The 70,336-nt window shown below is 38.9% G+C and overlaps 2 long non-coding RNA genes across 3 annotated transcripts; one reads left to right on the top strand and one right to left on the bottom strand.

Moving 5' to 3' along the window:
• Positions 1–20,506: 20,506 nt before the first annotated feature.
• On the bottom strand, positions 20,507–37,603 carry LOC126695157 (uncharacterized). Its single transcript, XR_007645981.1, has 3 exons — positions 37,242–37,603; positions 35,686–35,968; positions 20,507–20,568 (listed from the first exon to the last, which is right to left on the bottom strand). It is a non-coding gene; the product is annotated as an uncharacterized LOC126695157 (long non-coding RNA).
• On the top strand, positions 20,536–36,327 carry LOC126695156 (uncharacterized). Of its 2 annotated transcripts, none has more exons than XR_007645980.1 (2): positions 20,536–20,675; positions 35,793–36,327. It is a non-coding gene; the product is annotated as an uncharacterized LOC126695156 (long non-coding RNA). The 2 variants fall into 2 exon arrangements; XR_007645979.1 differs by lacking the exon at positions 35,793–36,327 and adding an exon at positions 27,616–28,150.
• Positions 37,604–70,336: the final 32,733 nt, after the last annotated feature.

Below are 70,336 nucleotides of genomic sequence, written 5' to 3'. Positions count from 1 at the left end.
AGATGGAATAATGTGCCCCCTTGGTGTCCCATTAATTTTAATTGAATAAGTTACCGTAGAAACATATCTCATGATCAAATCCCTTATCTGGTTAGCAAAGACCAATTTCTTCATAACTTTTTCTAGCCAAACCCACTCTACCCTATCATAAGCTTTACTCATATCTAATTTAAGAGCCATCTCCCCAACCTTACCCCCCTTTTTCTGGCTAATATGGTGCATGGTTTCAAATGCCACCAACACATTATCAGTAATCAACTTTCCATGGACAAAAGCACTTTGTGTATCACTAATAATCGAGGGTGAAATCCGTTTCAACCTATTTGCAATACCTTTTAAGGCAATCTTGTACACAACATTGCATAAACTAATAGGCCTATAATAAGTTATCTTCTTAGGCTCTTTAATTTTTGGGACAAGTGTTATGTGGGTCTCATTAAAATTTGGTGGAGAAATACCAAAGTTTAGAAAGTCAAATACCGTTTTGGTGACCACCACGCTACTAGTGCTCCAAAAATGTTGAAAGAAAAGAGGAGGCATCCCATCAGGCCCCGATGCCTTAAGTGGGTATATTTGTTTCAAAGCTCCTTTCACTTCACTCTCCACAAAAGGCTGAACCAGCTAGTCATTCATTGCTTGAGTCACCTTAGGTTGAACGGCCAAAAGCAAATCAGAAAATTCCACCGGATTACTAGTAGAGAAAATATCCCCATAGTACCCAATTGCTATCTCCTCCATTTTATCCTTTTCAACTTGCCATACCCCATCTCCATCTAATAAACCATCCATAAAATTCTTCCGATGTCTTGCCAAGGCCTTGGCATGAAAGAAACTTGTATTCCTATCACCATTTTGGAACCAATTAATCCTTGATCGTTGTCTCCACATGTCATCCTCTCTATCCAACCAAGAATTCAATTCAATTCGAGTATGTCTCGATGCTTCCACTACTTCCTTGGATACGAGCTGCAATTTTAACCATTCTAATTTTGTTTGAAGCTCCACTATATTCCTTCCCACATGACTAAATTCAGTAGCATTCCAAGTAGTCAAGTTAGCCTTACACCGATCCAAATAGTCTTGAAGAACCCAATCCGACCCTACCATTTGACCACTCTCCCATGCATCCTTGACAACTTGTTCACACCTCAAATCCTTCAACTACATTGATTCAAACTGAAAATTTTTTCTGTCTCCTTTTCTTCCATTGTTAAACCAAATAAAGGGATAATGGAGAATGATCCGAAAAGGAAGAAGACAAATGGTGAAGCTTGGCTGTAGGATAAAGAGACATCCATTCCAAAGTCGCCAAAGCTCTATCCAATCTTTCTCTTATTTGACCCCACTAGATGTTTGATAGAGCCAAGTGAACTTAGATCCAATGAAACCCAAATCACACAATCCACAATAATCAATAGTATACACAAAATCCTCCATCTGCTTTCTAGGACGAATACTTCCACCTTCCTTCTCCAAGAGACCTGTAATCTCATTAAAATCACCAATAACCAGCCATGGTAAAGAAGACATACATTTCAAATGCTTCAATTTAGCCCAAGATTCATGCCTCTTAGCTGTATCTGGATGACCATAGAAACCCATAAAATGCCACCAACTAATTACCCCACTATCCACCCATGCATCAATTTGATTTTGAGAAAAAGTTTTAACATCTACCCTTAACTCCTCTTTCCACAACAAAACAAGACCACCACGATTCCTAATACTAGGAACTACAAAATGGTTTTTCATTTTGCATTTTTCCTTAATCGAATCCAGCTAATCTTTTTTCAACTTTGTCTCCATAAGGAAGACAATAATGGACTCTTCTTTATTAACCACCTTTGCCAAGGCATTAACTGTTCAGAGATTCCCAAGCCCCCGACAGTTTCAACTTAAAAGACTCATTGTGCTCGACAAGGTTGCTGAGCAACCTCCACCATTAGAGTAGTTGAACATACCTCAATTTTCTTCTTCTTCTTCTCCACTTCAATAGAATGATCTTCCTTACTTTCTGTTTCAGCAACTTTTCGCTTCTCACCAAGGTCAGGGCACGCTGCTTTCTTCTCTGTACAATTAAATTTTTCGTCACCAATTCGTTTCCAGGTTCTTTTTGGAAAACGGGTTGCTAGAGAAGAGCTATTAGGAGATAAAGGACTTGTATTTTCAGCGTAAAACAAGTCTCCTTTTGAAGATTTTCTAGGCCTCCCACGTGCTCCTTTCTTTTCTTTAGGAATAGAAGTCTAGCCCATTTTAAATTCTTCAACCCGGATAGCCTCCAAAGCGTCCACATCATATCTGACTTCATTCCCAATTAAATCCAGATTTTGGCATGAGAAAAATTAGGAGCAGCGACTAAAGCAACACCAGGTTTATCGGGATTCAAATTTAAAAACACTGGAGAGGAGTTAATCGACAGATCTAATATGTGTAATTGCTCCTTAAAATTCGGATCCTCCCTTACAGCGTCCTTCCCAGCTTGCAACATCACCGTTGAGAGCTTCACCGAGGAAGAAACATACTCCTTAGCCTCCATTTTCCTATCCACCCTCCGAGTCACCATGTCATTCTCATTAGTAGCACGAGAGTCAGATGGAGTGTTTGTGTTATCAAGCCCTGGTGAAGTCCTGATAAACCATGAGGAACTCGAGTATCTGTAAGTACCATCACACCATCAACACCACGATTCAAAGCCTCGTATCCTTTAACTTCAACAAAAGACTTCTTTGCCGGATTAAAGAGAGGAGCCCTAATCCACGGACCAAATTGCTGGTCGTCTAATTTCAGAGTACCCTTACTTCGCAACCAAAGTGAACAATCTTTATCGTCGTGCGAGACAGACCCACACCAATAACAAATATTAGGCAACCTTTCATACATAAAAGCAGCCCAACCTTCATTCTCCTTATCCCAAGAAATCTTTCTTCCCCTACACCCTAGAGACATCTACAATCACCCTCACCCTCATGAAATTGGCTCCCAAAATTTCTCTTAAATCTTTTGGTTTAATAACAGGTCCAATAGTTTTGCCAATACCGAAAGCCATTTCAACAGTTTGGAGAGGAAAACGTAAATTACGAATTTGCACCTAGAAAGCAGTTGTTTTGAAACCTAGCGTGTGAATCGAAGCATAACCATCAAATCTTTCAAAGACAACAAGATGTCTGTCAAAAGCCCAAGGTTCACCTTGAAAAACTCTTTCAGCATCAACTTCCAATTCAAAAGCAAACAACAGAATATTTTTGCCACCAATAGTGACATTGAAACCACCTTTTGTGCGCCATAAAGGCCTAAAAGTTTTTGCAACAGCCTCAACATTTAGAGTTCTACGTGTAAAGAATTTCCCTGCAAGTACAAACTCCCTCTTCTTTCTATCAAGTCTCAAGGCAACCTTATTTTCCTCAGACTCCGACTGTGTTAATTTCTTCCATCGAGTTGATAACTCCTCCATTGAACGGTTTAAATGAAAAGTAGGCAATGAGCAAAGTGCTACTAAACACAATCCGAAACACACCAATTCTCCAATTAAACGAATATACTAGAGAACCCACCTTCCTTCTTAAAGAGAAGGGAAACCATATACTACAAGGAAGAGAAGTACTTACCACTACAGAGAAGCCAAACTGCTCTTACTTGAGAACCTTAATAACTTTATAATCTATATATATATATAAAACCGAAGCCTTTGCTGGCACCACAATTTTCCACGTCAGCACAATATTTAAAAAATAAAAAATAAATAAAAATTATAACTCCTCAAAACCCTAGCAACCTTACCTCTCTCTCAAGTTAAGAAATATAAAGTCACGGTTTTTGCAAACTCTCTCTTTCTTCAAACGTAGGAAGCCCTAAAGCATTCAAGATCTACAAAACCCTAGCAACCTTACCCCTCTCTCAAGTTAAGAAATATAAAGTCACGGTTTCTGCAAACTCTCTTTCTCCAGACGTAGGAAGCCCTAAAGCATTCAAGATCTACAATGCACGGTATAGATTTTAGCCTATAAAGTTCAATTTTTGTAAGGTTAGTTTTGTTTATATATTAATTAATACATAGTACTTTGTTCACCATTGAATAGTTATATAATCAATTTCCAATTCAGTGTTCAAGAATTAAACCAAAATTCTAACTGCGCTATCATAAAATATTATTATTAGTATGAATTTTATGGAGTTGCGGTGTTCAAGAATTAAACCAAAATTCTTTTAAATTATCTATAATATTTTGTCCTCTGAAAATTTTATCTCTTTGATTTTAGTATATTGTGTTTCTTAAGCTATAGAGAGATTTCTTTGATTTCTGCAAACTCTCTCTCTCTCCAGATGTAGGAAGCCCTAAACGCACGGTATAGCATTCAAGATCTACAACTCACAGTATAGATTTTAGCTTATAAAGTTCAGCTTTTGTAAGGTTAGTTTGTTTATATATTTAGTCCTTATGTTTAGGTTTAGATTTTAAGAGATTTATATATTACTACAATGAGGCTGAATTTCCCGTGACATCAGTTTTATGTTTTTTTTTTTTTTTTTTTTAATTTGTTTTATGTAAGGTTAGTTTGTTTACATCAGTTCTTTATCTCAAAGATAAGACTTTTATTTCTACCGCAAGAACTATTTAGGTATGTATCTCTTGCAAGCACACATGAACTTAAATTGTCTTTTAATATATGCATGCTTTATTATTTTCTAATAGTTTTCCCGTGCATCGCACGGGTTAGCGACTAGTTTAGTAAATTTCACTTCTCGTTAATAACCAAATTGTAATGTGGCGTTATCACATCTATTTTGTGTTTATTCCCATACATACACAAATATGAGAGTTTGCAAGTTTTCTCTAAAATATACTCATTGGGTGTATTTTTCTCTTGTAGGAGATTTAAACTAATGATCTAAGCATGTAGACATGAATCCAAGAGAATCCAAAGGTGAAGATCAATTGAGAATTGGCTTTTAAAGAATTTAATGAGTCAAAGATGTGTGGAAACATAAAAAGAAAGAGAGAAATTTGTTTGAGACAAAGATGGAAAAAATCCTGGCATGGAAATATTCTAACCAGTTTTGATATTTTGGCCATATCTTTTTACTCCAATATTGGATTGATGTGATTCTTACTACCATGGAAAGAAGACTTAAAGATGTAGAACTTTGCAGTTTACCAAAACTTCAGAATCCATCGTATTCAAGGCCAAAACTGACCTGGAAGTTGACCCACTGTTGAAAAATGGGAATTAACATTTTATATTTTCCTTTTTGGGAAGCATGTGTTTTAGGGTTTTGAATTTTATAAATACTAGCTTGTAACCCATGCAAATGCACGGGATTTTTATTTATAATTTATTTATAATTTTGTTGTAGTATTTTTATAGCATCTCAAAATTATTTTTATATATATAACATCATCAAAAGTAAATCAAATCACACTTCATCATAGTAACATATATTAACACACTTTGAATAAGGGGGAAAAAATTAAACTTACAATAGTGGAAAAACAAATAGTTTTCTTCATAACATCATAAAAATTTAGATTCATAGCTCAAAATAACATTTATAATCTTAAAATAAACCAAAAGTCAAATAGTTTAACCCCTTAAAAGTTTATGGGTCTAATGTTGTGAGCAACCCAACCATTGATGATCTTTTTGCATACCTGGACATATCAGAACTTGAAAAAAAAATACGTTAAATTGATTCCAAATGAAGAACACGTACAAATGCGAAATTAGTTCTACCATCTCAATTTTTAATATCATGAATCACTGTTAGATAGCTTATCATTTCTTTTTCCTTTAAAAATGTCTAATAAAAATCTCTAAATCGGGAAAAAAAAACAATTATTTTTATGGTAAGCATTAAATGTAGCTTGTACTCATTTTCTTGCCCACTTATCCAATCTGACAATAGGTAAATTATCACGGTTTATATTTCCTAAATTTCATCATGATTTTAATTGCCTCATTTGCAACAAACAAATGTCCTAACACCCAAACACAAATCCACAACTACCCAAAGTATACCAACCACAAATTAACATAAATTCATTGGAAAGATGTTTAAAATAATAATAACATTAAGTAACACCATTTTCCCAATTCAAAAAAATGAATTCATTTAAATTTTCAATTAGAATTACTTAATATATTAGTCGCATTCGCTAGTAAATTACATTATCAATACAATTTTCCATTAACGTAATATTTAACTTCAGCTTTACAAATTGCAAATGGCTTCAATAAAATAAAAAGGAAGCACTAACTCATTAAAGTTAAATAGGGGAAGCACTATTTGTCATTGAGCAAGAACAAAAGAAAGAATGTGTAGGACTTTAGAAGCACTAATTGCATATGTTGTTTGCGATTCTCTTTCAATGTTTTAGGGCATTATGCTCCACCATTGGCTATTTATTTGTACAAAAACAAAAGATCTAAACCCTAGACATTAATTTGCAAATTTTAGCAAGTAACAAATATTGATTTCAGAATTTAATCAAACAAATTGGAATCAAAGAGAGACTATATACCAATTAGGAATAGCTACCACACATTGAATTCAAACCCACAATCTCATTGATTAAATGGTACAAAAAAATCAATACTTTTTGGTCAAAGTAATTTCTCTTTCATGAATAGCTTTTGTTATATTTTTTTGGAACATAGTTTTTATTTATAATGAAAACGTATAAACATTGTAAATACCAAGACAAAGAAGAATGTACAATAGAGGGAAAATGTGAAGTTATAGGCTATAGATTAAATCAGACAGATATTACAATTTTACTGGTCAATTCAATCCAAATACTTGAGGAAAAAAAAAAAAAAACTAAAATATGGAAAATAATTATACAACAAAAAAGGGCATGAGTAACAATAAAGAAAACCCAATTGGATAGCAAAGCAAAAAACCAATCCCTGATAAGCAAACAACATTGGTTACAAAACATATAACATGGGAAAATAAATAAATAAATGCAACTTATGCATAGGTTAGTGCTTTTTAATTAACTTTTGTATTTATTTGTTTCTAATTTCAGTACAAATGAAAGTCAATTATAAAGTCATCAAAAGGATAAATATAATTAACAAATTAGTAAACAACAAGGTACTGGAATTGTTCTTCCATGAAATCTAAAGACCAAAACCCACAAACACCAAAAAAGAATAAATGCTATAGAGACCACAAACCAAATATAAAATCTGATTTGAAACTGAAATTAATGATTACATAATCATCACTAATAGAAACTCAAATCCTTCAAAACCAACACAATGTAATCATTGAGCTACACTGAATAGTAAAATTGCACAAAAACAAATAAGCCAAATTGATTGCAAAGTAGAGCAAGCATAAAAATAAAGATCCATGGACTAATCAAAAACATTATGTGTTCATAAGATTTTAGTTTCAAGTTTAACACTTTTACTACTGCTTTGGTATCAGTTTAGTAAAACTGCCATTATTTTTTATTGCTTAAAAAATAAATCATAGCAGTTTTAAATTGTAGCAGAGAAAAATGAAAGAAATATTGCAAAAGAAGCCTAAGAAAACGTTGAACATATGGGTTGAATTGTCAACAACACAACATTTAATCAAATCTATGTCATTTATTTCTATGTTTCCATTTCAAAGAAGGCAGTAAATAATCGAAGAAAACAATGATTTCAATTTGGAGAAGATTATAATGTTACTAAAACAGAAAAAATAAAGATTATAATTTGAGACTAAATCATTCAAAGAGAGAGAATAAACAGTCGGATTTTAATTCAAATTCGAATAAGAAGTACCGTTAAGTAGTTCCAGAGAAATTAGTGCATACCTTTTGCATACACTGGGTTTTAATATGCAATAACACCAATCAAGTAGTGACAACCAAGAAAAAGAAAACACAGACACACACTCTTGTTTAGAGAATGACCAACCTGGCATCAACACATGATCTAGAAAAAAAATGATAATTGAAATCTCATAAGCTATAACTAATGCAGATTTGAAATAAGTAGAAGGGAAAATTGGCTAAAAAAATCAATTTGTAAAGAAAAAAGCTGGCTAAAACATGAAAATTAGAGCCAATTGAAACACATAGGACAAAATCTAATACGAAGTATGAGATAAGTAGAAGGGAAATTAGACTATCCTAACCTATGAGTTTGTTCCAACAACGTTTCTTACAAAAATACCTGGTGAACATTATAAATCTATCTAAACAGGACATTCATCATGTCACTTTTGACATATAACTTAAGTATTAACGATATGTCAAAGCATAAAAAGGAATCTTCCACAACAAAGGAAAAAAATAATCCAATCTCTCTCTATTAGTTAATGAACCACCAACCTCTCCTTCAATTTCACATACACTGTTTGTGGAAGACACTAACAAAAACTTTGTAGACACAAAGGAACTGTAAGAAAAAAAAGTAAAAGAGAGACCAGAAAAAAGAGTTGAAGTAATTGTTGTAAAAAAGAGCTTCTAAAAATCTGTTGCAAAGTGTATAACATACATTAGTTATCAATCTTTTTGTTTGTTATTTTAAAATGCAATAATTAGCACAAAGAATCCCATAATCCCACTTACAAAAAAATTATAATTACTATACACTCTGAAGCATCCATGTTGAAATCTGTTTATAATCCCTAATGTACATCCACATGCTTTCTTCCACAAGATCCACATCAACCTGAAGTAACTCTACCAGATTAAGAGCCATTCATCCAGTTAAAAAGAAAATAGGGATAGAGAACTGTAACGACCCAAGGAAAAGCGCTAGCCACATCTGTGCTATACCTCAAAAGGACTAGTCACAATTGAGACTCCTTGTAGTTGTTAATAAAGCCCAGTTCACCCCAGTAAAGACCCGATGTGGGACTCATCACACACCCACACACATCACACAATCAATCAAATTGGGGCATCACAATCTCTCCCACTTAAATCCCTAACGTCCTCGTTAGGGCCCACTTTATGGGGTAGTGTCTTTGAGCCCACACAGGATTACCGGGCCGGCTCTGATATCATATGTAACGATCCAAGGAAAAGCGCTAGCCACATCTGCGCTATACCTCAAAAGGACTAGTTACAATTGAGGTTCCTTATAGTTGTTAATAAAGCCCAGTTCAACCCAGTAAATACCCGATGTGGGACTCATCACACACCCACACACATCACACAATCAATCAAATTGGGGCATCACAAGAACTAAACATTCAAGAACATACTAGATCGGGCCAAGGAACATTTGGTACGTGCTTGGGCCTAGTCAAAGGCATGGAACTATACATTCCATCAAGATTCATCACATCATACTGCCATGTCGAAAAACGAGGATAAGTCTCTGCGAAAGAACTAGAAGAGCTACTAGTATAGTGAGGAGAGGGAATCTCTTCCTCTTCCTCTTCCTCTCCTTCAGAAGATGGAGGCTGAAAGTCCAACATGCAAATATTGTTACCAAGCAGAAATATGGAAAAGGAAATTACAGAACAAAAATTTGATCTTAAAAGGGAAGAGAAATACCATTTTGCCAACCAAGCAACCTTGCAGATGATCCCGGACAAAGTTAGAATAATTTCCTTCTACTTTTGCAACAATATAGTCATCATGGGCCCGAGCAATCTCTTCATCAGCTAGAAAGTCAGCCAATCGAACAGTGCGACAAGGAGGAGTTGGAATTGTGGTAGGAGGATACACATGTTCAACTTGGGGCAACACCTAATCAGTAAAATACCAGTACTTGCCATGCCCACATTCGAACAATACTTGGCGGCCATTCAATTCTAGAGCCCGCTCACACTCAGCATATTCCTCACATCCAGCCTAAGGATTTAAGTTCATCTGAAAAATCATAAAAAGTAACTCAGAAAGAGAAGAGATTGAATCATAATCAAGTGCCAAAGATTTGAAAAGGAAAAAGAAGAAAGAACTCACATCATCAATTGTCAGGTTGTCAATCACCAAGCACCAAATCTCCAAAGAATGCCTGGAGGATAAAGCTCCATCGGAAAGAACACCCTTCTTTGACTAGAACCTCTCTATTTTTTAGTGTATAAGAATGCTTGTATTTGCTGGATTTTTTGGTGTGATAATGTTGTAACTTGTATTGGTTCTGAAGGAGTCTATTTATATGCTCGATGGGTCTCACGAAATTATTAACCAAATTAATCTGATTAATTATGTCCATTATTTTGATGTAGTAGGTGTTATAAGATTAATTGCTGGATATTAATCTGATGAGTTAGAGTTACACAATTAATGGATGAGATAAGGAGTTTCTGAAGAACAAAAAGGCTCAAATGGATAGTCCATTAAGTGGGTTAATGGCTCTTCATTTTCCATAATAAAAATGGAGTATAAATTCGACCATTTACTCACCAACAATATGGTAATTATTTTGAACGGGCTGTCAAGTAAGAGGATCCAACAGACTGATTCATTTCCATTTTTGACACCTCTTTCCTTTACCTCCCCCTTGTGCACGTATCTAGCCCAATATCTGAGTCAATTCATATTAGCCCATTAATCATCACAATTAAAAAGAATAAAATAGTCTCTCTTCTTTTCAATGTGGGATTAAACATTTTCACTAACTCCTCATCTTCCATATTCACTCCTACACCTTTACATTTATGTTGTAATATTTATTCATTTTAATTAATTTATATAGAAATGCTCCAACAATCCCCCATTCATTTTAAAATTAAATTTTTTAGTTAAAAAGAGATTACCAGGAAAAAATGAGTCACTATGGATCATGAAGGTATGCTCTGCATTGAACCTTCACTTAGTAAAATAGCGATCTCAACTCTTAGTCATAGTGGTATCCCAATCAGCATCATTAAAAGCTTCAATCACAGCATGATATTTTTTACAAAATAAGCCATAACTTTTGGCACCAACTAAATATCTCATGACTTGCTTAATAGCTAGCCAATGATCTTTACTAGGCTTGCTAGTAAATCTGCTAAACACTCCTACTGCATATGCAATGTTAGGTCTGGTACAATCAGTAGCATAGTGCAAACTATTAATGATGCTAGCATAATCCTTTTGATTAAAAATCTCATCATCATTATTCACAGGAAATAAATGAACACTAGAATCAAAAGGAGTAGCTACATTTTTGGGACCATGAAAATTATATTTTCTCAATATTTTCTCAACATAATGTGATTGATCAAGAAATATTCCATCACATGTTTTTGTAATTTTCATGCCGAAAATAAAATGTTAGGAAATTTAGACCTCGGTTGAAAAAATTAACAAGTTTTAAACCCAAGTTGTTAATTAGATTTAATATATATAAATCTTGTTAAAACAAATAAACATTCAATATCATGTCAATATCACGCACAGCGGAAAAATAAATAAAACAAGATATGATGACTTAGGAAAACCAATGAAACAAACTAGTTTCACAATAAAAAACCTAGGGGGAAACTTTTCCGAAAAGCGATCCACTATAATAAAGAGAAGTTTCATATCTAGTATAAAACCTTTGTCCTTAGACTCTACAATCCTCGTAGATGAACTTACAGTAGAAACCTTCTATCGTTTCGGAACCTCTGAACTTTTCAATATATGAACACCACCCTTTTGCACGATTCCAGTACATGACTAACCAATGATGCACGACTCCTAGTACATGACTAACTCACCAACTTGAAAAAGGATGTTGGCTACAAAGTTCATCATTTCATCAACAACGAAGATCAAGAAGTACTTGGTTACAAAACCCTAAGGCGCAAAGATGCAGTAGCTTCTTCTAGAGAGAATAAGACACTTAGTCACCTTTTGCATGTATTCTCCTTGTGTTCTCTTATGTGACGTCCTTAAAAATAAGCCTTATATATGTCTAGGGTTGTGAGAAAAGAAACCCTACACATTCATGTCAGCATGGGCCGAAAATCAAATCTGAAAATTCTAATTTCGTAATTCTCGATAGATATATTTGTACACAATTTTCGTAAAAGAAGAATCATATGATCACGAAATAGTGTAACAAATAATCAATTTGTATTTGATTTGTATATATGTGAGTACAATCCTTTGTATGAATGCTTTACAATGAAAGAGTACAATAAATTCCTCTAATTTGATCTCCAAGAAACGTTACAATCCGAAGGGGCTATGAAGCTTAATCTTGAATCGTGCTTTGATGTCTCCAAGTTGAATGAATAGTTGACCATGCTTGATTTGATGCGAGGGCCGTTAGCTTGATCTCAAACTAGATTAAAGACCAATCTCCACTTTGATTTGAAGAAGTAGGAATAGGCCTTGATGAACAATGGAACTCCTGTGAACTTTAGAGATGACTCTCTATTTTGGCAGTGTCAATAGTGTTTTCTCTCTGAGTGTTCCCCTTTTTTTCATATGAGAAGCCTCTATTTATAGGCAACTCAATCATATTTAATTTGAAATTTTCTCTCAGCATTTATTGAGAGTTAATTATGGGTTTAATTTGGTCTTCCATTTAATAAGAACTTTCCATATAAGTTTTTTTCTTCTGATGTTGCCATATTGTTTTCTTATTTGATGTTGCCACATGGCTTGATTTCATTTGCCAATCTTCCACCTCATCAATTGGAGATTAATTTGATCACAAATATTTTTATTTTGAACAATCGAATGGTTGTAAGTACATCATAAAATTTTGATGTCTACAAATGCCCCCACTTCAAGATTCGGCTTTGCGTCTTTCTGATGCTGTATATTACAACTTTGCCATCCAAGGCAGGGACGGACCCAGGATTTCAAGCTGGGGGGGGGGGGGGGGCGGAGATAAGTGAAAAAAAAAAAAAAAATCAAATACACATCCATATAGTCACTAGTGGAGCCAAGAAATTTTCTTAGGAGGAGCAAGTTAGTTATGCCTATATTATGTTAATAGGTTAAGCCTATGTTGGCTCAAAATGCAAAAAAACTCAAGTTAATTTGGCCCAAATTGTGGCCAAAATTAAATTACTTTATTTCATAAACTAACTTTAAGTAAACTTGTGCCTACATTTTTTTCACTGTACTAAATTATTTGTACTTAGGTTAATAGGTTTGAACTTACCTTTTTAAATTTTAGAGCTTTTCTAAGGAGTTACATCTAATGTTTCAGCATTTAGGATAAAAAATTGATTAATAGGTATGAAATTTTGAAAATTTATACAATAATTTTTGTTAAGAAAAGTGTGAACAATGAAGTGCAAATTACTATTTAAGTGCAATTAAATCAAATCAAACAATTAAACAATTATTTGTCCTCCTACTATTATCAGATATAAACAGATAATCTAATATTCTAATATAAACCACATTATTATATATTATATTATTATTATTAATTGTAGTGTACTGTGTAAAGAACATTAAATCACCGAAACAAAACTAATATATCTTATTATAAATAAAAAAATAAAGAAAGACAAAAGTATTATATGTGAAATGCTGTACAGCTGTACAGCACTTCATTACTCAATCTAGAAGCTTTCTAGTCGGTCAAAGTGAACTACTTCAAAGCAGTGTTGAGCAGTTATTAACAAATATAACATCAGTGTTGAGCAAACAAACAACAGAGCAGCAAGCGAGATTCACAAACATTATATTAGGTTTTGAAGGAAAGGATAGATTAAATTCCTGTGAACTGTGAAGGCTGGAGCAGTGGAGTAATGAAACTGGGCTGGGCAGTGCAGATTGAGCAACTGGCGGCTGCGGCAAGATGGGTCTCCGGTTTGGGTATGCGATAGCTGCTGGTGGTGTGGGTACTGGGTAGCAAGATGGGTCTCTCTCACGTGGGCATGGGCAGCGGCGTCATGCGTAGGCGGCGGCGTCACAGCGTGGGTAGCACCGTAGCAAGATGGGTCTCTCACTTTCTCTGTCTCGCCTCTCCCTTTCTTTTCTTTTCTTTTTTCTTTTTTTCTTTCGTGATTGGCTTTTCCGTTTGGTCTTGGAGTCTTATTGTGCTGGGTTTTCTTTTCTTTTCTTTTCTTCTTTTTTACATTTTGTTTTTTTAAGGTTTTCATGGGCTTTTGAAAACTCCTGGGCTGACCGATTGGGAGGCCTCAGCTAAAAAGGAAGGGGGTCCAAGCCTTTTTTTTGAAAATTTTACATACTAAAATTTTTTTTTTTTGGGGCCAGGGGGGCCCGGGCCCCCTTCGGCCCCTTCCTGGGTCCGTCCTTGCTTGCGGCCCTCAACGCACTTTGGGTACTCCAACTCCATCCTTAGCGGTTGCTTATGGCCATGACGCTTGTATTTTCTAGGCTTAAACAATTGGCGCGATGTCTTTCACACTCCCAAAAGCGACGAATATATATTAGTTCTATTTGTCGCACTTGGTCACTACGAAATATTGGCTTGTCCATTGATCCCGCTTCCACAAGGGAGAACGCCCCACTTTCACACTTTCTATTGTTTTGCATGTACAATTTATGCCATATTATTGACACGTCCCAAGCCTTAAATTCACTAGAAGCATGGTGGCATCTTTGTACACACATAATCTTTGCACTTAATGGGCAACATGCAGGCTTCCACTTGTCTTTGTCTTTACATGCATATATAGTTATTGCAACACGTACCTAAGATGTTTAAGCACTTGAATGTTGATGTTGAATGAATAGCTTGCTTGTGGTTTTGAATCTCAATGTCACGTGCCTAGATTTTATTTATTTATTTTTATTATTATTATTTTTATATCAATTTATTAGTAACGAGCATTTGAACGAATAAGTTATTCATCCTCTTCTTCGGTTTGCTGTCAGGTGTGTTAGCTGACTTAAGCCTGTCAACCCTTCGCTCGACTTGTGACTCTCCTATATTTGCTTAAGTCGTGACCTCTACAAGCTTTGTCTCCTCCAAGTGGTTGCAATCAAGTGTGCTCCATCATGGTCATCTTTCATGACTCATCAAGGACTCTCAATGATCAATCCATCACTCTTTTGTGCTCTACGAATGAACCCGTGGAGGAAGGCATCGTCTTGAAAGTCCATCCACCTGGTAGCAGTGTCCCTTCATCCTCGTCTACTACCATTCCTCGTCCTCCGAGCCTATCTCGATGGTGGGTTGAATCATCTCATGAACTACACAACCCGACTAGAGAGGATTCGCATGTCGTTTAGAGGACGTTTATTTTGGCCTCCAACCTTCACTCAACCGCGGACCACACCAATCCTTTTCCTCTCCTTGGTCGTCGAATAAGTGTGGGAGAAGTGCAATGAGCCCTACCTTCTTCCAAGACTCCTCCATTCCAATATAAGGGTGAGTTTTCCTACCTCCCTAAATATTGGGAGTGGCTAGAAGACATATTGAGCCGCAATACTAGCCGCTACTTGCATTGTTATTCACATATGATCAGAACACCCATGTCTTGCAAGCCTTCCTAGAGTGTTGGTGTGCGGCTACAAACACATTGCACATGTCTGTAGGAAAGGTCTCCATTAGCTTATGGGACTTACATTCGATCGGTGGGCTTCCCGTGTACGGCTCATTTTATGAAGAGGTCGTTCCAAACTTGAAAGACATATCATCTCTCCCCTCATATTGTCGTCCTGTATTTGTTGCCTTCCTTCACCTAAGTCTTGAGCTTGGTGGTTCGCACTTGGTCACTACGGCCGCATGGGTGAAGTTTTGGTTCCATGCGAGTCTAAATATCAGAAACCGTCGACTAGAAGGTCAATAAAGAGGAATGCAAGAGGCAAGCAATCTCATAACCCCTCTGGTAAAATCGATGCCCCTAGAATTCTGACTAAAGAAGACGAGGCTCCCTTCAATGTGTTCAAAGTGGAGAGAAGGCTTACAGAAGAAACTTGGTTAGCTGCTTTGATCTTGTGTTGGCTGTGTGAGTCTCTTCCTGACGGGGGACCAAACTTAATCAGGCCTAGTGTTTTCAAGAACACAAGTGTGATGGCTCGTGGTAAGAGATATTGCCTTGCAGTCCCAGTCCTGGCCAACATTTATAGGGGCTTGAATGAAATTGTGTCTTCTAAGACTCCTAGTAAATGTGATGCCACTTTTCCTACACACTACTTGAATGCTTGGTTGGCCAAATACTTCGACACTCACTTTGAACTTGAAGGGTCTCACTCCAAGGCTGTTCCGCGCATGTTTAGATACTTCGGAGAAGGTGCAGCCAAGCATTACGATGAGGTTATAGCCCGTAAGCTATTTCGTGCCGTTAGTAGCTTCAAGTTTCATCGTTTGGGCCTTTTTAAAGGCCATCAAGAGATTCTAATGGATGATGACAAGCTACCTAGCTCTTATGTAGATTACTTCATCAGCCAATGCTCCAACTACTTGGCCTCTTGTCGCGGAAGTATATGTATAGTTTAACCATATAGCCCTCACTACTTTGGTCGACAGTTCGGTTTCAATCAACACATCCCTGGGAAGCTTAATGAGGACTTTCACACTGTCACCTTAGAGCAAGTGGTATGCTTCTAGCTCCAATGTCTTCGTCTTGTTACCAATTCAAAGTTCTTGATCCTTGCCTGCCCATCTGAGCACAGGGCTCCGTGCATAAAGGACTATATGAATTGGTGGGTTAGAAGATCTGATGGTTTCTTTTCAAGTAGGGCTGAGAAACCGATTGGGAATGTTAACCCAAGCAAGATAAGACTCAAAATAAAACAACCCAATGAAGTAGTTGAGCTCGTGAAGCACCGAAGCGATGGGAAGTCCTCTTTTGGGATTTCGGAGGCTATCGATGAGTCTTTAGGAGGAGTGTGCATGGACAAGGCACATTCTCCTATGCGTGGGAATTCTTGCATAGTCTCAATGCCTCAAGACGTGGAGGTGACCAAGGGTAGGGACGCGTCAGATTCTGAGCGGAACAGTGGCAACTCACATTCTCATTGGAGATGCAAAAGCGAATCCATATCGACACCACGGTCACCCAAGCGACTGACCGTGGTGTCGATATGGATTCGCTTCCCAACCCTTTAGGTGGCAGTGCACAAGTAAGTCTTAATTCTCTTTTTGATGATTTTGATCTTGAACCCATTAAAGACCTTTGTTTCCTTCACGATGACCTTAAAGCTATTTCTAGTATCCAAGAACTTTTTAAGAATGACAATCTTGGTATTCTTCCAATGCAGGATAACAATTATCCTTTGAAAAGAACAGGAGAGAAGTGTACACCAGTTGCCACTAGCCCTTCTATGAGTGAGTTTTCCATTCAAGGTTTGATAGCCTTTGATTTGGCTACTAAGGAGATTGATCCATCACGCTCGGGGAAGACTAACGCCACTCTTTCTTCCGACCCTATTCACAAGCCTTCAAGTGACATGACTCGAAATAAATCCATTATGTGTAGTTCGAGCATCCCGGCCACTTCAACTGTCACAAAGTTTGAACCCAATGATTTGATTTTGAAGGCCGATCGATAGCGTGCAAAAATGTTAGGAGGGGACTTAATTTAGAAGGTCGTTAGAACCCCTTTTACTTTTGTGACTTCACTTAGGTATGGAGTTGAGAAGATCCTTCAAGTTATCGCATAAATAAAAGTTGTGGATGCAACGCCTTTAAGAGATCGTATTTCGAAATATATGGATGATGCAGACCGATATTCTATCCTCCATCATGCTTTTTCACAAGGCATCGCACTTGAAGACAAGGAATGAAAGCTTACCGATGTTTGGCGTCGTCTCACTCTTGCCCTCGACTCGGAAGCCATTAAGATCAGTCAGAAAGTTGCAATCAAGGCAAACTTAGACAAGGCCTTAGCTAAAAAGATTGAATTGAAGAAGGAACTTGAGTTGCTTTAAATGCAAAAGGCAGAGTTTACAGCGTCGAGCACCCTCTGTGATGTAGAGCTAGCCCAACAACAATTGATCATTTCTCAAATCAAGGAGGAGGTTTCCAAGATTGAGGCTACTCCAACCTTAGAAGCTTCTAATGATGCAAAACTTAAAGAGCTACAAGGGTTACTAGAGACTAGCAAAGAGGAGTTGAGGCATTTAGATTAGATGGGTTAGTCTCTTTTATTTATTTATTGATGTAGTCATTACAATGTAACGACACCAATCTCATTATTAATAAAGAAATTCGTTTATTTCCAGATCAATGTTTGCTCCCTATTTTTTTTTTTTTACGTGATTTAATATGATCAATTTTTGAGAACATCCATTTTTTTTTTGGCATCTGTGCTTAGCAAAGGATGCTAGGCTGCCTACGTACCCAAAAGGGATCAAGTCATAACGTAGTTCAAAGGACTTATTATTATTAAATTAATTTTTTTTAAGTACATATACGACTGAACTTAGTAACGAATACCAAGCTGCCTACGTACCCAAAATGGATCAAGTCATAATGTAGTTCAAGAGAGTGGGTATTTTTTTTTTTAGTCCCTAACTTTTTCCTAGGTTGCCTCTTTCAAGGTTTTCAACCTAGTGGGATTTTTTTTTTTTGGTCCCTAACTTTTGCCTAGGTCACCTCTTTCAAGGTTTTCAACCTAGCGGAATTTTTTTTTTTTTTTTTGGTGGGCAGTTTAAGCTCTTACCAAGGAGCAACTTCAATACTTCATGCATAGTATCGCTTTAGGAACTTTGCATTTATGGGACCTACCCTCAGGCCATCTCCGTTGACTATCTTGTAAGCACCATTAGTGTAGACCTCCTGCACGACATAGGGCCCATCCCATTTTGATGTGAACTTGTTCCTAGTCTTGTGAGAGTGCATTGCAAGTGCTAGGTCCCCTACTTGGAAAGATCGAGGTCGAACTCTCTTGTTGAACGCTCGCGAAAGCCATGCTTGGTAGCATTCAAGACATTGTTGAGCTTCCAATCTCTTTTCATCAAGTGCTTCCAACTCTTCGAGTCTTAAACACACATTTTCTTCATTTGTGAGCCCTTCTTGGATAGCAAATCAAAGTGATGGAATTTGTCGCTCTAAAGACAAGATTGCTTCGACACTATATACTAATGAATATGGAGTGGCTTGTGTGGGTGTCCTGTATGTTGTTCGGTATGCCCATAAAGCTTCTCCAATCTTTTCATGCCAATCCCTCTTTGAGCGCTCTACTACCTTTTTCAACAAATTGCAAAGCGTCTTGTTGAAAGCCTCAGCAAGACCATTGGCTGGCGCGTTATACATGGATGACTTGTATTGCTTGAGCTCGAACTTCTCGCATAGTTAGGTCACCAAACTATTGTAGAATGGCTTACCGTTATCCGTGATGATATAGCGAGGGACACCATACCAATAGATAAAGTGAGTCCGGATGAAGTTCACCACATTTTCCTTTTTTTTACTTCCCTGAGAGGTATGGCTTCCGCCCATTTAGAAAAATAGTCAGTCGTAGCTAATATGTTCAGGTGACCCCCTGACGACTTAGGCAATGGCCCTACAACATTGAATCCCCATGCATCAAATGGCAAGGATGCGACCGTAGGGTGTAGGGGCTCCGGCGGCTGATGTATGTAGTTCGCATGAAGCTGGCATGCTTCATTTGTCTTTGCATAGTCCATACAATCCTTGACCATGGTGGGCCAATAATAACCCATTCGTTTTATCCAGTGATACAATTTGGGGCCAATATGATGGGCACCACACACTCCCGAATGAGCTTATTCCAGGGCTTGGTCACCTTCTTCCTTGCCAAGACATCGTAAGAATAGATCGTCAAAAGATCTCCTATATAATGTGCCCTTGTAGTGTATAAAATAAGGCGCCCTTTGCCGTACCTCAGTCTTGTGGTAGGGATCTTCGGGTAGCTTACCATGTTCCAAGTAATCAATCAGGGGTTGGCGCCAATCCTCATCCTCCACTATAGATATTGATATGGCATTCGTCTTACTCTCATATTCCTCCGTGCAAGAGAGCACCCAACGGTTTTAGATAGGGACATTTGCCTTTTCACCCTCCGACAGAGCCAACGTGGTGGCTAGGTTGGCTAGAGAATTTACCATCCTATTCTCATTTCTGGGGATATGCTTCAAGGAAACTCCGTCGAACTTCTCAATTAGTTGCGTAGCCATCTAAAAGTAAGGAATCAAACCCTCATGTTTAACTTCATAGTGTGTCAAAAGTTGATTGATTACCAACTTGGAATCGCTGTAGACTTCCAAGTATGAGATCTTCATATCAAGGGCCATTTACAGGTTAGAAATAAGGGCTTGGTACTCAGCAACGTTGTTTGAACATTGTTCACTAAGCACAAAGGCGAATGGTAACACTTGTTTTTATGGCGACACTGTAGAAAGGGAAAATTCCCGACCTATCACAAGCTGACACGTCACATTATCAAGTCCACAAAATACAGCCAATTACAGAGCACCATGTATTGCTGCTAGGTTTTGCTATCACTATTCAGAAGCCAATAGAAATTTGCCAAGTGTCATGCAAAAACCAATCACGCAACCTCGCACGTGTAAGCGATGACTCAAGCAGCCTCGCACGTGTAAGCAATGACTCAAGCAACCTTGCACGTGTAAGCGATGACTTAAGCAGACCAATCAAGCTGTGACATGTGTCACCAATCAAGCTCCGCCACGTATCGCTCACCCACCCCAAAACTCCTATAAATAGAAGCCTTCCTGAGACATTTAGGGGGACCAGAATCCAGAAGTGAAAAAGCTCTGTGAAGATCAAGCCTCAAAGCCTTCAAGAACTTCAAGAACTTCAACCCCAAAATCGGAGAACATTCGAAGCAGAATCATCCAGATCATCTGCCTAGATCCTAAAGTTCACGGGAATCAAGCCAAAAGTGTCTGAAAACATCAACAAATCAGAAATCATTGAAGCTCAACGGATTCAAGCCTCTAAAGCTCGGAAGAACTTCCACCACAAACCTTCGAAGACGAAGAACGCACGAAGAACATGAAGAACGCCTTGAATGCTCGAGGCATTTGATGAAAAAAGGCTCGAGGCCCAACAACGCCTGAATGCTATCAAGCTCGTCTTTCAAGCGCATTCAATAAAAGAGTCAAACCACGATCATTCCAAGTTGGTGACTTAGTCCTCGCCGTTCGAAGACCTATCATCACAACTCATCGTACAGGCAATAAGTTCACTTCAAAATGGGATGGACCTTATGTTGTGCAAGAAGTCTAAACCAATGGAGTTTATAAGTTGATTGACAATGATGGTGTAAGGATCGGCCCCATCAATGGGAAGTTCCTCAAACGCTTCTATGCTTGAAAATCGAGGATTGCTCCTCGGTAAGAGCTTAAACTACCCACCATAACGCTGCAAGGGTACATGATGTCTTCCCATTACCTTTGAAAGCGTACAAATAAAGAAAAATTAATCTCCCTTTATGGCACCATTTGCGAGTGTGGCGTAGTGGTGGGATGCCTATGTTGCCCTTGAGGCCAAGGTCTCGGGTTCGATTAGTGGTGATACCCACTATGCGCAATTGGTACCCATGAAATACCGTGGGGCGTAGGGCGAGGATTACACACGTGAGCCCTCCTTTTTTTTGCCAAAGAAAACAAGATTGATCTAGACTTCAATGAAGTTGTCGGGTCAAACCATGTGACCGTTGCTTATGATGTACTTCCAACTCTCAAGCAGAGGGCAAACACTAACCAAGCTCACAAGTTGATCAACAATGACGATGCAAGGATCGGCCCCATCAATGGGAAGTTCCTCAAATGCTTCTATGCTTGAAAGTGTACCAATAAGGAGAAATTAATCTCACTCCATGTCAACAATTGCGAGTGTGGCGTAGCAGTTAGACACCCATTTCTCCCTTGAGGCCGAGGTTTCGAGTTCGATTAGTGGTGATACCCACTATTACACACTGCGCCCCCTTTTTGCAAAAACACATAAGGAAAAAAAAAAAAAAACAGAAATCTTTTGAACTACGTGATGACTTGATCCCTCTCCGGGGTACCTAGGCAACTTAGTATCTTTTGTTGAGTTCAGTCACGCACTAAAAAAAATTATTAAAAAAAAAAAAACAAAAAAAAAAAGATCATAAAAAAAAAGGATCATCAAAAAAAAAAAAAAAGGAAATCATAAAAAAAAAATTCTATTGAACTACGTGATGACTTGATCCCTCTCCGGGGTACGTAGGCAGCTTAGTACTTGTCACTAAGTTCAGTCACATGAAAAGAAGAAGGATGGCCAGTCTGATTTGAGGAGTTTTCCAACAGTCATCAATGCGCTTTTAAGGTCCCTTCGGTTGGCAAGACATTGCTCAATAGGATGATCAAAGATCGACGTAGTAGAAAATGAAGACTGTAAGGAGTTGATGTTGTTTAACCTTCTTTGAAATGATGATAAACATAGGTTGATGCTTGGTTGTGGAGTAAAATAAAATCTCCAACCTCTTTTGCAAGAAATGAAGTCTTCATAGCATTACTCATTTTCTGTGGCCATCCTCCCACATCTCTGAGGTATATTTTGCATCATTTATCTCCTGGGGGCATCTCCTTGTACCTTCCAAGTCTAGGCTACATAGTCTCTCTTCTAGGTTGTGCCACTTCATAGCTCCGAAATTAGAACCACATCATCTCCCTTCTGAGTGGTGTCACTTCACATCATGTGTCTGAAATCTGGATAACGTCAACTTCCTCCGGAATGATGATAAATTATATATCTGAAGTCGGTGTGGCATCATCTCTCCTCTACGAGCATGTTCGTGCAATATCAAAATTCTTGGTAGCATGCTCTGGCGTCTTCAAATGTTATGCACCCTTGATGTCTGAGCTATGTTGCCTCTAAAAAATTTGGTGCGACGTCAATGCGAGTGCAAGTGCTAATGTGAAGTGTTGTCGTGGCTTCATGGCAAAAATGAACGTTGGCATGGCTTCGGCGAAAATGGAGTGTTGACGTGGCTTCATGGCTTTGGCACAAATGAAGTGTTGTCGTTGCTTCATGGCAAAAATGAACATTGGCACGGCTTCGGCGAAAATGGAGTGTTGACGTGGCTTCATAGCCTCGGCATAAATGAAGTGTTGATGTAGCTTCATGGCAAAAATGAAGTGTTGACGTAGCTTCATGGCAAAAATGAAGTGTTGACGTAGCTTCATGGCATGGATGAATGTTATCACGACTTCAGTGCAAATGATAGTATGACTTCAATACAAGTGCAGGTGCGAATGGAGTGTTGTGATGGCTTCATGGCAAAGATAAACGTTAGCATGGCTTCATGGTAAAGATTCTTGATGTCTGGCTACAGTGCTATACACCCTTGATGCCTGGCTACAGTGCTATACGCCCTGATGTTTGAGTGATGTTGCCTCTGAAAAATTGCTTTATGACAAAGATAAACGTTGGCATAGTTTCGGTGCGAATAAAGTGTTGACATAGCTTCAATGGCAATGTGGAGTGTTGACATGGGTTCATGAATGTTGACATGACTTCTATGCAAATGAAATTTCGACGTGGCTTCATGAATGTTGTCACGGCTTCGGTGAATGAAGTGTTGATGTAGCTTCAATGGCAAAGATGCAATGTTGGCATGATTTCTGTGCAAATGAAGTTTCGATGTGGCTTCATGAATGTTATCATGGCCTCGGTATAAATAAAGTGTTGACGTGGTTTCATGGCAAAGATGAATGTTGTCACAATTTCGACATGTTTGAAGTGTAGATGTGGCCTCAATGCAAATAAAATGTCGAGGCAGCTTTATGACAAATATGAATGTTGGCACGATTGAAGTGTTGACGTTGCTTCATGACAAAGTTGAATGTGGGCACGGCTTCAATACAAGGACAGATGCTGGCACGGTTTCGTGGTAAAAAAACTCTTGATACGGCTACGTTACAAAGACTCTTGAAATGACTGCGTTGAAAAGACAAGTGTTGGTGCAGCTTAATTGCCAAGGAAAGCATGCTACATAACAAAAACAAGCAACAACAAAGAGCTTATCAGAAGAAAATCTCATGGTACGTCTAAAAAAAAAAAAAATCAGTACGAATAAAGCAAGTCATAAAAAAAAAAAAAATATATATATATATATATATATATAAATATAAATAATAAAAAAGGAGAAGAAGAGAAAGGCATAATTTCTCTAAGCTTAGAGAATTATGCTACTCATCAGAGATGCTGCTTGTACAAGTTAGTGCATGTCTTGAATGGCCTTATATAGAGATTTGTGGAGCTCAAAGTCAGATTTTACAAACACTAAAGGTCAAAGAAGTCTGCGCCAGACCTTGAAAAGAAAATGGTGCTCATAAATGTATCATACTGTCAGGAAGAAAATATTACGCTAGACCTCAGAAAAGATGGCTTATAGGCCTGCAAAAGTACACATGTCATCTAAAAAACTACACAACTAGACCTGGGGTGAAAATCTAGCCCACATATTTTTCAAAGCTGCCGACCTTGAAAGCAGAAACACATGCTGGACACTGTCAGAGCCGCCGAAGACTATAGATCCAAGAAACCGACATCACAGAAGTCTTCTATAGCCTTCGATCCACCAAACCTGAAAATTCCAGGCCCAGATGCGCCGCCACGAGCGGCCACAAACTGCTAAACGTCCCGCGGCTTTCTCATTCAAATCTGACAAATCTGAGAAAATTTTCACAAAACTGATGCCACCACTAGATTCATCGACCCACGATCTACAAAACCCAAAAATTTCAAGCCCAGAAATAGCCGCATCCGCCTCCATGCGCCGCCCCGGATTCGCAAAGACCCACGGCCTAGTCTTTCAAATCTGTTAAAATCTGCCGGTGATTTTAGAAAACTAATTACACCACTAGATTCTACGGCCTTCGAAGTACAAACCCCAAAAATTTTGGGATCAAAAGTGCTGCGACGCGCCTACACGCACCGCCGAAATGTTCGCCTCAACGAACACGCGCCTCCATCAGATCCCACGCACCGGTTCCCTCAAGCGTGCCACACGTGTCACACGTGTCGCACGTGCATGTGCCACACGCGTCCAAGATAAGTGACGTCATCCATGACGTCATCACCAACACGGTCTGACCCGGACCGACCCGGTTTGACCTGGATCCGAACCCCCTGAAAAAAAAAAAAAAAAAAAAAAATGCTTGGACCAAGCGGACCTTTGACCATAACCAAAAAGTCAAAAATTTCAAAGTGGACTTGTCCCACTCAATTTTTCGAGTACATTCCGATTTTGGGACCCATTCCTTCATTCGAGGCTCGAAAATTGTGCAAACGTCCAATTTCCAAAAAAGTTGACTTTTGTGCAAATGTTGACCAAACGTCAAATTTTTAAGATGGACCTGTCTTGCATAATTTTTCGTGTACATTCTGATTTTGGAGTTCGTTTCATCATTTGAGACGCGAAAATTGCACAAATGGCTCAAATTCCAAGACAGTTGACTTTGATGTTGAAATCAACCTAAAGTCAAAATTTTCAAGTCACACTTGCCTTTCTCAATTTTTCATGTACATTCCAAATTTGGGGTCTATTTCTTCATTTGAGAATCCAAAAATTTCTCAAATAATGTGATTCTACAACTGTTGGCTTTGAAGTGAACTTTGACCAAGAATCAAGACATTTGAGCAAAGTTTGTTCTATTCGTACTTTCACGAAGATTCTGATTTTGAAATCCACTTATTGGTTTTGGGACTTGGTGATCACCAATCAAACCCACATCTTTGAAGTACTGAAGATGTCCAAAACTTAAACTCCTGAGATCAAAATTTGAGATTCATCCACTTAATTGGGATCTCCTCAGGGTTATTCTCCAGACTTCATCAAGACTTCTCTCTCCAAGTACAAATGAACTCTCACAAGTGTGTCGGAACTTGAAGTTACACTGGGTCATTAATTCAACCTACCGTTCTCATTCGGTGCCTACCATTCCCACCTACCATTTCCACCTACCGTTCCCATCTACCATTCTCACTAAAAATTCTCAACTACCATTCTTAACTACCTACCTACCATTCTTCATCTCTCTACTATAAATAGGAGGGCCGGGTTCATCAAAAACTCATCCGAAAAAAAAAAAAAAAAAAAAAAAAAAAAAAAAAAAAAAAAAAAAGTACACTGAATCATGAAATGAAGAGTTGCTTCTTTCAGATTTTCAAGTCCTCCTTTTGACAGCCATTTCTCACTATGACCTCATCATTCTCAACACGTAGCAACCGATTTTGCTTCATAATCGGTTTGAGATCAACCTTCACATGGGTCGGTCGAAACCCTATTTACAACATCATTGCAGTTTTGAGATCCAAACAAACTTTGTTTCTCCACTTAACAACCACCTTTTTCCATAAAATTACTCGTAACAAGGCCTGCATCGCCCTCCCATGCTTCCGTGGACTTGGTTGGCCAGGAAATCCAAGTCCAGCGGACACACCTGTTCCTAACCTCAGGGCTCCTGTAGTCTCTTTCCAATTGCTTGGTCTTCCAGCAGAAGCAGTGGTTCGGAACAAACAGCAACTTGTCTAGTTTCCAAACCAGGTTCACAAGTTAGCTCCATCTTTCATTTGTTCTGTGCTTTTCCAACAAGTGGCAGTAGATGAAGATGGTAAAAAAGTGTTGGGGTATCCTACAAATTGTTTTCCATCCAACACTTAAAACAACCTCCAAGGCGCCAGCTCATCAGAATTCAACCTTTGGTGCCGGTAAATGGTCTTCAAAGCTTTATTCCATGTCCCCACTACTATGGGACCCAAAGGCCATCGTTGCTGGTACCTCAAAACTCATTTTTTGAAATTACTCCAACTTAAAATCAGCTTGAAGAATTTCAGAAAGTACTCTTCTGAAATTACTTCAACTTAACGTCCGTCAGCATGGTCCCATTACACAGGCACATTCAATTACTTGCTGCCGGACCTCATTCAGCATACAGTCAGTCCCATATCCAAAGTTGTACTTCCCATAAACATCTACACCAGAACGGTCCCAACATACAGGGCCAGCACCATGGTGGTGTATGCTTTGCTCATTTGCTTTGCTCCATCTCCATCTTCTTCGTTGCCACTACCAGCATACCCAGAATACATAAGCTTCTGAAATTACTTCAACTTAACTTGAGTGATACAATTACGCAGGCGCATTCAACCACTTTCCCACCTGTCCTCATTGTAATCCAAAGCGTGATCTTCTGAAATAACTTCACCAGAAGTTCTTAAGAGCACGAGGCTAGCTCTATGACCCTGCATGCTGTATCCAGCTGTAGAGAGGGAAAATTCCCGACCTATCACAAGCTGACACATCACATTACCAAATCCACAAAATACAGCCAATTACAGAACACCATGTACTGTTGCTAGGTTTTGCTATCACTATTCAGAAGCCAACAGAAATTTGCCAAGTGTCATGCAAGAGCCAATCACGCAGCAGCGCACGTGTAAGCGATGACTCAAGCAGCCTCGCACGTGTAAGCGATGACTCAAGCAGCCTCGCACGTGTAAGCGATGACTCAGGCAGCCTCGCACGTGTAAGCGATGACTCAGGCAGCCTCGCACGTGTAAGCGATGACTCAAGCGGACCAATCAAGCTGTGACATGTGTCACCAATCAAGCTCCGCCACGTGTCGCTCACCCACCCCAAAACTCCTATAAATAGAAGCCTTCCTAAGACATTTAGGAGGACCAGGATTCAGAAGGACAGAATTCAGAAGGGAAAAAGCTCTGCGAAGATCAAGCCTCAAAACCTTCAAGAACTTCAAGAACTTCAACCCCAAAATCGAAGAACATTCGAAGCAGAATCATCCAGATCATCTGCCTAGATCCTAAAGTTTGCGGGAATCAAGCTCAAAAGTCCGAAAACATCAACAAATCATAAATCAGTGAAGCTCTTCGGATTCAAGCCTCCAAAGCCCCGAAGAACTTCCACCACAAATCTTCAAATACAAAGAACATTCGAAGCATAATCATCCAAACTATCTGCCTAGATCTCAAAGTTCACTGGAATCAAGCTCAAAAGCCTCCAGAAACCTTAAACAACCACAAATCAGTGAAGCTCAACGGATTCAAGCCTCTAAAAGCCCCGAAGAACTTCCACCACAAACCTTCGAAGACGACGAACGCACGAAGAACACGAAGAACACAAAGAACACGAAGAACAAAGAATTTCTAACAAGCTCATAGCCAGAGATTCATTGTAATTCTGTTCCAAAGATCTTCGATCCATTCTTCAGCCAAATTGAAGTACATTGGGTGTTCGAATCAAAACCACATTACCACAAATCCAATCAACAAATCTTTTAAGGAGATCGAATCAGAGGATAACTCTTTTGTAATTACAGAGAATTGTACCACACAATCATCAATACAAATTCGCATTTGTGAAACTATTTTCACTTGTTTGATTTATTTCGAACCGAGAAATTTAGTCGCTTACAAATTCTGGCACGCCCGGTGGGACATCTCTGCCTCTCATCTCATTCTCTTTCAAAGAAAGAAATCAACATCACCTTGCTACCAACTTCAATGGCCTCTAGCAAGAACATTCAAGCTTCAACAATAGCTACTTCAACTAAACTTGGTATGGCTACCACCAACAACTGCATTGGTGCAATCAATTGTAGCCAACCTAAAACAAACAATCAACTTCAATCAACCAAGGAAGCCAAGGTCCGGACAATCATCTCCTTAGACCCTCTTACAAGAAATAAGGTCATCAACAAGGACATCTCCACCTTGGAACACCTCAAGTATGGGGGCAAATCCCCTTCTTCCTTCACAAGAAGTTGGTCGCACGATTTCTCTCCCATCAAAGGGAACCCAAAAGATGAGATTCCACGTGCTCACATCAAATCACTTCCTTCTCCATCATCTTGGGAAGTTGCGTCAGTCATGATGACTAACACCTCTACCATGGAAGAAAAGATGGCTGAAATGGAACAAAAAGTTGTCCTTCTCACAAAAGCACTTGAAGATAAGGACCTCCAAATTGCAACTTTGATGAACAAGCTCGAAGTGCAAGATCTTGGTGAATCAAGCCATGGTTATAAATTCACATCTACGAAAGATGACGAAGGGAGAGAAATTAAAAACACTCCCCGACGAGAACAATCTACTTCGGTTGCTTCGTTGTCAGTCCAACAATTACAAGACATGATAACAAATACCATCCGAGCACAATATGGAGGTTTTTCTACAAGTTCTCTCACATATTCAAAACCTTACACAAAGCGCATCGACAACATGAGAATGCCAAATGGGTATCAGCCTCCCAAGTTCTTGCAGTTCGATGGCAAAGGAAATCCTAAGCAACACATTGCTCACTTTGTAGAAACTTGCGAGAACGCAGGGACTCAAGGAGGCCTCTTTGTAAAGCAGTTTGTCCGTTCACTAAAGGGGAATGCCTTTGATTGGTATACAGACATAGAGCCCGAGTCAATCGATAGCTGGGAACAACTTGAAAGGGAGTTTCTTAATCGATTCTACAGCACACGACGCACGGTAAGCATGATGGAGCTTACCAATACTAAACAGTGGAAGGATGAGCCCGTCGTTGATTATATCAATCGGTGGCGTTCTTTGAGTCTAGATTGCAAAGATAGACTTACTGAAATATCTGCTATAGAGATGTGCATCCAAGGCATGCATTGGGGACTTCTTTACATCCTTCAAGGGATAAAGCCCCGAACATTTGAAGAGTTAGCAACTCGTGCCCATGACATGGAGTTGAGCATTGCTAGCCGCGGAAGTACAAACCCTCCCATACCTGAGGAAAACAGAAGGGAAGTAAGGAGGAATGATAGAAATGCAAAAGTCAGCCTCAAAGACCCAATGGTTGTTAGCACTGCCGAAATCAAGGTTCCAAGAAGAGGAGCAAAGGCAAATGAAGAACAGCTTGAAGGGTGGCAAAAGAATGAAGTGCGTCGCCTGACCTTTAAAGAACGTGAGCAAAAAGTATATCCGTTCCCCGATGAAGATGTGTCAAACATCTTAGAACAACTATTGCAATTGAAGCTAATTGAATTGCCAGAATGCAGGCGACCAGAAGACATGGGGAAAGTTGATGACCCTAACTACTGCAAATATCATCGCATCATTGGCCACCCAATACAAAAATGCTTCGTCTTCAAAGAACAAATCATGAAGCTTGCCAAAGAAAACAAGATTGATCTAAATTTCAATGAAGTTGTTGGGTCAAACCATGTGACCGTTGCTTGTGATGTACTTCCAACTCTCAAGCAGGGGGCAAACACCATTGAAGCTCATAAGTTGATCGACAATGATGATGGCATAAGGATCGGCCCCATCAATGGGAAGTTCCTTAAACACTTCTACACTTGAAAATCAAGAATTACTCCTCGGTAAGAGCTTAAACTACCCACTGTAGCGCTGCAAGAGTACATGATGTCTTCCCATTACCCTTCAAAGCGTACCAATAAGGAGAAATTAATCTCACTCCATGTCAACAATTGCGAGTGTGGCGTAGCGGTTGGACGCCCGTGTCACCCTTGAGGCCATCTCGGGTTCGATCAGTGGTGATACCCACTATTACACACTGCGCTCCCTTTTTTTGCAAAAACACATAAAAAAAATTATTAAAAAAAAAAAAAACAACAAAAACAAAACAAAAATCTTTTGAACTACGTGATGACTTGATCCCTCTCAAGGGTACGTAGGCAACTTAGTATCTTTTGCTGAGTTCAGACACACACTAGAAAAAAAAAATCTTTTTGAACTACGTGATGACTTGATCCCTTAAACAAGGTACGTAGGCAGCTTAGTACTTGTCACTAAGTTCAGTCACATGAAAAGAAGAAGAATTGTTTGTCTAGCTTGAAGAGTTTCTCCACAGGCCATCAACGTGCTTTCAAAAACCCTTTGATTGGCAAGACGTCACTTAAGATCAGTCAATTGCTCACTACATGATGCTCAAAGATCATTATGGTAGAAAATGACAGCTGCAAAGAATTGGTGTTACTCAGCTTTCCTTGAACTAATGATAAACATAAGTTGGTTCTTGGTTGTGGAGTAAAATAAAATTTTCAACTTCTTTTTGCAAGGAATGAAGTCTACATGGCATTGCTCATCTTCTATCGACATCCTCCCACATCTTTGAAGTATGCTTTGCATCACTTATCTTCTGGGAGCATCTTCTTGTACCTTACAAGTCTAAACTACATCGTCTTTCTTCTAGGTTGTGCCACTTCACAACTCTGAAATTTGAACCACATCATCTCCCTTATGAGTAGTGCAGTTTCACATCATGTCTCCAAAAGTTGGACAATGTCACCTTCCTCCAACATCTGAAGTTGATGTTGCATCATCTCTCTTCCAAGGACATGTCCATGCAATGTCAAAGTCTTGGCGGCATTCTTCTTGCCTCTTCAAGATTTTGTTGGCAACTCCTTGCATCTTCAACATCTTGTTGGTATTTCCTTACATCTTCAAGATTTTGTTGGCAACTCTTTGCATCTTTAAGATTTTGTTGGCAACTCCTTGCATCTTCAACGTCTTGTTGGCATCACCAAAATCTTGATGTCTGGCCACAGTGCTATGCATCCTCGATGTTTGAGCTATGTTGCCTCTGAATATTGGTGCAATACCAATGTAGGTGCAAGTGCTAATGGGGAGTGTTGTTGTGGTTTCATGAAAAAGATGAACGTTGGCACAGCTTCGGTGCAAATGAAGTGTTGACATGGCTTCATGACAAGGATGAAGTATTGACGTGGCTTCATGGCAAAGATGAATGATGACACGGCTTCAGTGCAAATGAAGTGTTGACGTGGCTTCATGGCAAAGATGAATGATGACACGGCTTCGGTGAGAATGAAGTGTTGACATAGTTTCAATGTCAAAGATGCAATGTTGGCATGGCCTCGGTATGAATGAAGTGTTGACATAGTTTCATGGCAAAGATGAACATTGTCACGGTTTCGACATGGATGAAGTGTAGATGTGGCCTCCATGCAAATAAAATGTCGAGGCAGCTTTATGACAAAGATCAATGTTGGCACGAATGAAGTGTTGACGTTGCTTCATGACAATGTTGAATGTTGGTACGGCTTCAATACAAGGACAAATGCTGGCAAAGCTTCGTGGTAAAAAAACTCTTGATGCGGCTACGTTGCAAAGACTCTTGAAATGACTACGTTGAAAAGACAAGTGTTGGTGCAGCTTAATTGCCAAGGAAATATTGCTGCAAAACAAAAACAAGCAATAAAAAAAAACTTGTCAGGGAAAAGATCCCATAGCACGTTAAAAAAAAAAAAAAAAAAAAAAAAAAAAAGAAAAAAATCTTGAAAGCATGAGGAGAAAGCTGAAGGTTGAGCATGTATCTCAGTAATTAAGGAAGGCAATAGCATGCCTTTATATAGAAAATTTCTGAGACAACAAACAAGAAAAATGAAGAAAGTCAGCAAAATGGTTCCACCAACCGGCCAGTGGAAAAATGTTGCCACCAAAATGTTCAAAGTCAGACATTGCAGCTCTAATTCACTCAAAATCAAAGAAGGCTGCACCTAATTTTGAAATGAACGAGGATATTCATCCATGAAGATAGAAGCTGATGGCTCATCACCCACCTCATGACCTGTAAGTCCAAGCTCAGCTGCTGCCCTGTCAGAACGGCCACCGCCAAAGCAGACCAAATGGCAACAAGTCCAACAATGACCCGCGGCCTTCTCTGCCAAATCTGCACAAATCTGAGAAAATTTTCACAAAACTGGTGCCACCACTAGATCCATCGGCCCACGATTTACAAAGCCCAGAAATTTCAAGCCCAAAAACGGCCGCACGCGCCTCCACTCGCCGCCACAATCTCTCAATGACCCGCGGCCTTCTCTGCTAAATCTGTGCAAATCAGTACAGGATTTCACAAAACTCAACCCACAGAAGTCTTTTACGGCCCAAGATCTACCAAACCTGAAAATTTCAGGTCCAGATGAGCCTCCACGCGCCGCCACGCGCCTCCAGAAGGTCCGGCAAACGATGCCTCAACAAACACGCGCCTCCAGATATCTCACGCTCTTACACGCGCCGGCACCTCTTTCGCGCGTGCCACGCGCGGCCACGCGCCAATGACGTCACCACCCACTACGGTCTGACCCGGTTTGACCCAGACCGACCCGGTTTGACCCGGATCCGAACCGCCTGAAAAAAAAAAAAAAAAAAAAAAAAAAAAAAAAAAAAAAAAAAAAGGGGAAAGAGAAAAGGGGAAAGAGAAAATGCTTTGACCAAGCAGACTTTTGACCTTGACCAAAAAATCAAAATTTTCAAAACGGACTTGTCCCACTCGATTTTTCAAGTACATTCCGATTTTGGGACCCGTTTCTTCATTCAAAGTTCAGAAATTGTGCAAACGTCCAATTTCCAAAAAAAGTTGACTTTTGTGCAAATGTTGACCAGAAGTCAAGATTTTCAAAACGGACTTGTCCCACTCAATTTTTCGAGTACATTCCGATTTTGGGACCCGTTTCTTCATTCGAAGCTCAGAAATTGTGCAAACGTCCAATTTCCAAAAAAATAGTTGACTTTTGTGCAAATGTTGACCAAATGTCAAAATCTTTGAGATGGACCTATCTTGCTCAATTTTTCGAGTACATTCCGATTTTGGAGTCCATTCCGTCATTTGAGACTTGAAAATTGCAAAAATGACTCAATTCCAAGTGATCAAAACTTAGGTCCTCAAGAACAAAATTTGAGATTCACCCATTTAATTGGGATCCCCGCAAGGTTATTCTCCAGATTTCATCAAGACTTGCCTTTCAAAGTACAAATGAACTCTCACAAATGTGTCTTAAAATTACACTAGGTCATTAGTTCAATCTGCTATTCCCGTTCGGTGCCTACCAATCTCTAACTTACCATTCCCGTTCGGTGCCTACCATTCCCACCTACCGTTCCCACCTACCATTTTCACCTACCGTTCCCATCTACCAGTCTCACCAAAAATTCTCAACTACCATTCTTAACTACCTACCTACCATTCTTCATCTCTCTACTATAAATAGGAGGGCTGGGTTCATCAAAAACTCATCCAAAAAAAAAAAAACACTGAATCATGAAATGAAGATTTGCCTCTTTCAGATTTTCAAATCCTCCTTTGACAGCCATTTCTCACTATGACCTCATTATTCTCAACACCTAGCAACCGATATTGCTTCATAATCGGTTCGAGATCAACCCTCTCATGGTTTGGTCGAAACCTTCTTTACAACATCATTGTAGTTTTGAGATCCAAACAAACTTTGTTTCTCCACTTAACGACTACATTTGCCAATAAAATTTCTCATAACATAGCCTGTATCATTGTTCCTTGTAGTCTCAGATCTACCTAATCAGGAGATCTAAGGCCAACTGAATCTCTTGTACCCTAGCTCAAGGAGCTTCCTAACTACTTTGGGAACTCCGTAGTCCTTCTCAAGTTGTTTGGTCTTACAGCAAAGGTAGAGGTTCGGAACAAACAGCAACTTGTTTGGTTTCCAAACCAGGTTCACAAGTTAGCTCCATCTTTCATTTTTCTGTGCTTTTCCAACAAGTGGCAGTAAGTGAAGATGGTAAAAAAGTGTTGGGGTATCCTACAAATTGTTTTCCATCAACACTTAAAACAGCCCCCAAGGTGCCAGCTCATCAGAATTCAGCCTTTGGTGCCGGTAAATGGTCATCAAAGCCTTATTCCATGTTCCCACTACTATGGGACCCAAAGGTCATCGTTGCTGGTACCTCAAAACTCACTTTCTGAAATTACTCCAACTTAAAATCAGCTTGAAGGATTTCAGAAGATACTCTTCTGAAATTACTTCAACTTAACGTCCGTCAGCATGGTCCCATTACACAGGCACATTCGATTACTTGCTGTCGGACCCCATGCAACACACAGTCAGTCCCATATTCAAAGTTGTACTTCCCATAAACATCTACACCAGAAGAGTCCCAGCATACAGGGCCAGCACCATGGTGGTGTATGCTTTGCCCATTTGCTTTGCTTCATCTCCGTCTTCTTCGTGATCTTCTGAAATAACTTCACCAGAAGTTCTTAAGAACACGAGGCTAGCACCATGACCCTGCATGCTGTACCCAGCCACCATTCTCTCATCTTCCCCATCTTCAACATCTTGTGATCGCCGCCAACGATCCAAAATACTCTCCTGAAAGTACTTCAACTTAATCTCTGCTAAGAAGGCTCCATCACGTAAGTACATTCAAATACTTGCAGACCCTTTTTCAGTCTCATTAAAGCCTTTCATATGGGTGGGTCTACTCTTCGGAAATTATCTCATCCTTCTGAAAGCTCCACCACCTTCAACAGCTCCACCACCTTCAACAACTCCACTACCTTCAACTACTTCACTTAAAGAGTCAAGTACCAAAAATCCATTTTTTCGAAACTCATTCCCACACCACACTCCGAGACTGTGTGCGTGAACGAGTCTCGAGGGGGCATTTGTAGAGAGGGAAAATTCCCGACCTATCACAAGCTGACACATCACATTACCAAATCCACAAAATACAGCCAATTACAGAACACCATGTACTGTTGCTAGGTTTTGCTATCACTATTCAGAAGCCAACAGAAATTTGCCAAGTGTCATGCAAGAGCCAATCACGCAGCAGCGCACGTGTAAGCGATGACTCAAGCAGCCTCGCACGTGTAAGCGATGACTCAAGCAGCCTCGCACGTGTAAGCGATGACTCAGGCAGCCTCGCACGTGTAAGCGATGACTCAGGCAGCCTCGCACGTGTAAGCGATGACTCAAGCGGACCAATCAAGCTGTGACATGTGTCACCAATCAAGCTCCGCCACGTGTCGCTCACCCACCCCAAAACTCCTATAAATAGAAGCCTTCCTAAGACATTTAGGAGGACCAGGATTCAGAAGGACAGAATTCAGAAGGGAAAAAGCTCTGCGAAGATCAAGCCTCAAAACCTTCAAGAACTTCAAGAACTTCAACCCCAAAATCGAAGAACATTCGAAGCAGAATCATCCAGATCATCTGCCTAGATCCTAAAGTTTGCGGGAATCAAGCTCAAAAGTCCGAAAACATCAACAAATCATAAATCAGTGAAGCTCTTCGGATTCAAGCCTCCAAAGCCCCGAAGAACTTCCACCACAAATCTTCAAATACAAAGAACATTCGAAGCATAATCATCCAAACTATCTGCCTAGATCTCAAAGTTCACTGGAATCAAGCTCAAAAGCCTCCAGAAACCTTAAACAACCACAAATCAGTGAAGCTCAACGGATTCAAGCCTCTAAAAGCCCCGAAGAACTTCCACCACAAACCTTCGAAGACGACGAACGCACGAAGAACACGAAGAACACAAAGAACACGAAGAACAAAGAATTTCTAACAAGCTCATAGCCAGAGATTCATTGTAATTCTGTTCCAAAGATCTTCGATCCATTCTTCAGCCAAATTGAAGTACATTGGGTGTTCGAATCAAAACCACATTACCACAAATCCAATCAACAAATCTTTTAAGGAGATCGAATCAGAGGATAACTCTTTTGTAATTACAGAGAATTGTACCACACAATCATCAATACAAATTCGCATTTGTGAAACTATTTTCACTTGTTTGATTTATTTCGAACCGAGAAATTTAGTCGCTTACACCAGCCACCATTCCCTCATCTTCCCCATCTTCAACATCTTGTGATCGCCACCAACGATCCAAAATACTCTTTTGAAACTACTTCAACTTAATCTCTGCTAAGAAGGCTCCATCACGCAAGTACGTTCAAATACTTGCAGACCCCTTTTCCGGTCTCATCAAAGCCTTTCATATGGGTGGGTCTACTCTTCGGAAATTATCTCATCCTTCTGAAAGCTCCACCACCTTCAACAGCTCCACTACCTTCAACTACTTCACTTAAAGAGTCAAGTACCAAAAATTCATTTTTTTGAAACTCATTCCCACACCACACTCCGAGACTGTGTGTGTGAACGAGTCTTGAGGGGGCATTTGTAGAAAGGGAAAATTCCCGACCTATCACAAGCTGACATGTCACATTATCAAGTCCACAAAATACAGCCAATTACAGAGCACCATGTATTGCTGCTAGGTTTTGCTATCACTATTCAGAAGCCAATAGAAATTTACCAAGTGTCATGCAAAAACCAATCATGCAACCTCGCATGTGTAAGCGATGACTCAAGCAGCCTCGCACGTGTAAGCAATGACTCAAGCAACCTCGCACGTGTAAGCGATGACTTAAGCGGACCAATCAAGCTGTGACATGTGTCACCAATCAAGCTCCGCCACGTATCGCTCACCCACCCCAAAACTCCTATAAATAGAAGCCTTCCTGAGACATTTAGGGGGACCAGAATCCAGAGGTGAAAAAGCTCTGTGAAGACCAAGCCTCAAAGCCTTCAAGAACTTCAACCCCAAAATCGGAGAACATTCGAAGCAGAATCATCCAGACCATCTGCCTAGATCCTAAAGTTCACGGGAATCAAGCCAAAAGTGTCTGAAAACATCAACAAATCACAAATCATTGAAGCTCAACGGATTCAAGCCTCTAAAGCTCCGAAGAACTTCCACCACAAACCTTCGAAGACGAAGAAAGCACGAAGAACACGAAGAACGCAAAGAACAAAGAATTTCTAAACAAGCTCATAGCTAGAGATTCATTGTAATTCCGTTTCAGTAATCTTCGATCCATCCCTCAACCAAATTGAAGGATATTTTGTGTTCAAGTCAAATCCACATTACCATAAATCTAATCAATAAGTTTTGCAAGGAGATCGAATCAGAGGATCACTCTTTTGTAATTCCAGAGAATTGTACCACACAATCATCAATACAAATTCGCATTTGTGAAACTATTTTACTTGTTTGATTTATTTCAAACTAGAAATTTAGTCACTTACAGACACAAAAACAACCCCAGCACCAGATTCCTCTTGCTGTGCGACTCCATCGAAGAACATCATCCAAGGTGGGAGGACTTTGGTGTATAATACATCTTCATCTGGAAAATCATCTGAGAGCTCCCAATCAGCAGGAATAGGATGATCGGCAAGGAAATTTGCTAGTGCTTGCCCCTTGATGGCCTTTTAGGGCACATATGCGATTTCAAACTCTTGAAAGGCCACAACCCAGTTTGCCAACCGTCCAGACATGATTGCCCTAGACAAGACGTATTTTACTGGATCTATTTTTGCAACCAAGTGTATTATGTGTGCAAGACACATCTTCTCTATTGGAGAATACTTCAATTCTACCCTAGTTAGTTTTCGACTAATGTAATACAGTGCTTTCTCTTTTTCTTCTTCATTTTTCTGAGCTAAGAGGGCCCCAAGTGATTGTTCTTATGCAGCAATGTAGAGCAATAGAGGTTTTCCTGGCATAGGCACTCCTAAGATGGGCAAGTTAAGCAGATACCTTTTAATGCTTTCAAATGCATTCCTGCAAGCCTTATCCCATTGAAAGGTGGCATCTTTCCCCATCAATCGACTAAATGGTTGACATCGTCCTGCTAGATTCGATATGAAATGTCGAATGTATGCGAGATGGCCTTGTAAGCTTCGAAGCTCTCGTAAGTTCTTTGGTTCAGGCATCCTTTGGATAGCGTCTATTTTAGATTGATCCACTTCAATACCTCGATGTCGAACAATAAAGCCTAGAAACTTCCTAGATGTGACGCCAAATGCACATTTGAGAGGATTCATTTTGAGTTCATATTTCCTTAGTTGATTAAATACAATCCGCAAGTCTCGTAAATGATCTCCTCTTTTCTTTGTCTTAATAACTAAATCGTCAATATAACATTGAATAATTTTGTGGAGTATTTCTACGAAAATTCGTTGCATTGACTGTTGATATGTTGTGCCGGCATTCTTGAGCCCAAAAGGCATCACCTTATAACAGTAGATCCCTTTTGGAGTTTGAAAAGAGGTGAGCTCTTCATCCTCGGGTGCCATTTGAATTTGGTTGTATCTTGATGAGCCATCCATGAATAATAATGCTTCATGAGCTCCGTATTTGGAAGTGGGAAGTCATCCTTTGGGCACGCTCTATTCAAGTCTCGAAAATCAACACAAACTCGAATTTGTCCATTTTTCTTTTTGATAGGGACAATGTTTGAAATCCACTTCAGGAATTGTACCTCCCGAATGAATCCTGCCTACTCGAGTTTGTTAACTTCTGCCTTAATTCGTGGGAGGAGTTCGGGTCGAAAGCGGCGTTGGGCCTGCTTGATTAGGCGACTCCTTGTTTTATTGCTAACCAGTGAACTGTAATTGTTAGGTCTAAACCTAGCATCTCCTTGTGCGTCCAGACGAACACATCTTTGTACTCCATTAAAAGCTCAAAGTATTTACTTTCTTCCTCCGGCATCAAAAGCGAACTCACGTAGATTGGGCGAGGTTCCTCATCAGTCCTTAAGTTTAATTCTTTGAGCTCATCTACAGTTGCTTGCCCCCCATCTTTTATTGCCCGAGGGGCTTCATTTGGTTCATCATCTGATGCATCTGATTCGGAATCGGTTTCCGTTGTCACGTGGCAAGAAGGAAGGACTAGTGTCTCGTGGTCCTCCTCCCCATCGTCAACTTGCTTCTTGAGCTCTTGTGTGTGCACAATAGTCCGCCGCTTTACTTTAAGGGAGTTTCCTGTACTAACTTCTACAATCAACTCACGTTTCATGCGCGAAGGGATAAGGTTGTAGGCTTCGGTGACATTTCTCTTTTGTAAGCCACTTCTCCGTTCCTTAGGTCATGAAGTGTCAGTTGAGCTACTTGTAGACCCAAGCCTATCAAATGCCGACCTACATGTATGTGAGGTTCCTTCCTTTGTAGGGAGAGAAATGCTCAATCTATTAAATACTGACTTTCGAGGAGCAGATGTTCCTAGACTGTCAAATACAGAAGATCTTGACACAGGCTTCGGTTTCCCCTCTTCCTCAACTTCAAAGGTGATGTGTTGTGACGTCGCCTTTTTTCCTTTCCCTTTGGCCAAGATTTGAATTGGCACTTGTGATGAATACCCCAGCCCGGTTCTAGGAATTTCGATCACATAGCCTTGTTGCTTCAGTTTTCATTGGGTCGAGTTAAGCCCATGTGACTTCTCTTCCAAGTAATCTGAATAAAGTTGCCCCAATTGCAGAGGATTTTTGAAATCATAGCCTGATTTTGCCAAAAATTTATACGCTTTAGGTTCAAAACCCTATTTTGTTCTTCTAACTGGCAATGAATCTTCTTCAACAAGGTTACGCATGGCTCTAGTGAAACCTTTGAGTGGGGGTTTTATGGATGCCACTTGGTCTAACTTCGGTAATGGCAAGGTGAAATCACTTTTAAGGATAGAGATATCGTCCTCTTGAATAGACTTTTTGCACTTATCCTTAGTCTCCATCTCAACCCGAATGGGGATTGCCCTTCCTTTCGTTTAGATGCGGGCACATATCGTAAGACCATGGGTGCCTCTTTCTCCTCTTCACGAAACTTCTGTCTTACATCAGAGTTAGGTTTTGGACCTTCCGTGAGGGGCTCACCTCGTTCCTTACGTTTTTCCTTCTTCTTTTCTGTAGACTCTTCTTGTGGTACATTATAAGTTATGTCGCAGTCCAAGTAAAACTTGGTGTCTGCAAAGTGAGATTCTGCCGCTGTAAATGGTTGCAAATCTACTGTCACCACCTTTACTTGCTTGCCATCGCAATACTTGAAGCATTGATGCAATGTAGATGGTACAACACCATTCCTATGAATCCATGGTCGTCCTAACAACAGGTTATAAGAGGTCTTCGAATCAATCACATGGAAGAGAGGTCTTGCTTTCAACTCATCAATAGTCACATCTAACCGAATCATGCTGATTGCCCTTTGTCCTTCTTGGTTGAAGCCCTGGATGACAAGTCGACTTTTGGATAACTTTTCCATGGATATGCCTAGGCGCCTTATTGTTCCTTTGGGCATTATGTTGATGGCAGACCTATCGTCTATGAGGATGCGGCTTACTTTTTCCCCCCGTGTGTAACTTGAGACAAAAAGTGGTCGATTGTGTGGTTTAGAGCCAAATAGGAGATCTTCATCAGCCAATGTCATCTTGTCGCGGTAGTGAGCACATATAGCAACTATTTCTTTTGAGGCACGGGTTTCACTTTCCTTTTCCTTTGTTCCTTTCTTTTCTTCAAGGTTCACTTTTTCCTCCTTTTCGGTGAGGTCTTCTTGATCATCAGCATCATGGCAAGAGACCATGTAAGTGGTTGTCATTAGGCCCTCTGTAAGAAAGCCTTTAGGGAAAAACTCATGTAGCGTGATCGACAGGGGGCCTTCCTTTTGTAATAACTCATTTGAACGAGTTCCCTTTCTTTGTTTCTTCAGACCATTTGTTCCTTTCCCCTTAGGAGCAACTTTTGAACTACTTGCTTTAAGCTCATTTTTCTTGTAAGGAATATGGGGTTTTGGGTTACACTTTTTTCGAAGTCTCTTGTAGGTCACAAAAGTCCAACCCTCTTCTTCACCTACCAATTCGTCGTCAACTCTATCATCATCTTGGGGATTGAAGCATGACGTGTGCATAGGCTTAAGCGTTCCAAATTGGATGTGCTTGCAATATGCCCTTGATGTTGATGGCAAGGTGGACCGCACTTCCATTGGAGTTGGTGACTTCATCGTGGGGATCCAACAGTGAACATAGCATGATTTGCCTTAGCAGTTTCATTTAGGTCTAAAAGAATTTTAGCCTCCTTTGCAAGCCTTAGGATAAGGTCCTTCAGAACAAATTTTTTTTCCAAAGGGTGACTTATAACTCGATGGTATACGCAGTATTTTGGGTCGTTGGTACACCCCATTTCCTCTGGACGTTTGCATTCTAGAAGCTTGATCACATTCTTCTCTAATAAGTTCTCGAGCATGCCTTTAACGTCGGCATCTAGAAATGGATATGTCTTTTCTTCCATCTCCTTCAAAGTCAATCGACGCTTCTCCCGCTCTTCCATTGGATCGGCCCTTTTCTCCATTCTCTTATTCTCTTTACTGGAGATCTTCACAGGCTCCACAACAATGGCCATAGATTCCTTTACCATGTATTTGTAAGACTTATCCCCCCTCCTTGTATCTTTCTTCTCTTTACGCTGCTGGTCAATAGGTAAGCCCTTTTCTCCATGGCTAGACAGACTAAGCTCCATGTCATGGGCTTGAGTAGCAAGCTCCATGTCATGGGCTCGAGTAGCAAGCTCCTTAAAGGTGTGAGGTTTGATTCTTTGGACGATGTAAAGCAACCCCCAGTGCATACCTTGGATGCTCATCGCCACTCTTGAAGACTTGGAAAGGCGATCTTTGCAGTCGAGACTCAATGAGCGCCAACGATTGATGTAGGCTACCATTGGTTCATCTTTCCATTGCTTCGTGTTGGTTAATTCCAGCATGCTTATGGTACGTTGGGTACTATAGAAACGGTTCAAGAATGCCCTTTCCATTTGCTCCCAGCTATCAATGGACTTGGGTTCAAGGTCCATGTACCAATCAAAAGCATTTCCTTAAAGAGTACGCACAAATTTCTTCGTGAGCAAGTCCCCATCTATACCAGCATTATTGCAAGTCTCGATGAAATGAGCGATATGTTGCTTCGGATTCCCTTTCCCATCGAACTATTGAAACTTAGGAGGTTGGTAACCCGTAGGTATCTGTAAAATGTCAATCCTCTTGGTGTATGGTTTTGAATACATCAGAGCGTTTTGTGGTGCCCCACCATATTGAGCTCGAATGGTGTTCGTTATCATGTCTTGTAACTGCTGGACCGATAGAGATGAAATTGAGGTAGAGCTCCCTTGTGGACCACCAACCTTCTTTGGAGAAGATGTGTTAGCATCTTGGGATGTATGCTAATGCGTGTGAGAATGGCCTTTGCTAGACTCCCCTTGATTTTGAACCTCAAGCTTGTTCATAAGTGTTGCGATTTGAAGGTCCTTTTCCTCCACGGTCTTGGTAAGCTTAGCTATAGCATGTCCCATTTCAGCAATCTTTTCGTATGGTGGCAGTCTTTGTCATTATGGCAACCATAGCTATTGTACAAGAAAAATTCTCTGAGAAGATAGATGAAGTGACTTGTCGGGGGGATCCTTGGGAAGAACCTGCATATGAAGGAGTACTCGACCTAGCATTTGATGCAGAATAGTGATATTCGCTCCCTATTGTTAACTCCTCTGGAGCGAATGCTGAATCTTCCCTCCTAGAGGAAGTATGCTTGCTTGTCCTCATAGTGTTCAAGGAGATGACAGTCTTTGGCTGGGCTAGGGCACTTATGAGTTTGGTCACAGGAGCCTTTCCCTCAACTTCTTGTGATGTGAGGAGCCTTATTGCCTTGGCTTTGTTTCGAGTCATGGGACCTGTGGAAGTACTGCTGCTTGTTGACCCCCCAATGCTCTTGGTAGCATTCTTGGGCATCTGGGACTTCTTCGAGGCCATTGATCTTGGTAGATTGGAGACTTGAAGATTTCTAGGATGGAGAAAGAGATGAGAGGTAGAGTTGTCCCACCGGGCGTGCCAAAAATTTGTACACACAATTTTCGTAAAAGAAGAATCACACAATCACGAAATAGTGTAACAAATAATCAATTTATATTTGATTTGTATATATGTGAGTACAATCCTCTGAATGCTTTACAATGAAAGAGTACAATAAATTCCTTTGATTCGATCTCCAAGAAACGTTACGATTCGAAGGGGCTATGAAGCTTGATCTTGAATCGTGCTTTGATGTCTACAAGTTGAATGTGCTTGATTTGATGCGAGGGTCGTTGGCTTGATCTCGAACTAGATTAAAGGAGAGAATCCCCACTTTGATTTGAAGAAGTAGGAATAGGCCTTGATGAACAATGGAACTCTTGTGAACTTTAGAGATGATTCTCTATTTTGGCAGAGTGTCAGTAGTGTTTTCTCTCTGAGTGTTCCCCTTTTTTTCATATGAGAAGCCTCTATTTATAGGCAACTCAATCGTATTTAATTTGGAATTTTCTCTCAGCATTTATTGAGAGTTAATTATGGGTTTAATTTGGTCTTCCATTTAATAAGAACTTTCCATATAGGTTTTTTTCTTTTGATGTTGCCATATGGCTTTCTTATTTGATGTTGCCACATGGCTTGATTTCATTTGCCAATCTTCCACCTCATCAGTTGGAGATTAATTTGATCACAAATATTTTTATTTTGAACAATTGGATGATTGTAAGTACATCATAAAATTTTGATGTCTACAACATCTATCGAGATATCTATCAAGATTCATTAATCCTTGATAGATATTATCTGTCAGCAGCTGTCGAGAATCTGTCCAACTTTAATGAACAACTTTTCTTCACTTGTTTCTTAGTCCAATCTTCATGGCTTTAATACTAGACTTGAACTCTTGTTCTTTGAAGTATTAAACACATCCTAGATCTACTCAATTACAAGTAAAGTGCATTTTGTCAAAGGATTAGCTAATTCTAAATGACATATGTTCTTAACATGATTCTCATATGTCCTAACATAAAATTAGCCTCACCAAGATCTTTCATATCAAAATGGCTTTTAAGCATATTTTTTGTCTCATTTATAACATGCATATTTGAGCCAAAAATCAACATATCATCCACATAGAGGCTAATAATAACATGTAAATTATTCTAGGATTTAGAATAAATACATTTATTGCATTCATTTGATTTATAACCATTCTCAATCATGCAGGAATCAAAATTTTCATGCCACTATTTAGGTGCTTGTTTTAAGCCATATAGAGATTTAATTAGCCTTACATACCTTGCTTTCTTGTCCAGGCTCTATAGACCCTTCAAGTTGGTCCATATAAATCTCTTCCTCTAGGTGCCCATTTAGAAAAGAAGTTTTTACATCCATTTGATGAATTTTCAAATAAAAAATTGTAGCAATAGCAATTAACAACCTAATAGATGTAATTCTTGTTACCAGAGAAAATGTATCAAAGAAATCAAGATCAACATTTTGTTTAAAACCTTTTGTAACAAATCTAGCTTTAAACTTATCTATTGATCCATCCGGTTTCAACTTTTTTCTAAGAACCCGTTTACAACCTATGGTCTTACAACGTAGTGGAAGATCTACTAATTTCCAAGTTCTATTAGAAATTAGAGATTCAATTCCATCATTTACAGCCTCTTTCCAAAATATAGCATCAGGTGATATCAAAGCCTCTTTTAAATTTTGGGGATTTTCCGCAATATTGAAAACATAATAATCAGGACCAAAATCCTTTTCAACTCTAGCTCTTTTACTCCTTCTAGGTTCCATTTCAAAATTTTCTTGATTTTGTAAATGAGAAGTAGAAGAACTAGGTTATGACAAAATATTTTCTTCATGCCAATATTTTTCAATTTAAAAGGAAAATTTTCTCCATGAAAAATTGTATCTCCAAATTCAAAAATTATTTTGTTTTCAAGATCAAAAAATCTATAGGCTACATTATTAATCGCATAACCAAGAAAAGCACAGGTAATAGCTCTTATACCTAATTTAGGTATTTTAGGGTCAGTAAGCCTCACATAAGCAAGACAACCCCATACTCTCAAATATCCCAAATTTGGCTTATGTCCTTTCCTCATCTCAAAAGGTGTGGTATGTGGCTTTTTATGTGGCACCCTATTCAAAACATGACATGTAGTTAAAATAGCTTCACCCCAAAAAATGTAAAGGTACACTAGATTCAATTAACATGGCATTTGTTAACTTAATTAGAGTTCTATTTTTTCTTTCAGACACACCATTAGAAGTAGGTGAATATGGTTTCATGGATAAGAGTTGAATGCACTTGATTCATACTCATGACCTCTATCACTTCTTATTCTTTTTATTTTTCTATCGGTTTGATTTTCAACTTCTTTTAAAAAATCTTGAAATTTTTTAAAAGCATCACTTTTATTTTTCAACAAGTAAACAGTTGTATATTTTGAGAAATCATCAATAAAAGTGATAATATATCTATTTCCTCCACGAGTTAAAATTCCCTCAAATTCACATAAATCAAAGTGAATTAACTCAAGCAATTCGGTATTTCTTACAACACTTTTATGAGGCTTTTTTGTAATCTTAGCTTGACTACAACTTTCACATTTTTCAGCATCTTTTGACAGTCTTGGAATTAATCCTAAACTAATCATGATTCCCACATATCAACTATTTATATGACACAAACGAGCATGCCAAAAATTAATAGAAGAAAGCATATAAACTGAATTGGTAGATGCTTTATTATTCTCAACATTCAATTTAAACATTCCATCACAAGCATAAACCTTGCCCACAAATAATCCCTTTTCAGTGATTACATAATTATTAGATTTCATAATTTGCTTGAAGCCAGCCTTATTAAGCAAAAAACTTGACATCAAATTTTTTCTCATGGACGGAGTGTAAAGTACATCTTTCAATGTTAGCACACATCCAAAAGTGAATTTCAAATCAATCTCACCACTTCCAAGAACCTTGGTTTTGCTAAAGTCACCATGCATAACAGTTTTTTCTTCTTCAAAGGGAGTGTACAACTTGAACCAATTTTTGTCATAGCAGACATGCCTATTAGCACCAGAATCTACCCACCACCCTTCAACATATTGCACCATATTGATGTCAATAATCATAGCTACTAAAGGCTTTTCTGTTACGTTAGCTTGAGGAACACATTCATGTTTCCGAAATTTGCAAAATCGAGCAATATGCCCACTCTTGCCACAGACAAAACATAATCTATTAAATTGATCTTGTGAAGGGGGTCCTTAGTTCTTATTGTAATTTTTATTCAGGTTTCCCCTTCCTTGAGGTCTATTATTATTTGTAAAGACTTTGTTTTTAGGCTTCAATTGACCATTTCTAGGAAAATGATTTTTGGGCATATTATTATAGGCTGGAATAAGGTTTACCTTTGTGGTGGAATTACCATTGCTCTCATGTTATGAGTGCAACTTGTCCTCTAGCCTCCTCCTCCACACGGATGCATGTGATCAAAGTCTCCAAGGATGTCTCCTTTTGTTTGTGCCGCAAAGTCTTTTGGAACTCCCTCCAAGATTGTGGTAGTTTGTTAGGGACATGTTTGATGTAATTGGCTAATCCTTTGACAAAACACACTTTACTTGTAATTGGGTAGATCTAGGATGGCTTTAGTACTTCACGAAACAAGTATTCAAGTTTAGTATTAAAGCCATGCAAGTCTGACTAAGAAACAAGTGAAGGAAGTGTTGTTCATTAAAGCTCGACATCAATCTCGATAGAAAGACTTCTATAAAGGTTTAATGTTGAAGCTCGACACAAGCTATAGCTGTCGAGAATTACGAAATTAAGTTTTCCAGATTTGATTACACACATATCCTTGAGTATTTGTGTAGGTTTCTTTTCTCACAACCTTAAACATATATAAGGATTATCTTAAGAGCCGTCACAAGACGATGCAAGGCATTGCAAAAGAATAATCCATGCATATTGTGACCAAAAGTAGAAATTGCTCTAGTTTATCATATTCTCTGTAGAAGCTACTACATCTTTATGTCAAGGGTTTGTGACCAAGGAACTTCCTAATCTTCATTGTTAGATGAACTGAAGAACTTTGCAGCCAACATCTTCCTCAAGTTGATGTGTTAGTCACATACTGGGATTCGTGTATCATTGGTTAGTCACGTACTGGGATTTGTGCATTGAACAGAGAGATTGTCGCTACAATATAAGTCCAATTATGTATTGGGGTAAGGGTTCAACTGTAGGTTGGTATTAGGTACTAGGAATCCTTTTACTTATAACTGCTTGTTTTGATAATAGTGGATTCTCGAGAGTGGTGACCTTAAATTCACCCGGTAGGGTTTTGCCTCAGTGGTTTTCCCTATTTGTAAACAAATCACCCGTGTCAAATTTATTTTCTGCTACATTTAGTTATTTGGTGATTTGTTTGTGCTACCACGCTATTGCATGTTAAATTGACTTAATTAATTAACTTGGATAATTAATTAATTAATTAATTTGCCAGAGGGGTCAATTCATTTTTGGCCTATCAAGTGGTATCAGAGTGGGCACACTCTAATTAGGTTTAATCTTTGACTTGTGATCCATTGACCCTTGTTGTCATGGCTACAAGTGGCATGAAAAGATCTTTTATTTCAAATACATCTTACTTTTCTAATCTCTATTTGATTGAGTGTTTCGAAAAATGTAAGTCTAAAAGATGATTGTTGAAAAAGGTCTTAGTGTGACAAGGAAGAAACTAGGCTGTCTCAAAATGAAGATGTGCAAAGGAGTTCGTCTAAGAAGGGTGAAACTTCAAGGTTTTATTCATAAATGGCAGATGAGAGAGAAAACCATTCCTACTGATTTTTAAGCAAGCATGAAGTGTGCTTTATGATGAAGTTTGCATTTAGGGTAATGGACACATGTTTATGGTACCTTTACAGTGGATGCTTGAGACACATGATTGGAGACCATTCTCTCTTTAAGATTTTCGAGTCTAAGAAAGGTGGAAATGTCACTTTTGGTGATGGGAGCAAATCACAAATAAAAGGGAAGGGAACAATCTCTCTACCTGGATTGCCAGACATTAAAAATGTGTTGTATGTAGAAGGTTTGAGAGTGAACTTGTTGAGCATAAGTCAAATATGTGATCAAGACTTCATAGTGCTATTCTCAAAAGGGAAGTGTCTTGTTTTGAATGAGTCTGGAAAGAAACTCATAAGCGGAGTCCACACTCTGGATAACTACTATGGATTGGTACTTGATGCTGATATTGTGTGCAATAGTATTTGTTTGCCAAATGAAGACTTATGGCACCAGAGAATGTGACATGCTAGCTACAAACATCTGTCAATTGTATCTAAGCATGAATTAGTGTTAGGAATACCAAAGCTTAGCAGGGTTAACAATGTTGTGTGTGGACCGTGCTAGCTTGGGAAACAGACGAAAGCAAAACATCCAGGCACTCAGACATCAGCTACATCTAGACCTTTGGAGCTACTACATTTGAATCTCATAGGTCTAACTAGAACCAAATCTCTTGGAGGAAAGAGATACATCATGGTTGTAGTAGATGATTTCACCAGGAACACTTGGGTCATTCTTCTAAGATCCAAGTCAGATGCTAATATGCACATTGAAGCTTTGTGTACGAGACTACAAAATAAGAAGAACATGAAGATTGATCAAATTCGAAGCGATCATGGTAAAGAATTCAAGAACTCATACATGAAATCCTTTTGCATTAGATCTGGTATATCTCAAGAATTCTCTGCTCCTATTAATCCTCAGCAAAATGGTGTAGTAGAAAGAAAGAACATAGTCATTCAGGAGATGGCTAGAGCCATGTTACACAATAAAAACGTGGCCAGAAATTCAGCCCTTTTAGAGTGCCGTTTAGCACTCCAAAAGTACTGAATTGGCTTTTGGACTCCGAACGTTCTTTCATGTTCAGGTGCCATTTGGACTCCTCTTCTAGGGTTTTTTGGCCGGTCCTTGTACCTAGATGCGTTTTAATCCTCCGTCTATGATTTTTCATCTCTTTTTTTTGGATAATTTAGGCTATTTAAGAACAATTATCTTGTAGATAAATACCTTAAAATAAATCTTGATAAAGTTCAGATTATCCATAGTTTTATTGTTATCCAATCATCGCTTTTATTCTTATGCATGCAATCCTATTTTAAACACTAATTATCAACCAATCACAAAATTATTTAATTAATTTTAATGGCTTAACCAATCAGAATTAATTTAAACTAATCATGCATGGTCGACCTTACCTAGACGCAATGCATATTGATAATGCAAACTTGATCATGTGATATCTTTCAATTCGATGGTCCGATTTGGAAACCGGAAACACCGTTGTGACTGTTAGAATCTCAAGATCATTTTTATGATATGCAATGAATGAAATGATGCATGTAATGCAAATACAAAATGTTGTATGTAATGCAAGAACAAATTGATGAATGTGATGCAATTATGATTTTTGGGATACATGGATGGTCATTCAAGTCATTCTCCTTGATTAAATTATGGGTGCAAAATTGAGTGTCTACAGAATGCCCCTCATTGGTAGAGCTTGAAAAGCGAATGTCAATGTAAAACAAAGACACTGATTTTAGCGACCATGATTTAATTGAGGTTGAATTTTCAAAGATTACCTAGCCCTCGAACCTAAAATCTTGGAACATGGAACTAGCCTTATCTTTTGACAAAAAAATAATGAAAATACTAGACTTAGCTAGTAATTGATGATTCTAGAAATAATTCTTGGCAAGTGGGGTGACCAGGAAACTTTCCAATCCTGATCTTGAAAATGGAATTTTCTGGGATGACGATCAAAGGTCTTCTTCTACTTTGATTTGGAACTGTTGGAATGACGATCAAAGGTCTTCTTCTACTTCGATTTGGAATGGGATGACGATCAAAGGAGTTCTTCTACTTTGAGAATCTGGAATGGGAATGGCGATAAAAACTCCTCTTCTACTTTGATAATCTGAAATTATTGATGTTGATCAAAGGTCCTCCTCTACTTCGATATGGAATGTTGAGATGATGTTCAAAGGTCCTTTTCTACTTCAATCTGGAATTGTTGAAATGTCGATCAAAGGTGTTTCTCTACTTTGATCTGGAATTGTAATGTCGATCAAAGGTCCTCTTCTACTTTGATCTGGAATTGTTGAAATGTCGATCAAAGGTCCTCCTCTACTTTGATCTAGAGTTGCAATGTCACCTGCAAAAAGTCAAGATTCAGAATTAGACTTTAATTGATGGGTGCTTAGTGGTCCCACCATTTTTGAGATGTGTGATTTTCATTTGCTCACTCTTATTTGAATTTTATCAAGAAAAGTTTAACATTTAATTTTTGAAACGTGGAAGCTTTGAAATTCTTATTTCAAATTCTAGGACTTTGTAACCTAGAAATTTTCATTTGAAATCTGGAACTTAAAATCAGAAATTTTGAGCCTTAGGATTTTGAACATTAAGGCTTGGGATTTTGATCTTGAAATTTGAAGTTTGAATTTTTGAAAACTAAAGATTTGAGTCTAAACTTTGGGCATCGAGAATGTGAAATTGAAAGCTTGGGAATGAAAATTTTGAATTGAAAATTTGGATTTTGAAAGATACTTGAAACTTTGAAAAAGATTTTTTTTTTTTTTTTTTTTCAGTTGACTAAGTTGACTCAGCTTTGGCTGAGTTTAAGTGTGTGGGGGCCGAAATTTTGCCCCCCCCCCCCCCCCCCACTTCCTTGTCTCTCTCTTTTCCTTTTTGCTTCATCTTCCATCAACTTTTTCTTCCTCCATTGGCACTATTCACCTTCTTCTTCCCCTTGATTTTTCTTCTTTATTTCACCATTTCTTCTTACAAAAAACACCTTTCTAAGTTTCTTAACTCTCCCTCATCCATCTCCATCAATATTTCTTTAGATCTTTGTGTTTTGAGCATTTTCATCCCACAACCATTTTTGGTGAAACCCATTTTTCAAAACCCATTTTCTTTGCATTAAAATGGCTTCTTCCTCCAAGGGATCTTCTTTTCTAGCTTCTCATAGTAAGAAATATGATCCAACATTTGAGTGGCATGATGATGATGGACTTCTTCAAGACCCTAGGACCCATGCTCCATATTGTCATGTAGACACCAAGGTGAGTTTTTCTTTACTTTCTTTCTTGGAAAAATATTGTTGCATGTTATCTACACAGATCAAGAACAGTCGTGGCTTGTCTTGGTGGTTTGTGATGATATGTGGATTGACCGAAAATGGGGAATGGTGGAATAGGTTGGAGAGAGAGTAGAATAGAGAAAAATCAATAAAATATTGAGCTAGGAGTATTTGAAAATAGGTTAGTTAAAATAGCTCAGGTTGTAATATTGGGGCTTGTCCCTCCAATCTTCTAGCTCAAGTTTGTCAATTGAGATGGTACATGGCCCTAGCCCTGATTTTATTTGCATTAATAAAATATCTCATTCAAAAACCAAAAAAGAAAAGAAAAAAGATCTTCAAATTTGACTAAAAAGTAAAACCACACTAAAACTAATGTGAATACTCTGAATGAGGATTACGAAAAGAATGGAAATCTGTACTAGAAATAAAATGTGTTGTAATGGAATAATTAAACATATTCATAAATTTGGTTGTGAGTTGTGACATTAAAAACAAACTTAAGATATATTTTAGAAAATATCTTACTCATACATTTATATTTTTTAAAAATAATATTTTTAAAATTTTAGAGAAATATTAGTTATTTATGAATATTTTTTATTTTCATAACTGTTATGTACATATGAAAAGTTCATCTATTTGGTAATATATTAATTTTAAAAATTATTATACCTATTAAGGAATAACTATTACATAGAACTTAGTGCTAATTTTGAGGCATCCATGCATAACAATGGGCAATTAGATATGGACTCACTTAACTTGGAAGTTAGGATAAATCAGTAATTTTAGAAATAGACTCACCATAATGAGCTGAGTGGCTAACAAATTGGCATTCATCATTAGGAATGGCAACGGGTCGGGTTCGGGCCGGGTTTTTTCATACCCGGACCCGACCCGCGGGTCTTAGTCCGAAGCCCGAACCCGACCTGTTTACTAACCGGGTTTTTTTCCCGGGGCCCGGACCCGCCTCCACGGGGCCCCATGGGCCCCGTTAAGCCTTGCTAGATTTGGGCCCAGTCCACAGCCCAACCAAAAAAAAAAAAAAAAATTGAATGGCCATTGCCAATTGCTCTGCGCATTTTTTTCCTTTTAGTACACAAAATATAAATTATGGAGATGAGTAAATAATAAAATTTATAGAATATAGTTTTAAACTCATTTTTAAAGGAATCCTCTTTGGCCTAATCAGATCTATGATTTTCACTTTCAAAATTACAAACCAAACACAACTTTCAGATCTATGATTTTCATTTTTCCCTTTCAAAAATCATAAACTCAAACACAAACACAAACACAAACACAAACTCACACAGTTGAGGCAAACTGAACCCAGAAAAAAAAAAAAAGGAGAACGAGAGGCCGTGTCACGCTTGTGGCCATGGGCGAGGAAGATGAGATGAGAGGGGCAGAGGACTGTGCGACAGTGTGAGATCGACGACGGCGAGGATGAAATGGAGTTGAGAGAGTAGAGAGCTTGGGACCGGTGACACTGACAGAGAGCTTGGAACGGCGACGAAGGCTTGGGACGGCGGCTAGAGTTGGACAGGCGGTGAGAGAGTTGGCTTATCTCGCACTGTCGGAGTGAGGGTGAGGATTGAGGGAGGGAGGGAGGCGTGGGTTCTGAGTCTTCTGACTTTGAGTTGGTGCTAAAGAACAGAAGAAATGAAGATTAGATTTAGGGTTAGATTATAAGGGTTCTATATATAGGAGGGGTATTTTTGTAATATACAGTACCGGGTTTTTATCCGGGTCGGGTTTCGGGTCGGGTCTCGGATTTTTTTAATAAAACCCGAACCCGACCCGGACCCGCTTCGGGTTTTTTTTTTTTTTTTTTTAAAACCCATACCCGGCCCTATTCTTAATTGGACCGGGTAAAATCCGACCCATTAGGATCGGACCGGACCGGGTACCTGCGGATCGGGTAAAAATTGCCATCCCTATTCATCATTCCCACTGGATTTAACTAATATGATTTACAGATATGTCAGCATAAGGCTGAGCTCCTCAATCTCTTAATCTCACTTTATAACAGTTGACCATAGTAGGCCCTTCTTTTTTTTTTTTTTTTTTTTTTTTTTTTTTTTTTTCTTTTTTTGATAAGGACCATAGTAGGCCTTAATTTCTAAATGATTTGACTTTATTACTAGTGCATATATATAAATATATATATATATATATATATATATATATATATATATGTGTGTGTGTGTGTGTGTGTGTGTTTGTGTGTGCGTGTGTGTTGATAAAACACTAGTTAATATATTGGTAGTGCTTAAATGGAAATTGCACTTTAGTCTTTAGCACTCCTACTCTTACAGCATGATTTTAGTGATTAAAAAAATTATTTGATCCGAGCGACAGCTTCAACCTGGTTTTGTGCCACTAATATTGTTATGGAAAAGTTAATAAATTTCCTAAGGATACTTATCTAGGAAATATATTTTTAAAAAAAATTGAAAAGGAAAAAAAAAAAATGTTTTGACATCTTTTTATATTTATTATGAAAGTGGTATCAAAATTTTCTTAAAATGGTTTATAGCAAATGCCTAAAGGACACTCGTTAAACAATAATAGAACTTGCACAATTAATTAATGTGACCTGGAATGCAATATTTTTTGTAGGGATTAAGTGGGTGACTAATTGGGTGATACTACCAACTAGTCGGCTCCCTTTGGTCTCCCAGTCATATTTGCACGACTTATATATTATAAGAGTTATGTAATTAGATAATGTATACTTTTCTAAATATGAAACATACACTTTATCTTCCACTTTTGTATTTTATTATTTCTTTTGTCAATAATCAATATCAACTTGATTTCATATTGACTTCGTACTTGTTTTTGAATTGTGGGTAGATATACTAAAAGTAATCATGATAAATACTTTGGCATTAGTTGAAAAGACCTTATTAATAGGTATATTTTATTCAATGCTTTGACCTATGTAAAGACAACCGTCACTCACGCACAACATGGGAATTGAATATGTTATATATGTATATATAGAGATGGTTCTGTACAAAGGAGGAAATAGAATAAGAAATCGACAATTTGAAACGGATAAATGTTGTCGTAGCAAATTAGCAAATGACAGAAGAAAAAAGTGTTGGAAATGGGAGAAATAATTAATAAGAAAGCTTATTGTCAATTTGTCACATCAGTCTTCTCAAATATTTAACTAAACTAATCTAAAAAGAGAAAACGTTTGGTCCAGAGCTAGCGTAAAGCCTCTGATTTACACCACCAATCAAACTTCAGATTGGGCGAATAGACTTCTCAGTCTACTTCCAGATGGGATGAAAATAGTACCTGGTTACTTTACTTCAGATTGGGCGAATATAGTTCTCAATCTACTTCCAAATTGGGTGAATATAGTTCTTGGTGTAAGGTTGAATTTATTCAACCATCTAATTGGCTTTATTTCGTGCCAAATTTGCTTGTAATTCAGCATTTAGAAACCTTGTATTTAGGTGGGATTGTTGTAAGGGTAGTGAGTGAGATAGAGTGAAGATTGCTCAAGAGTGTGCAAGAAAATAGAGTGTCGCGGCTGGGACTCGCGGGTGGACTCGCGGCTTCAACCCGCCAGAAGATGCACACGTGCCAAGCATGCTGGAAGATGAACAGTCATGCTAGCTGGAGCACTACAGGACAAAACAGGACAACTGGCCATACGGTTAACTCGCGACTGGATCTCGCGACTTGGTCAAGCCGCGAGGTCAAGCCGCGAGCCACCCCTGTTTTGGAAAAACCTGACGTTTCACATTCCTCTTCACTCCAGTATAAATACCCTTTTAACCCACGATTGAAAGAGAGCTTCCAGAGAGAATTTTGAGAGAGAAACCCTAAAGAAAAACCAAATTGTTTCACCCACAATCTCTACCTTAGAGTCTCATCAAATTCCCTCACTCTCTTCCTCTCCATTGTCAAATCCTTGAGAGGCATTATACCAAACCTGGTTCTCACCATCATCATCTCTGTGAGACAGTCGTTTGGAGTTCTGGGAAGCAGTTAGGAAGGAGCCAATCTTCATTGGTTGATGCTACGGTGTAGTAGCGGAATCCGGAAAGCTAGAAAAGAAAAAGGTTCGGCGCAATCTCGTTGGAGCAAGAAGCTTGGAGGGCTTAGGTGCATTGGGTAGATTAGGCTTGGAGGGTCTATTGCTGTCCTTGTATCCCAACTGTATTTTCTAGTGGATTGATTACCGCTTGGAGGGCGGCGGAGAGGTTTTTCGCCGAGGTCTTCGGTTTCCTCTTCGATAACACATCTGGTGTTATCTCTGTGTTTGCATCTTCCTTCCTCTCTATCTCTGCCTTTACATTATCTGCTGTGGTTTATTTTGTTATGGCTTAGATAGTTGTTTAACCAATTCCATATTATAGCATATGTTAAGTTTCCGCACACTAGTTGTTTGACATATTGCTTGTGTTGGTTAAGTTGGTTTTTGGGGGTCTAAACGTTCAAAAGTGTTTTTGTACACGTTTGTGAACTTTCAATTGGTATCAGAGCGGGTACACAGCTGTTTGGTTTCATTACCATTGTGTGATCCTTGACTCCCTTTTTGAGATGGATAGGTCTCAATCCCTTAATGCACCTCCATATTTTGATGGAAGTAATTATGCGTTTTGGAAGGTTCGTATGAGAGCTTTTTTATGCTCTATTGATGAATCTGTGTGGGATGCTGTTGAGATTGGTTGGACCAAACCTGAGGCAGCCAAATCCACATGGGATAAGGCAGCACTTGCTGCATCTAATGCTAACAGTAAAGCACTAAATGCTATTTTCTGTGGTGTGTCTCCAGATGAATTTCACAGGATTTCTCATATTACCATTGCCAAAGATGCATGGGAGATTCTGGAAACAACTTATGAAGGCACGAAGAAAGTGAAAGATACCAAGTTACAAATGCTGACCACTCGGTTTGAGGAGCTCAAGATGAGTGAGGATGAGTCTTTCGACTCTTTCTATGGAAAGCTAAACGAAGTGGTTGTCAGTAAGTTTAACTTGGGGGAGAAAATGGAGGACTCAAAGATTGTAAGGAAGATCCTTCGATCATTGCCGGAAAGTTTTCGTGCTAAAGTGACAGCCATTGAAGAGAGCAAGGATCTTGACGACATCAGAGTACAGGAGCTGGTTGGTTCTCTGCAGACTTATGAGATGTCGCTGCCCAATCAACGGAAGAGCAAATCCCTTGCTCTAAAGACCATTAATGAGAAGGTGGAAGATCAAGGCTCATCAGGAGAAGATATGGTTGACAAAGATGTAGCCTATCTTGTTAAGAATTTTAGAAAGTTTTTGAAATTTAAAAACAATGGAAAATTTGATGATAAGAGAAAATTCCAAAATTCTGGAAGGGAGAAGAGGGATTTCAATAAGAAAGATGGAAAAGAATCCCAATCCACAGAAGGTGTCACTTGTTTTGAATGCAACGGGCATGGACACTTTAAGAAGGAATGTCCGAACTATTTGAAATCGAAAGGCAAAGTGTATGCCACAACCTTGAGTGACTCAGATTCGTCTGACTCAGAATCTGAAGAGAGCTGTGATGGAGAAGGAAACTATTCAGCTTTCATGACTACTGCTCATGTCGAGTCTTCGGATGAGTTGAGTTTGCTTGTTCAAGACCTTGGAGAACATAGTGATGATGAATCACTAGGAATTGTTGAAGAATCAGAAGCTGAAGAAGAAGAAAGCACAGCAACTCTTCAAGAAAATTACAACTCACTCTTGGAGAAGTCAGGTGAATACACAAGGGTAGCCAAGGTTGCTGTGAGAAAGATGAAGAAGGCTGAGGAGGACTACAAAAGTCTCCTAATCCGGTATAGGGAGGCCAAATGCGAGATTGAAACTCTGAATGGTGAGCTGTCCGAAACTTACACTAAAGTGAGATTTCTTGAGAACGAGGTGATGCAAGCAAATGCTAAAATAGAGAGGGTCACCACCAAGAAGCTAGATGATGTTATATCTTCTCAAAAGAGCTTTTCAGACAAATCCGGACTGGGATATACCAGAGGAAGTAGCTCAACTGGAAATGTCACTAAAGAAGTGAAGTTTGTGAAGGCCAAAGATCCAGTTGTAGCTGACCCTACTGGTGTGAAGCTCGAGGTGGAGGAGAAGAAGAATGTGGTGGACCAACGGATGCTGAATCATCGTAATCAGTCTGTGGGCAGGTCTGAATCTCGTGCCAAGTCACGTCCACGACCACAAAGAGGTCCTAGAGGAATGTATGTGTGCCATTATTGCGGACTTCAAGGGCACACTCGACCAAATTGCCAAAAGCTGAGAGCAAAGAACAGTGCAACTCCTCAAAGGTCAGGAGGACCAAGAGTTGATAGGAGAACTTGGGCAGGTGATCAATCTAGAGAGCAACATGGAGATCCCGGAATGATGAACGTGATGAAGATGATTGGTGCATTCACCAACTGCTTGGAAAGCTTCTCACGAAGGTTTGAAAGCCCTAACTCCCGTACCCAATCCTTTAAGGAAATCACCCCAAACGCAAGTGACGTGTGGGTGAAAAGGGGTACTCATGCATAAGCATTACAACATGTCCATGCATTAATACTTCCTATGCTTTGTGACTATGTTTGTTTGGTATGCTTGTTGTGTTTGTTCTTGGTTGCTTGATTATTCTTCTTGTGAATATTTCTTAATTGTGTTTTATCAATCTTTTTGTTTCTTGAGTCAAAAATCCAAAAATTACATAAAAATTTGAAAATCAAAAAGCTTGATTGACTTTGTTGAGTTTTGTCTTAAAACTCGTTTTGCCTTGTACCTTTGTGCTAATGGCTTTGTGCATTTTCGAGCATTGCTTGTCTTCATGCACCTATATCACTATGGGAAAAATCTTGAAATCTTTGTGATTGTTGTAAATAGATCTTCAAACTTGTCATGAATGATTAGTGAATGGTTATGTTTATCTTGAAACATGCATAGACTTGTGTCTATATATCTTCCCACTTTTTATTTTTGTTTTGCTAAAAAGAGCTCACAAAATGTAAATCTCCAAATGAAAAGAGATATTGAGCTGCAAAAGCCTGTCGCACATTCTAGTATTTGACTAGGAAAAAGGGTAAGCGACCTTATATTAAAAGTGAAATTTCATTCAAAAAGGCCAAAGGCCTGTTCTTCAAAGAGAAATGTTACATATCCCTCTCACAATGAGAGATGATTGTCTCAACAAGATCAAAAAGATCAAATGTTATGATTGAAAGTGGAGTCAAATGAAAAGCTCCAAGTTATGTTATCAAGTTGTGTGGGAGGTCATATATTCATATTTCTATAATTGAGATTGGTCACATGATCTAGTGCTAATTGTGTATGCCTTGGTTGAATTGATCATTGAAGCTTCACATTAGACAAAGGACTATCTCATTGTTGATATCCACACACAACACACAAGTTTATGTTCAATAAATGCCATATTCATTTGTGTGATTGTACTTGATAAAATGTGTTTTCACATGCTCAATCTTTGTTAATTCAAGCACAAAAAGATTTTTGAGTGTTTTAGGTGTTTTTGGAAAGTGTTTTGTTGGAAAAATCTGAAAATTTCAAAAATACAGTTTTGCCCTGTTTTGGCGGCTCAGTCGCGGGTATGTCAAGTCGCGAGCCTCAGTCGCATCTTCGCTGGTCATGTTTGGCGACTTGTTCGCGAGTGGAAGGTCCAGTCACGAGGTTCACTCAGAGATTTTCGCGGCTCAGCTCGCGACTCACTCGCGGGTAGACCTTCCAGTCGCGAAAAACACTTAGAAAAATTTTTCAAAATTTTGTTCTTGAGTGCTTTGGCGACTTGAGCTGGCGACTATGTGGCGACTTAATCCAGTCGCGAAAATCGCGTGTTTTGCAGAAACAGGAGCAGTTTTTAAACCTCTTTCAGTTTTCCCTCGAACTTTTGTAAACTGTTCATCTTCTCTTTAAACTGCTTTTCCTTTCCAAACACTTCGTGAATCCTTTTGTCAAACCCTTTTGGTGCTTCGTTTCTTCTCCAAATCATCAAGAAAAGGTATGGGTTTTGTCTTCTCAATCTCATTTTCTTTTTCCTGCATATTTCTGTTACTATTTGGACTGGTATTGTATTCATTATACTTATCTCTATGTGTAATGGGTATGGAGTGTCTTGTTTGATATTGTTCTCACCTGTTTTCATGCTGAGCAGTCACAATGTGTATTTCATTGTTCTGTTTTTGCCTATTATTGAATCTGAGAATCTTTTCTGAAATGGGTTTGGTGTCTATTTGACTTACTCGTTACACTTGCCTGAATATTGATGTTGGTGTTTGGTTTTGGTCACTGAGTTGTTATGATAACATAATGTATGTTTCTCAACCACGTGCTCCAGTGTGGATGTTTGGTTTCTTCATGATTGAAATATTTTCCCCATGTTCATGTCTCTGATGGAGTGATTTATGCTATCTGCTCTAAATGTTCATATGCTGTATCTTATTGCATATCATGGTCATCTTAACCAGTCTCAATGTCAGTTTTGTCAGTTGTGATGTCTATCTTTGTCTTGGTGCACTTTCACCAAGATTGATGCACGTATTAGTTTGTGCTTCTGTGTATTGTTGGTAGTTTTGGTTGGGTATGCACTATCTTCAGTCTGGGTTTTTATATTGAAATATTGTTTACACTGAATCTTGTTGACAATCTTTTGTGGGGTATTGTTGCTTGGTTCTTTTCTGTTGGCCTGTTCTCTTGCAGATGTCTCGTCGATCTTCCAGGGGTAAAGACATTGTTGCTGACGAACCAGCAACACCAGTTGCTAAAAGGACTCGTCTATCATCTCAAGCATCTCAAGATCCCAATGAGGATAGATTCAGAGTTCCCCTTAACTCACACGCCTACTCAAATGTGTTTGACAAGTCAACAACTATAGTGGAGCGGGTAGTAGAGTTCAACACCTTAGGGACTACTTTCATCCCTCGAATCTTTGAGAAATGAGACTGGGCAAACTTGTTCGGAAACTTTGATGATCCAATGGATGAGCTGGTCAAAGAATGCTTCTCCAATGCATCTGATCTTGGACCTATCCTCGTTTTCTAGGTCAGAGGAACAGAGTTTAGTGTTACCCCAGACTCCATCGCAAATCTTCTCGGCATCACCAGACCTCAGAATGTGAATTTAACTCCCTATGATGAACGAAATCCAGAGGTTGGAGAAATTTTACAAATCCTAGGACACGATCATGAGGTATCCAGTGCAGGAACTTCCATCAGCACCGCAAAATTTGCACCTGAGCTGACCACACTGAAGTTGATCATGTTCACCAATCTCTACCCACTGTCCAACACTACATTCATCAATCTTGGGAGAGCTATATTTCTGTGTGATCTCATTACCGGAGCCCCCATTGATATATGTGCTCACATCTACTACAACTTGAGGAAGACCGCGTGTCGATCTACAGCTCGAGGAATCATTCCATTTTGCAGTCTCGTCATGAAACTTATTCTTAGTGCAGGCATTACTCCTCCTGCAGATGGTAAAATGTTGACTCGTCAACGTCCCATTTCTTTGTTCACTCTTCAAGCGAGCAGAAGTCACTCCTCCAAATCACCAAGAAGTGCTCACATCTCTCCGGTTACTTCATTTGCCCTTGACTCAGAGACACCTGCACATACTACATCTGCATCTCATGCTGTTCCTGAAGCTTCACCGGCTGGTATTCCACAAGCACAAACTGCTTCTCATACTGACAGAGTCGGCAGTGTACTTGAGCACATTCAGAAACGCGTTGATGAGCTTGTGGCACTTCTCTACTCCACAAACAACCATGTCCAAATGCGCCTCGAGACTATGGAGAATCAGCTAGATGAGATTCAACGAAAGTTGGACGAGAGTCTTTAGCTATTCGTGACAAAAAGGGGGAGAGCATTCAGTAAGGGGGAGAAAAGTTCAAAGGGAAGTGTGCATAGTGATAGGGGGAGTACACACATACTTTTGTTTTTCGTCTTATCTTCTAAACTTATGGTTCTTATGGTTTTGATACACTGTGTTTTGGTTTATAACTGTTTCTAACTCTTTTCATATACTCTTGGTTTAAACTTTAATATATGTTTGACAATGTTATTCAGGTATTTGTTGTTTTGTACCCATATGCTTTTGTAAGCTTTCAGGGTTATTGTTTTATGCATAGTTTGTAGGCTTTATGGTATGTACCTTGCTTAAGTGCAGCCTTTATGCTATGTTGAAATCAGTACTTTAATCTAAATGTTCTGCATTTTGGTTTATGTACTGTCACTCTTGTGCCCTTGTAGGATTGTTCCTAGATGCATATGCCTTGTGTGCTATGCATTGGTTGAGTGTTGAGCATACAAGTGTCTTGCCTTGTGCTTGTTAACTTGTATGTCCTTGTGTTCATTCCAAGTGTGAATGAGCACTGTGATCACTACCTTGTGGTGTTCACTTGGTTGATCAAGCCATGGTTTGTTTGTTAACTCCATCCTTGCTTGATCTCATATTGCCTGTTTCATATGCATTTATAATTTTCTGCTTACAATGATCATGGTGTATTGTTGTGTTTCAGGAGTTTATGTTCATATGATTCAAGTGCTTCACAGCTTCTAGAGTTAGGTGTGAGTGAGTTTTGTTCAACTGTTCCCAACTCACATGTTAAGTCTAGAGTCTGTTTTAGGGTTTTGTCACGGAATAGCCAAAGGGGGAGATTATAAGGTTGAATTTATTCAACCATCTAATTGGCTTTATTCCGTGCCAAATTTGCTTGTAATTCAGCATTTAGAAACCCTGTATTTAGGTGGGATTGTTGTAAGGGTAGTGAGTGAGATAGAGTGAAGATTGCTCAAGAGTGTGCAAGAAAACAGAGTGTCGCGGCTGGGACTCGCGGGTGGACTCGCGGCTTCAACCCGCCAGAAGATGCACACGTGCCAAGCATGCTGGAAGATGAACAGTCATGCTAGCTGGAGCACTACAGGACAAAACAGGACAACTGGCCATACGGTTAACTCGCGACTGGATCTCGCGACTTGGTCAAGCCGCGAGGTCAAGCCGCGAGCCACCCCTGTTTTGGAAAAACCTGACGTTTCGCATTCCTCTTCACTCCAGTATAAATACCCTTTTAACCCACGATTGAAAGAGAGCTTCCAGAGAGAATTTTGAGAGAGAAACCCTAAAGAAAAACCAAATTGTTTCACCCACAATCTCTACCTTAGAGTCTCATCAAATTCCCTCACTCTCTTCCTCTCCATTGTCAAATCCTTGAGAGGCATTATACCAAACCTGGTTCTCACCATCATCATCTCTGTGAGACAGTCGTTTGGAGTTCTGGGAAGCAGTTAGGAAGGAGCCAATCTTCATTGGTTGATGCTACGGTGTAGTAGCGGAATCCGGAAAGCTAGAAAAGAAAAAGGTTCGGCGCAACCTCGTTGGAGCAAGAAGCTTGGAGGGTTTAGGTGCATTGGGTAGATTAGGCTTGGAGGGTCTATTGCTGTCCTTGTATCCCAACTGTATTTTCTAGTGGATTGATTACCGCTTGGAGGGCGGCGGAGAGGTTTTTCGCCGAGGTCTTCGGTTTCCTCTTCGATAACACATCTGGTGTTATCTCTGTGTTTGCATCTTCCTTCCTCTCTATCTCTGCCTTTACATTATCTGCTGTGGTTTATTTTGTTATGGCTTAGATAGTTGTTTAACCAATTCCATATTATAGCATATGTTAAGTTTCCGCACACTAGTTGTTTGACATATTGCTTGTGTTGGTTAAGTTGGTTTTTGGGGGTCTAAACGTTCAAAAGTGTTTTTGTACACGTTTGTGAACTTTCACTTGGTCTACTTCCAGATGGGCGAATATAGTTCCTGGTCATCTCATTTCAAATTGAGCGAATATAATTCTCAGTCTACTTCCAAATTGGGTGAATATAGTTTCCGATCATCTCATTCTAGATTGGGCGAATGTAGTTCCTGGTCATCTCATTCCAAATTGGGCGAATATAGTTCTCAATCTACTTCTAGATTGGGCAAATATAGTTCCTGGTCATCTCATTCCAGATTGGGCAAGTATAATTCTTGGTCATCTCATTCTAGATCGGGCGAATACAGTTCTCAGTTGCCTAATCAACATTCAAGATTTTATCCAGGTTCATCAATTATCAAGTAGATTAGATGTTCATAGTTCTCATTTTATGTAAAACAATAAAACATTGGTTCTACACCCAAAGGTTCTAGGTTCTAGGGTTAGGAAATTTTTGAAAATTCAACCTCGGTTAAATCATGGTTGCTAAAATCAGTGTCTTTTATTTATTTATTTTATTTTATTTTACATTGACATTCGCTTTTCAAGCTCTGTCAATGAGGGACATTTTGTAGACACTTGATTTTGCACCCATAATTTAGTTTTGGAAGATAAATAAAATGACCATTTGAAATGCCCAAAAATCATAGTTGCATTACATGCATTAAATCATTCATTGCATATCATAACAATGATCTTGAGATTCTAACGGTCGTAACGGTATGCCCGATTCCCGAATCGGAACATCGGATTGAAAGATATCAAATATCAAGTTTTCACGGTCTGCATGCGTTGTATGGGAGTGAAGCCAATCACGTGTGGTTAATTGAAATTAATTCTAATTGATTAAACAATTAAAATTAATTAAATAATTGTGTGATTGGTTGTTGGTTTTTATCAAAAATAAGCCGAGCTGTATAGGAATAAAATGGATAATCAGATAACAAAGGAATTGTTGATAATTAAGTCTTTTTAGAATATTTATCTATCAAATAATTATTGTTTTAAGGACTTGATTATCAAAACATAAGGGATTTATTTTGGAATATGAGTTAAAAATATTTTCAGATGCAATTCCCAACTTAGAAAATCCCTAAAAAAGAGTCCAAATTGAACCAAAGTATGGGCTCGAAACTTAAGAGTGCCAATCGGCACTCTTGGAGTGCCAATTGGCATAATTTCAAGGCCCTGCCCATAAACTTTCAGATAAAGCTAAAACACATCCATTTCGAATTTTTAGGGATAAGAATTCGACCTAATCATATTTGATCTAAATTAGCTTATTTTCTAAGCACCAACCTCTATATATAGGGAACTAAAATCAGAAATCAAGACCCCTTTTCTCTAACTTCTCTCTCCCCTTATGTGAAAGAAATTCTGGAAGCTTTGCTTTAGGAATTTCTTTTTTGTTAAGAGGCTTCACTTAAATCCTTAGAAATTCATTCTCATTGATCTCTAGGATAATTCTCTACTTGTGGATTACGTTCATGCAGGTATGATTCTAACTTTATAGTGATCAAAGGATCAACAACAAAAGAGCTACCCGCTCTGATACCACTTGATAGTTTTTAGACCCCTTAAAACACAATTGGATTAACCTAGGTAATTAGCCAAGTTGTTACTTAGTCCAATTAAACAAGTCTAGCTTATCACAATAATAAAGATCAAATCATGCAAAGCAGCGGAAAATAAATAACACAAGATATGATCACCCAGGAAACCAAACCGGTAAAAACCTGGGGAGGATTTGACCTAGCTATCCTCAAGGTAAACTTGAATCCACTATCAGAAAGAATCGAAGTTCATACAAAAGGACTTACAAGCACCCCCGCTCGACTTTCTAATGCTACCAACCAGTAGAACTTACTGACACGACCACGTGCAAGCTCCGAATCCACGGACTCCTTCTTTCTTTGGATTCCCACCAGCTACAAGCACCCCTATTCCTTAAGCTTTAATGGCAGCAACTGTTTTGATCATCAAGGTATAGAGAATATCTCCTCCTTGAAAACCCTAAGTTTGTGTAAAGGAAAGCTCCTCTAGATCTCACTAGAGATTTACACAAACCGCAATATGAGCAACACTAAAACTTGGCTAGGGTTTGCCTTTTATACTTAGGACAAATAAGAAACCCTAAAAACGTTTTAAAACAATTAGGGTTGAGTTGGAAAATTCTGCAGAAAAGCAATCTGCCCGACGTTCGATCGGTTGAGCCTAAGCTTCGATCGATCGAGCCAGGTCGAAAGCCACACTGCTTTCTGCTTTACACTTGATTCCAACTTTACATTGACATACAACTTTGAGCTAGCTTTAAACACTTCTAAACACATTGTTTTGATCATGGTTTGCCAACAATACAAATTAGAGTTCTAAATACATAAAGTCCAACACTTTAGAACCTAACAAACTCTTCCTTTGGCAATCCGTGACAAAACATAACTTAGAAGCTCAAAGTTTACAAAATGAAAAGCCCTTTACAAAATAATGCTCATAAACAAAAATTCAATCCTAACTACTATCCATTAGTTGTAAGTGTAGACAGCAGCTCAATTGAATCAACCTGTATATTTCCTGAAACACTAAACAAAATGAATAACCGCATGTGTGGAAATAATACAAGTAAACAAAATAACTTCTTGATTTCAAACAACACACAATTAAAGACATATATCAATGAATAACTTATAAATATAAATTAATAAGCAGTTTGAAACAAGAAACAAATAAAGTACCAACAAAAACATAAAACTCCCCCTAACATGAATATCCCATAAAAAACAAGGTAAGAGCTAAAAATGTTAAATACACAGTGAAGCACCTAGATACAATCTAAAACTCCACAAGCTCCAACCAAAAACAAAAAGTCTCCCCCTGAACGCAAAAACTCTACAAGTACTCCCCCTTTTTGTGACGGAATGCCAAAGGGCAAACAAGATATCCATCATCAAAGGGGAGGTGGTCTAAACTGCGCCAACTCCACACGCAAGGCACAGATCTCATCAAGTACGTCCACCAAAATCTGTCCTTGAGCCGCCTGAACGGTCAAAACATGATCCAACGTGCGACGAATGTCTGAATCATCTATAGCAGTCGGTGGAGGAACAGCAGCATCAGCATCAGCAGCAGCACCTGAAGGCTCAACAGCAGCTGTACCTGTAGAAGAGGGAGGAGGGGGAACACTACTAGACGATGCACCTCTAGGACGAGAAGGAGGGACCCTCAACTGAGCAGCCCTCTGACGAAGAAAGGTGGCACCTATAGGAGCTATCACATGAACAGGCTCACCTGACGGAAAACCATCTAGACCTAAATAGAGCAGAATCCTATGAATGAAAATAGGATGAATCAGCGCATGCCCTACGGCAGAACTCCTATGAACCTCGTTTAAAGAACGAAGGAACAAATGAGGAAAACTGATAGATGCTCCAGAAGCAAAGGCGTACAAAAACACACATCGCTCTAAAGGGATGGTGTGGAAGTGAGAGATAGGCCACAAGGAATGACACGCAATCCTAAAGAAGAGATAGGCAGTCTCGGTAAGCTCAGCGGACGTGATTCGAGGATCAGAACCCCACTGGATAGATGACCCAGTGATGTAAGACATGACTACATCTAAAGAGGGTGACTCATCATAGGGATAGACAGCATCCCGAACAACCGGCACCCCAAGAGCCTCAGCCACCACCCGAGGGGTAATGGTGAACTCTACATCTCGTATCCAACTCTTAACAAAGTGTTGGAATCATAGATGTGGCAAGAGAGGTTCGAGTAGAACTCTCTAATAAGGGCGGTCGGAGGTGGATGATCTATCTGTACGAGAGGCAACCAACCCCTAGACTCAAAATTAGCCCTAATGGCCGGATCAAGCGCATCTAACACAACAGCTCACTCAGACCAGATCTTACGCCTACAGTTTAAGGTGTCATAGGCTTCTCTACACTTATCATTCTTAAACAGTTCTACTCTAGGTGGAGGTTTATATAGGAGTTTTACTCCAATATACACGGTATCGATACCTTTGTACCTCAATTTGCCACGACATTTTGAGGTACACGTATCGTAGTTACCCCTGATCTTATATCCGAGGTACTATATGTTCCACGAGTAGCGCATCCTAACTACCCTGACTATGATCGTCTTCAAACTGTGTCCAGAGACAAGCTTCTGTCTCATTTTTGTGAGACACCTTCCATATGGGGTGGGAAGCAAAACACCGCATGCTCGGGCTTTGCAAAAGGTTCGAGATTCCTTAACATGGTAATGGCATTTACTCCTACTCCTCTGTATCACTATAACTCTATCACAGAGCCTCGTGCTTGTTTTCTTTTGTCCCTCTTAGAGGATCTTTCTATTGACTTCCCCTCTCATTTCATCACTTTTATCCTTGATATCTATTAGGATATGGTGACCCGTGATAAGCTCATCTTTGCTTCAGTTATCACACGGATCCTTCGCCAATTTTCCATCCCCATTCCTAATTCTCCTCATCACACTACCATAGGTGCCATCAACGCTAGTTCTGTTCGACGAAGCGAGGCTCAGTTTTGACCGAAGTGGCTACGTATGGAGTCTTCCAATCCTACAACTTCAACTGTTCCTTCCACCTCTACTCCTTCTTCCTTAACTAGTGATGTGACGCTAGAGCCCATTATGGCGCAGTTTTAGCGCATGGATGCTCGCCTTGACACTCTCACTAATGAGTTGTGTCAGCTGAACATCTGTGTCAGTCGTATAGCATCATAACAGGCTCGCCTTGGTGGTTTTGCTGCCTCTCCATATTCTTCTCCAAAGGCTTTGGCAGATGAGGATGGTGATGATGAGATGATGACCTCTTAGTGACTTACCATTTCTCATTCATGACAAAAAGGAGTAGTTTTGGGATTAGAGTAGTCTTATACTTAGAAGGAGAGTTATTCTAGTACATTTTTGTTAGGGGGAGTGTTCATACATTTTGAGGGATGTAGTAAGGTTTTTATGTTCCTTTCTTTTCTTTCTTTAGTCTCTTATATATTGGTCTTGTGACCAATTATTGACATACATCGTACTTATCTTTTCATATATATATGATGATGTATGTTTCTTCACCTATCTCTCCATGTGTTGTTTCTTTTCTCTCTTTATACACATGTTTCTTTATGTATGCAATCCTAACTTTATGTTTCACACAAGATGCCTTGATAAGTTATGTTTAAGTGTTTCAGAAAGATAGGTTGTGAAAGTCTACCATGCTATGAACTCTCTTCTTGCAAAGCTTTTCAAGAGTTTGTGTTAGGGTTAGATTTGTTTTGTAACTCAACAAGTGATTATGAGTTTAGTGATTTAAGACTTCTCTCATGATTCATTTGCTTGTTGTGGTTTTATCACGGATTGCCAAAAGGGGAGATTGTTGGGGGCATATTTGATGTAATTGGTTAATCCTTTGACAAAACACGCTTTACTTGTAATGGGTTAGATCTAGGATGAGTTTAGTACTTCAAGAAACAAGTGTTCAAGTTTAATATTGAAGCCATGCAAGTCTGACCTAGAAACAAGTGAAGGAAGTATTGTTCATTAAAACTCGACAGCAGTCTCGACAAAAAGACTTCTATCGAGATTTAATGTTGAAGCTCGACAAAAGCTCAACACAAGCTATATCTGTCGAAAATTATGAAATCAGGTTTTCTAGATTTGATTACACGCATATCCTTGAGTATTTGTGTAGGGTTTCTTTTCTCACAACCTTAGATATATATAAGGATTATTTTAAGAGCCGTCACAAGATAATGCAAGGCGTTGCAAAAGAATAATCCATGCATATTATGACCGAAAGCAGAAATTGCTCTAGTTCATCATATTCTCTATAGAATCTATTGCGTCTTTACACCAAGGGTTTTGTGACCAAGGAGCTTCCTGATCTTTATTGTTAGATGAGCTGAAGAACTTTGTAGCCAAAATCTTCCTCAGGTTGGTGTGTTAGTCACGTATTGGGATCTGTACATTATTGGTTAGTCACGTATTGGAATTCGTGCATTGAATGGAGAGATTGCCACTACAATACAAGTCCAATTGGGTATTGGGGTAAGGGTTCGACTGTAGGTTGGTATTAGGTACTGGGATTCCTTTTACATGTAACCGCTTGTTTTGGTAATAGTGGATTCTGGGGAGTGATGGCCTTAAATTCACGTGATGCGGTTTTGCCTCGGTGGTTTTCCCCATTCATAAACAAATCACCTATGTCAAATTTATTTTTCGCTACATTTAGTTATTTGGTGATTTGTTTGTGCTACTACGCTATTGCATGTTAAATTGACTTAATTAATTAACTTGGATAACCTAAATTGACTTAATTAATTAACTTGGCCAAATCTAATAAATCTAATAGAATATGATCTAATCCAAACCCAATTGGGTTACCTGAATCCGATCAATTGATCTATTTATAGGTCTATTTTAGAATATGTTGTATACGACTCATATATGAGATAATTATTGGGAACTACATAGGTGAAGGCCCACACCTAAACTAGTACAGCCTAGCTTCCACAACTGACCATTAACGAACCCAAAATATTCCTAAACCCACTACAGGGAGTGGCAACCACTCCAATACTTTTAAAATACTCAAATTATTAAAAATGATTACAAGCCCAACTCTTAAACCCACCACCAAACCGCTGACTTACCGATTAATGTTGAAAACTTAGGGTACGTTTGGTACACTGAATGAAGATTACAACATGAATTGTAATCTTTATTACTAGTAATAAAGTGTGTTTTAATGTAATAACTATACCTATTCATTAGTTTGGTTGTGAGTTATAATATTAGAATGAAACTTAACATTTATTTTAGGAAATATCTTACTCATACAATTATATCTCCTTAAAAATTGTTATTTTTAAATTTAAGAGAGATATGTGTTATTTTTTATGATTTTTTATTTTTATAATTGTTAGTTGTATATGGAAAGTTTGTTTATTTGGAAATATATTAAGTTTTGAAATTATTGCACTTACTAAGGAATAGCTAATACAACCTTTTATAGAGGAATAGTTATTCATCATTTTGAAGAATAGCTATTCATAAGGAATGACTATTCCTTGTAATAAAAACATAACCAAACTAAAGTATAATTAAACCATAGAAATAACTATTACATTACAACGTCTATTACAGTCTACCAAACATGCCCTTACCTTAACAAACCCACACCGAAACTAGCAAA

This window comes from Quercus robur, chromosome 8 (genome assembly GCF_932294415.1).
Source record: "Quercus robur chromosome 8, dhQueRobu3.1, whole genome shotgun sequence".
Taxonomy (NCBI): domain Eukaryota; kingdom Viridiplantae; phylum Streptophyta; class Magnoliopsida; order Fagales; family Fagaceae; genus Quercus; species Quercus robur.
The sequence above is the reverse complement of the archived record's forward strand: the minus strand, read 5'-3'. Positions and strand labels throughout refer to the sequence as shown.